General features: G+C 40.7%; 1 protein-coding gene across 1 annotated transcript; it reads right to left on the bottom strand.

Moving 5' to 3' along the window:
* Positions 1–8,637: 8,637 nt before the first annotated feature.
* On the bottom strand, positions 8,638–59,250 carry LOC117431378 (prefoldin subunit 1-like). The gene is made up of 4 exons (XM_058996030.1): positions 59,129–59,250; positions 57,216–57,382; positions 38,719–38,803; positions 8,638–8,880 (listed from the first exon to the last, which is right to left on the bottom strand). Exons 1-4 carry the CDS (start codon positions 59,180–59,182, stop codon positions 8,797–8,799), a joined length of 390 nt encoding a protein of 129 aa, XP_058852013.1. The 5' UTR covers positions 59,183–59,250; the 3' UTR covers positions 8,638–8,796.
* Between the last annotated feature and the right edge of the window lie 4,124 nt (positions 59,251–63,374).

The following is a 63,374-nucleotide window of genomic DNA, read 5'->3' on the forward strand; positions in this document are numbered from 1 at the left end:
TTCTACAGACTACATGTCAAAACACTTTTACTGTCTTCATCAGCATTTTTACTAAAGAGTATTGTTAGCCTTCTTAAAGTAGTACTGTAGTTTGTAATAGAAGTCCCTAATTCTCTTCATTCCACCACTGACTGAAATCAGACAGTTGTGTGAGAGATGTGTGTGACTCTTGACTCTGCAAGCATTTAAAATACGCGTTGGTTACACCGTGTAACAATTTTTTATTTTTTTTGGTTCCTGGGTAGTAAGTGTTAGTTCCTAATTGCTTATGCCTCAAAAGTATAGAAAATGGCTATTATTCCCCACAAACTTTGCTTTTGTGACCAGGACAGTGATATTTTGAAATTTACCTATTTTCCAGAACATTCCAGATAGATTCAGTGCTGAGTAAACTTGGAGTAACTTCTAGAACTTTCCAGTAATATAAATAGTAGTATAAATAAAGGGGCCTTAAGCCCACCAGTTCAGTTTAGTTCCAGCTGCCTAAGTGGATACATATCTGCATTTTTCTGAGATGGCATCAAGAGGCTGCAAGCATCCGGCAGACGCATTTTGAGACTTCAAAATGGTGGCATTCCTGATGGGTCTCCAAGGTGGTTTTACCAAGTTTCCCTGCTATCTTTGCCTTTGGGACAGCAGGGACACCAAGGCGCACTACCACAGGCGGGACTGGCCACAGCAGACCGAGTTCTCTGTGGGGAGGAACAACGTCAAGTGGGAGCCACTGGTGGACCCCCGGAAGGTGCTGATGCCACCACTGCACATCAAATTGGGCCTTATGAAACAATTTGTGAGAGCTCTAGATAAGGAGTCGGCAGTCTTCAAGTACCTTCAAGACTTCTTCCCTAAGCTGTCTGAGGCAAAGGTCAAAGCCGGTGTCTTCGTCGGACCACAGATAAAGAAGATCCTGGAGTGCAATGAATTCCCCAAGAAGCTCACTAGTAAGGAGAAAGCGGCTTGGAACAGCTTTGTCGCAGTGGTTCGGGTCTTCCTGGGCAATCACAAGGCCGAAAACTATGTGGAGCTGGTTGAGACTCTGGTGAAGAACTACGGCACAATGGGCTGTAGGATGCCCCTCAAAGTCCATATCCTTGATGCTCATCTTGATAAATTCAAGGGGAACATGGGAGCGTACTCGGAGGAGCAAGGCGAGCGCTTCCACCAGGATTTACTGGACTTTGAACGCCGCTACCAAGGACAGTATAACGAGAACATGATGGGAGACTACATTTGGGGGCTGATTCGTGAAAGTGATTTACAGTATAATCGTAAATCTCGAAAAACTACTCACTTCTAAATCTTTTGTAGTCATTTTTGTATTACTTTAGTATAAATACATGTTAATTTGGATTCATATGTTGTTTTTTTCTGACTTTATGTGAACGAAAAGACACAAATTCGCCCGTTTTCTCATTGGAAATAGGTCACTTTCAAAATATCACTGTCCTGGTCACAAAAGCAAAGTTTGTGGGGAATAATAGCCATTTTCTATACTTTTGAGGCATAAGCAATTAGGAAATAACACTTACTACCCAGGAACAAAAATTGTGTTACATAGTGTTATCAGAGACTCTGATGGGGTGTACCATCAAAACTGGTATGTAGGGAATCGGACACTGATATTTTTGTTCCCAGTGCCTGTTCAATGGAAAGACTAATTTGATTTCCCCACAGAAAATAGATCACTTCATGGATGTCCAGGCACCGAAATTAGACCGGTCGGGCGCGAAAGCATTTTTATAATCTATTTTATAAAGATTTTTAAGTCAAGGTTCTGTCTATAAAAAAAAAAAGTACCAGAACAATGTTCCGGCTTGTTCCGGCTCGATTACACCACTGCTCCCAGGGTACACTGGGAGGCCCCATATAGTCGTACATATTTTCAACACCCAGGACATACAAAATGACGTCCCCATCACCAACATTTTAGCCTTGGTTGCTCCCAGTGGCGTTGGCTGAATTCCAGGTTCTATGAAGGTACAGTATATCCTATGATTTATAAAGGGGTCTGCTCTGCCACCCTAGAAGAAACACATGGAGCAGCAGTGCCCACAAGTGGCGAGAAACTGTATGTGCTTCTCTTGCTTGGATTCAAATCAGAATAAATAGCAGGTAGTGAGTTAGTCTTTTTCTCACCTGGCAAAACCCTTTGATGTGGGAGACATGAGAAGCTCGTGCATGTGAAAAGCAGTCATCAGCTGCTGGTATCACCTCTCTCTCTCCTAGGATCATCTCGTTGGTATGTTCCAGTCTGCATATAGTCAACCAGGGCAAGCTCCTGATAATATCACTTTGGTATCTATCATTCATACACAATCTATCTATCATTCATACACCATCTATCTATCATTCATACATATCTATTATTCATACACCATCTATTTCTGTTGGGCCTGTTTGTCAAAAATAAAATCACCAGCACAATATACAGCTCTGGAAAAAATTAAGAGACCACTGCAAAATTATCAGTTTCTCTGGTTTTACTATTTATAGGTATGTGTTTGGGTAAAATGAACATTTTTGTTTTATTCTATAAACTACTGACAACATTTCTCCCAAATTCCAAATAAAAACATTGTCATTAGAGCATTTATTTGCCGAAAATGACAACTGGTCAAAATAACAAAAAAGATGCAGTGTTGTCAGACCTCGAATAATGCAAATAAAATAAGTTCATATTCATTTTTAAACAACACAATACTAATGTTTTAACTTAGGAAGAGTTCAGAAATCAATATTTGGTGGAATAACCCTGATTTTCAAGCACAGCTTTCATGCGTCTTGGCATGCTCTCCACCAGTCTTTCACATTGATGTTGGGTGACTTTATGCCACTCCTGGCGCAAAAATTCAAGCAGCTCGGCTTTGTTTGATGGCTTGTGACCATCCATCTTCCTCTTGATCACATTCCAGAGGTTTTCAATGGGGTTCTGGTCTGGAGATTGGGCTGGCCATGACAGGGTCTTGATCTGGTGGTCCTCCATCCACACCTTGATTGACCTGGCTGTGTGGCATGGAGCATTGTCCTGCTGGAAAAACCAATCCTCAGAGTTGGGGAACATTGTCAGAGCAGAAGGAAGCAAGTTTTCTTCCAGGACAACCTTGTACTTGGCTTGATTCATGCGTCCTTCACAAAGACAAATCTGCCCGATTCCAGCCTTGCTGAAGCACCCCCAGATGAGTCCAATTTTCAGCTTTGCCCAACACCTGGTCGTCTAATGGTTAGACGGAGACCTGGAGAGGCCTACAAGCCACAGTGTCTCGCACCCACTGTGAAATGTGGTGGAGGATCGGTGATGATCTGGGGGTGCTTCAGCAAGGCTGGAATCGGGCAGCTTTGGCATGAATCAAGCCAAGTCACCCAATATCAATGTGAAAGACTGGTGGAGAGCATGCCAAGACGCATGAAAGCTGTGCTTGAAAATCAGGGTTATTCCACCAAATATTGATTTCTGAACTCTTCCTAAGTTAAAACATTAGTATTGTGTTATAGTAATTTTGCAGTGGTCTCTTAATTTTTTCCAGAGCTCACTCGCTTGCTCGCTCTCTCTCTCTCTCTCTCTCTCTCTCTCTCTCTCTCTCTCTCTCTCTCTCTCTCTCTCTCTCTCTCTCTCTCTCTCTCTCTCTCTCTCTCTCTCTCTCTCTCTCTCTATATATATATATATATATATATATATATATTTTTTTTTTTTTCTGGAAGGACACATTTCCAGTTTTAAAACAAATTTCTTTCCACCTTTGTGCCATTCCAATTCCTGTCATTTCTCTTTTTCATCACATCTTTGAGGCTTGTATTTTTATTTTTATCTTAGCCACAAGCCTCTCTGCCTTGCTCACCTTAGTTCAGTGGCTTTTCTGCAGGGAAGCTTTCACAGGTGTAGAAGATGAGACTAATAATCACATTAAACTCACTCTCTTAACTTTTAGTCTCACTTGACGCAACATACCCTTGTGTGATACTGACTCAAGGCTATTTGAAATGGTATTTACTAGCAAGGCTGGAGACTTTGCTGAGCTTGCACAGTGTGTTCTGTTGAATGCATGAAACATAGCAACACTGGGACTGTTTCACTGGTGCCCATAAATGTTTATTGTGCAAATCTATTGTTAAACTCCTGATAAGATCCATTCGTTTTGCTCAGTCCGTGCACTGTGGCTGACTGTGCTGCATTCCAGGGATAGGTGTAGAGTATATCAAAGTTTCCTTTTCTGGGTGTGAGTTTCTATTACTGTCATATCAAATAAATCCATTAGGAAGGGCTGTGCATATTTAAACAATATTTTGCAATAAGCTTGGATTGGACAAAAACTGCAAACACCTGTGATACATAGCAAATAGAGAGCTTTACCCTCATAGGCATGAAGCCAAGATAACTGATGAAACACTCAGTAGGGCTCCAATATAGAGACACTAAAAGAAATGGAATCTCTTCAATGAAACATGTTTCGACAAGAAGCTTTCATTGCTGAAACCAACTACAGCGTCAAATAGTTGCATGAATGTCAAGCTTAATCAATGGAGACTCTAGAGTTAAAGCTTAGCCAATAGAGCCTAAACATCTGTAATGTATAAAAGTTGCATGTCTGTTGAATTCAGATTCACGGGAGATGTTGAAATAGAAGCGACAGGACATGCAGGGGGTAGGCAAGGTGAGCAGTGATCGCTCTCAGTGCTAAACAGTGCCAGTTGAGACAATCTATTGCAGTAGACTGAAGGAGTGGTCCTGGGATACTTGCAAACCCCCCTCCCACAGTCCTGGGCAGCTGCTGGGAGGAATCCAGGGAGGCGAAGCGTCCCTCAGACACTGTGGCGTCTCTTCCAGGGTCTGTCTTTCTGTGCGCTCCACTTTATCAGAGACAACGCTCCCTTTTCCTTTCTGAAGTAGTTTAGAAAGTTCATGAGGAGGGAAAACCCCCATCAGACTTACCCGGTTGTTCTGCTGAGTATAAAAAGCAGCCTCCTTTTTAATTTTTTTTTTTACTGTTTCTAAATGTATCGCTATTGAGTGTTTAATAGTTAGGGTGATCTTTTTTGCATGGAACATTGACCTTCTCATGATCTCTGCACCTGCACTAGTTCATGGAACATTAACTTCCTCATGATCTCTGCACCTGGACTCTGGACTAGTTCATGGAACATTAACCTTCTCATGATCTCTGCACCTGGACTCTGGACTAGTTCAAGGCAAAACAAGTTTGGAAAATAACACACAAAATCTTTTGAATAAAAACCCATTCATTCACTTAAAGTTGTGGGCTGTTTTTCAGCTCTCCATAGAAGTATACAGTAGGATTTTCAGCACTAACAGTATTCAGGGGGTTCCTAATAAAGTGTGCACATCCTGTATTTTGTATTGTGATTAACTTTTAGGTCTTGGTTTTGTCTTCCAATTCTCCTCTAAGGCAATGCACTGCTTTGGGTTTGAGAACAGGACCTTGGTGGATTCTCCAGTGACTCAGAGGGAACCCAATCTGTCTTGAAGAGCAGCTCAGACCTGCTGCAGCCCCCAATGGAAAGACAATCACTGCAATGTTATTATGATAACCCTGCCAGGAGGAAGGACCAGACAGACTCGTAGGCAGCCCGAGCACGCATGGACAGTCTGTGAGGCTGTCACTGGCCCATGTCAGGTCTGGGTTTGTTTCAGTGTGGGAAAGGCTCTAATAGGGATTTATGAGCTGACAAGCACCACTGTCTGGTTTTCTGTCAAATATCAATTCATAATTAAAGCTTTTGTTCAACTTCCCGACACTGAGTTTTACAGCAGGTTGTAAGGATTAACAAATAGTCAAGTTACAGGCCTCTGCGGATTTCCAGACAATAAGGGTCTGGGAAATTCCATTCACTAGATCAGGATTTAATCAAAACATGAATGGCTTAACACTGATCCAGATTAGATCTGTAGATTTAGGAGTACTCTCTGGGGGAGGTATGTGCCTGTCTTGTCCTCTCTCAGAGACAGACTTCCATCTGCAGTAAAGGTTCTGGACTGATAACTATTATGTGTATGTATTCCATTCTGATCACATACGGCTATTTTATTAGGTATTCCTTCCATCCAAAATATCGGAGTTGGCCAGAATTTACTATTTTGCAGGCCTCACCGTCATTTCCATCATCAGTGGGAAATCCCCAAAGAAATGAAGTTGGTTCTATTGAAGGGCCAAATACCTCTGCAGCATAAGCCTTCCATTCGGAAGGTGCGAGCACCTTGCACAAAGAAGTTTTTCTTGGGTCACTTGTGACACACTTATTAGTTCTAATCTTGGGCTGCCTGATGCTCTAGGTGAGGCGGTCCACGATTAGTGCTGATCAGGGCTGTGAAACCAGCTGTTCCCAAGATGCAGATTTCATGAGCTCACCATTCCCAAGCCAGACACGATGAACTAGTCTGATCCTTTCAGGAATGTGTGCTTCAGAATGTCTGAATGAGAGGTTCTCTACAATATACCCTCAACCTACAATGCACTTAACAAAGGAATTACATTTACAAAGGGGTGTGGTGGCCCCAGGGGAGCTGTTTTAAATGTGTTATTTCTAGAAATCTTTATTTACTTTATTAACATAATCATCCCCCCCCCCCCCCCTTAGAGACAGCCCAGTAGAAACATGAATTATTATATTGTCACCATTATTATAATTTATTTAATTATTTTTTTTGGAACATGGGAACCAGACATACCAAATGTATAGCAGTATCAGACAACACCTCCTTAGTCCACTCCCTTGGGTACTAGCATCTAAACCTTGAGAAGACAGAATGCAATGTAAGACAGTGCAAGTATAATGAGGCTGTGTGCTTTCTTAGGTGTTCTAGGTCATATTATAATTCTCAAGATAGTTTTACAATGTTTCTTAGTGTTTTCATATTTGTTTACTGGTAAGAGCAATGAGTTGCATCAGTGACTTCATATGTACAAGCTGATTAATAACAATCAGTTACATAAAGTGGCTTCGAAGTCAGTACAAAAATAAGCAGCGCTGGTCTCCAGACTTCTGTCTTACTCAATGTGACTTTTACACAGATGATGAAAGTGCATGGAATTCAGCCACTTAACCCTCTGCTCCTGACTCTCTCGCTGCACAAATCCGTGGGTCTGAAGATCCTGTAATCCAATCTCAATGCTCTGGTGACTAACTTAGCTCTTGTGGTTTATCGTGTCACCACAGCACCTCGTGGAATTACACCCTCATTATGTAGCTGGATGGACATTATTATTTTTATTTATTTTAGAAAGTGAACCGGGTTCTGCTCAGTTTCTGGGAGGTCTCACATATTGAGACACGCATCACATATCCTGCTGAAAGGGCTGACAGGTCCAGGATTCCAGAGCACAAGTAAAAGCACAGCCACGGAGCTGCCATTTCACATGTGGATGTGATTGGTCTGAAAGGAAGTCTGCTGAAGACCAGACATGCTGTAGGAGTGCTCAGGAACCCTGAAGCCACTGTGCCAGCTGCCACCCTATGAAATGGGTTAATGTTTCCTGGCAGACGCTGAAGCTTCTAAAACACTTCAATTTACTATCTTGGGGAAAACAGTCTTTTGAAATAGAAGCTTTATGTATTGTAATGAAACACTACCTGTATTATCTGTGCTAATGAGGATGATTTTGTTAGCTACAGTCACTTAAGAGATTTCAGTAATTTGACATGATGTGTTGCTGCACTGATGGCTCCAACTGTTGAACTCAGTTCTCTCAAATAATTACCTGAAAGTAATAATCTGGATAATATTTACAACACCGCATCAAAGTTATTCAGATCTGCAGTTGTTTTAACTGTTAATCCAAGTTTGAATTATATTGAGCAAGTTCACGTTTTTACATCTAAATCACCACAACATTTTGGGACCAAATGACTGACTTTCTTGTGTGTCTGTGTGTGCGTTCGTGTGTCTGTGTGTGCGTGCATGTATGTGTTAACCAGGACCCTTTCATCCACAACTTCAACTGCTCAATCAGAAGAAACGCGTCGGAACTAGCAGAAGCATGTAAACGATACTTTAGGGATAATTGCATTTCTGTGGCACGTTCCTTGGTCAGTACATTTATTATACTACAACTTTGTAAATGTATTTCTTTATCTCCCTCTGTCTGAAATATTCCCTGTGAAAGAGCTATTTAAGAGCAGGGCTGGCAACAGTTCTCACCTGTATCATTGCAGCCGTGCTTTATTTGCGGTTTTGTTATTGAGTAATAACAGAACAGATGTACTCAGTGGGGTGCTACAGGGCTCTGTCCTTGGACCAGTGTTGTTATTTTATTTACATCAGTGAATTAGATCAGGTGATAATTAGCAAACTTGGCAAATTTGCAGACAAAAACAAAGCTTGGGGGAGTGGCAGACACACTTACAGCCACACAGGAAATCCAAAAAGATTCAGACCACAAACAGAACTGGGCAGAAACATGGCAAATGAAATTCAGTGTCAACAAATGTAAAGTGTTACACGCCGGACACAGAAATGTCAGATCCAACTGGTATACAATAGGAGTCTTATTTCCATTCCTGTAGACATCTCATCACATGTTTTTCCAATGTGATAGCCAAGTCCTTTAACTCTTCAACACTCCAAGCATGAGCCCATTGATCAGCACATGATAACCTGATCATCAATACAGGAGAAGAAAAGAATTGTGTAACTGAACACTTTTTTATTAAGCTGTCTGGTTTATGCAAGACATTGCAGTGTTGTGTGCAAAATAATTAATAGCCATTAATAACAAATAAAAAAAAACACAACAAAAAAAACAGAACAAAGTGGTGGACTGTTCCTGTGCTGCTCTTCCCGCGTCACTGAGACCTCCTCGCCATCAGCATCTCCCGGATGTTGTCCTCGGCATCCTTCACACTGCGCTCCAGGTAGGTCTTGCGTTGCTGGAAAACACAGAGAATATGGGCTCAGTGTGAAGGCTACAGTATGCGCTTTGTTCTGACGAGAATTCCTGGGTGGATGTTTACTGCTGTACATTCTAGGGATTCTGTTTAATTCTCTATGTGTAAAAACTTTAGGATTAAACATTTAAACTAGCATGTTGGGTTTATTGTTATAACCAATTAAAAAAGCCATCCTGAGAAGCTGTCCATTAGTTTTTATGACACTAGAACAATGTGGATGAGAATACATGTGTACAACAGTTACATGTGCATGGAAAAGAGAATAATTGTTGAATAACTACACTGCACACATGCTACTGTATAATACAACAGCTGACCTTTAGATTTGACATGCATATCTTTGCCAACAGAATAAAGTTTAGAAGCACTTAGAAAACATTTAAACTCTGAGCTATAACATAGTATATTTTTCAACCCAAAGCTCTGTTGGCTATCCAGTTGGTTTACAATATCTAAAGGAGTTTCAGCTGCAGGCACACAAGCCTGTTCCCTCTTTGAAGCAGTCTTTTTTCACACTGTCACTCAACCACACAGCTAACCCATATCATCTAAACTCTCACTCCTAAATGTTTAACAGAAACTATAAGAAAGCAAAGTTTGGGGTAAATGCCTTTGTCAGTGTTAGGTTGCACTGTATTAGAAATTAGCAGAAACAGTGGTCTCTCAATGACCTATATTCACAGTACGTTGAATAACTTCTAATAGATGTCCAAATATGTATTCTACAAAATGTTCACGCATTTGTAAGTGTTGACTATTGAAATTCTTTGTTTGCTGGTCTCCCAGGTGGCTCATTGACTAGGATGCAGTCAATACAAAAGCAAGAACACTTACACACCAAGTGTATTTGCCATATTTCCCAAGTTTTAAGGCACTATGTTGACTTCCCGTGAATAAAACCTGGAACAGTCAGTCAGAATTTTAAAACATGGTTTTGAGCTCTTGGCTTGCTGTTTATTTTTGTACAGCACCCTGGGATAGCATGGTAAAATCTGGTAAGTGGTTCCTAAGTCACAGCATTAAATAGCTCACGCTCTTCAGCTCTCTTTAGAAAGTCCTACACATTTTCTAACAATGATGTACAGTATGTGTGTATCTATGCACTATTTCCCCTTTATGGGGGATATACAGCACGATAAAGTCAATTGGTTTCTCTGCAATGCTGCTATGGATAAACCCATACTAACATGTTCTTTTTCAAGAGGTGGTGTCTCATGTCCTTGTGAAAATGCTGCACTCTGTTGTTTTAAATGACATCTCTATGATGGAGCCCTTGAAAAACGGTGCCCCTATTGGCAGGTAACAGAGCACACAGTCCTCTATGACCCTGGTGAGCCGAGTCTTGTCAATCATTTGGTGCCTCTAACTGACAAGTTCCATGATATCTGCAGTGAATGTGGCAGCAAAACCTGGCTTTAAAATAACTCTTCAAGGAGAATAACTTCCACGACTAGCCTACGACCCACAGGTCAAATATTAAACACCAGGAAACCTTAGAAGCCTACATTATAAAAGGGTATGAGGTATTGGTGAGGTCATGAACTTTGTAACTCCTGATGGCATTACAATCTGACAGTGTTACCCTTAGGGTCAACTCAGTAAAGGAAAATGACTGCCCACTAAAAAGACACTAATCCTGGTCTGAGTAAAAGTAATAAAAAACATCAAAAACAAGGTGGTAAAACTATGTCAACCGTGGTAACCTCGGTCGATGCAATCCAGGTGGATTCCCTGGCACTGTACAACGCTGTAATAAAACCCACCTCTGCCTTACCCTTGATCTACTCAAACCTTCAGTTTCTTATCACCTGAAGACAGCGAGTTAAACAATGGGGAGGAGAACCCTTCTGACTGGGATTGTCCGTGCTTTCAGAAATGCAAAGCCTGCGAGTGACTCAAGTCTAAGCTGTAATACGAGCAGCCCTCTGACACACCACAGAGGTATTTGGGATTGCCTGCAAGTGTTGCAGTGACCTGCCGTCCTGCTGTAAAACCCAAACCACACAGTGACGACTGCTGTGTTCTCATCAAGAGCTAAAGGTGAGTTTACTGCTGGATACATGCCGCTGGAGGACACACAGTATTTATCGGATATGAGTAAGAGCACGTTTCTTGTGTTTGAGCAGGTGCTGCTGTGTGCATTAATTTTTATTGCAGAGTGCGTGTGAGACATGTGGAGGATTGGACACACAAGCACACCTTAAAACACTAAGGATGTATTACGTTTAATATAAATTAGATAAACAGTAGGTTTAGGTCAAATTCAATCTTAAAGATTATAAAAGTCGTTGTTTGGGTGCTGGGACCCAGAATGTGTGATGGGTCCCTATCAGATCCCATTATAATCCAGGATAGATCAATCCTATCAGATAGCATTATAATCCAGGACAGAGCAATCCTACCAGATCCCATTATAATCCATCTGCTATACCTAGCAGACCACAGCATTACAAGCAATGGCAACACAATGGGATATATGATGCCAAAAACATCACAAGCATGCAGACTCCATGAGCATGACAAGTTACAATATTAAACACCAAAGCAAGTTGCCTTAATCAGGATATAGCTGTATAAAATCTGGAATTACATTCAAATGAAAGCTTTTCAAGTTTCACATACAGCAGCAGGACTTATACAATCTACTATGATTTTGTCTTTTATATACTCTAAGAACCTCTCACTTTTTAGATAATTGCACAACTAAAAAACAAAACAATCTTAAAATCAATAGATACAAAATAAGCTTTAATTAAATCAATTACCATTATAGTTTATACCACACACCACTCACAGTAACATATTGGTTCTAAATCATTAAATATTACTTTAAACATTAAATACAGTAAATTATATCATTGCCCATTATTGTAGAGTATAATTCTGCCACATGCATTTCCTAATTATTTTGCATCACAATTATTTAGGAAAGGAAAAAGAGATTGTTGGAAGTGTAATAGATCACCATCTGATGTACTCGTTCCTACTTCCAATTGGCATGTCAATACAAGTGCTACCAATGCATCTGCCATTGTGCGATTAACGCCCTTAATGCAAGGCCATTGTATTGCCATTGAACATCATTTGGTAAGGGGCCATTTAAATGCATTCTCTAGCCCCAGAAAACCTAGAGTGTATGATTTAGAATACACAAATCCAACCAGAATTTAAAAGAAGGAGAGCAAGGCAGAGAAGTAAATCATTCGTAGCGTTTTACGCTCTCTGGTTAGGTGAGCTGGTATTAAGTATTGTAAATCTCTCAACTAGGTAATGCTCTAGTGGTATTTTCTTTGTTACTCCTTCATTGATTTATAAGCAGTAAACTATGCATTTTATCTCATGAAAATAAAATCAGGAATGAACATGTTTATTATTGTTCTCCATGTGTTTCCATACACCCATTCCTGTTTATCCAGGGCTGCTATCAGGGATCCTCATGGAAAAACAGCCTGGACTCCAGTTCTGTTTCCTGCACACTCGTAGAGGCCAGTGCTGATTTCACTCGATAAGGTGTCTGCTAGCAGACATTTATCAAAGAGAGGTATTCTGAAATGATATGCCCCAGGCTAGTATAACGCCAATTGCATTCACTACCCACCCAGTTCAGCAGTGTCTCCAAGCCTTGGGAGACTTCCTTGTTTTTGGTTGTATTCTGTTTCATTTGCCATGTGTAGCTAAGTGTAATTTTTATTTTAATTATAACCCTATGGTTTTGATCATCTCACCCATTCAGGTTCCCAGTACAGCGGTAATATTCTGCAGACACCCTCTAAAAGCTACAGAACTTCAGAATATTGAAGCTCTCGTTAAACACATGAACTTCAAGTATGTAGCCTAGAACAAAGAAGAATTTGGGGCTGAGGGGCAAGATTTAAAATCTTTAAAAATCTTTAAAATCTTAAAAGGAATTGACACAGTTAACCCTAACCAATACTTTAAACACAGTACAGAAACCAGGACCACAGGACGCAGCTGGAAATTAAGTGGAGACAGACTTAGGACAGAGGGAAGGAGACACTTCTTCACACAGAGTGGTGAAAGTATGGAGTGGTCTACCTATTCATGTTGCTGATGTACAGGAAGTTAAAGAAAGCCATTATAGCAAGTATGTCACTAACATTCATCTTCCATAACTATTAAACACTCAACTGTACAGAGTACTGTAAATTCAACGACAAAGACTCAGTGCCTGAGCTCTCGATCACCTCTTTTGTAGTAGAAGTGAACCGTTCGGTTATTATCATAACCCTAGTTCCCTGAAATAGAAATGTAACCATTAGCGTATGGGTATTTACCTCCTAGAGACCTGAAACCTGAATAAGATATACCAAAGCTGCTCTCTGAGCCAGTGATGCAGTCATGCCCCGCTGCCCCAAGGGCACAAACAGACTGCACGCACAGATCTCAGCGTCATTTTTCCTTCAAGCCTGCTGCAATCATGGACGCAGCGACCTTGAAGGTTAATGGTTACATTTCTATTTTAGGGAACCAGGGTTATGATAATAACCTAACGTTCCCTTTCAAGTACGAAATGTAACCATAACCATATCGGTGAGTGTACCAAGGCCGTCGCAAGGGCAACATTGCAGAACGACTGGTATGGTACAAGGCTAAGCCGAGAGTCTAGGGTGAAAAAACTCAGACTGCCTCCAACTTTAAATCCTGTCAATGTAGTACGCCAGGGCCCGCTCTGGACAGAGTGTATGGAGCTGTCGCGCTCTGTCAGACTGGAAAGGAGGTGGATCTAAAGCCTCCAATTCCACAGACTGGTTGACATGGAATGCAGAGATTGGTAACCTTTGTCATGGCCTCTGTAAATATTAAGCAGGCTTTCGCTATGGAGAATGCCTGCATCTCACTCACCCGCTTTGCGGAGGTGGTAGCAAGTAAAAAAGCGGCTTTGAGCAATAAAAATTGAATGTATGGGCTCAAATGGAGGCTTCATGAGTGCATTAAAGTGTTTTGGCTAGCAAAATGCTACCAAATATGTTAGCTTCGAGCCTTGTAAAAAGGAAATCCTCCTTGACTATTAAATAATAAATCATACAGAATTTAGAAATACTAAAACTCAAATTCATTGCAGTACAGTAGAGAATAAGAATGTGGTCAAGTCCTCAGGAATGCTTTAAAAGGTGGCTCCACACAGCTCTCCAGTGCCATGCTCATAAAAGGTTAAATGATCCACAAGGGCTCAGGAAACGTGAGGTAGTGGCTGTTGGAAGTCTATCAGGCAGACGTGTTTCGCTGCATGCTAAATAGCATGCTTGTTCTGATTTATGAGTTCTGGACCAAGTACTGATGCAAGCTATTTCTAGTCAGCCCGGCTGCAATTTTCACTAATCCTGTTGTATAAAAAGAGCAGCTAAACTGGCGAGGATGTAATCCCAGCAGTGCATTGATGGAATAGCCTGGCTGCAGAGTGCCTGGGGAGCAGTCAGTCTGAGTTTAAATGTGAATACATGTCACATCGCTGTGTGTCACCCTGCAGTGCAAGATCAGGACAGAGCTGTGCTCTCCTGCAGTCATTTTACAGACTCCTCTGTGCTGGGGATTTAAAACGCAACACACTAATGTACATAATATAGCTTAAGGGTACACGTGTTGTATTCTAATTATTAAGAAGGTTAATAGCTTAAACATTTAAATGTAACATTTTAAACATTTGTCAAAAACATGCATGTTATGCAGTGGGATGTGTACAGTGCAAGATCATTTAAGACTACAGGTGCACAACAATCACGTTGAGATGCCTACATCTGTAATGGCACCTAATGGAGAGTTTTTCTGATTGGTTACAAACTTCGAATAGGAAATTAAACAGAAAACATCATCCCTAGTAATTGCATGGGGAGCTTCTTTCCTATATGCACATCACTCTATTGCAGGGCTTCTTATTGGTTAGAAACATTCCTGGTGGTATTCAATCTTATACTGATTTAAGCTAACATTCTACTCCGTTAAGGGCCCAGGTATCCACAGGCAGCGATTCACCCTGTACCCTAGGAGACTGGAATTCCATCAGCATACAGGTGAGTGGCTCAATCCTTAATTCAGCTCCTGTATCAGTCGCAGCCTGCCATGGGCATCGGGACAGATGGGGGCTACAATCTCTGGAAACAATGGTAACTCCGGCTAAGTTTGCACCTGTTTCAGTTCTGTGTTTGCAGAAGAAGGGTAGGGCAAAATGCTCAGATTGGCTACTCTCCCCGAAAGTGCAGTTCATTGCTTTTGAACAGTCACAGTCTAGGAATCTTGCTACATGTTTTGTTTCTCAGTAATGAAACTACATCATTACGGTAGTTCTCAAGGTTATGTTTTTTGAAGTTACTTAGTGTTTACAGAATTACTTACAATCTCTCAATAGATTATAGCAACAAACCAGATATAACGTGACTACCCCACGTGACTGGAAACGGGCAGTACTAATGTATTGTACCTCAGACCTTCCACCTTGTTCATGGCTTGCTGTTAGTGTATGATCTTTATTAAATGGGGGGTATAGTGGAGCTGTCTACATGTATGTCACACTCCTGCATAAACCTACAGAACCTGCTGTGGGGGCTACTGAAAAACACACACCTCTATTTTTCTATACGGTGGATTAAGGTCATGCTGATTTTTTCTCTTCCTTCTGATACTGCTAGTACTAATTGGCAGGGGATGTGTGTTGTATCAGCCCTGATAGGTTACAAACCATCTACAGACAAGTTGTGACAGAGCTCAGGCAATGCAACAAGGTCCTGAGGAATCCAGGAGAAGGGAAGCCCTCTCATTAGCGCTGCTGACATGCTACAGCTGAATGCAGCACTTAACTGTTAAACCACAGCTTCCAGTGCGATTGTAATGGCACCTTCCAGGGATTGCTAACTGTTTACTAGTTTCAAATGTGTTCACCCTGAGAAAACAAACTATACCAAGGAAGGCCGTCCAGTATATTGCTCAGTCTCTGTACATGTGAACTTTTTAAAAGATAAAGCAGGAAATAATAACTTTGCAACAATTAAGCATCAGCCGTAGAATGCTTGTTATGTGACTGTATTGTGTGCACAATGCTTATAGCACCACAATGTTCTGGAATTGTGTATCAGAATGGGACCTGTTTATTTATAATGTCCTAAGACTGCACACAGCCTTGTGAAAAACAGTGTTATCCAATCAGACCCCAGCTTCATACCCAGTGGAATTTCCTTCGGAAAAAATGTCACATCATCGATACAGTAAGGAAACAACAACTTTATTTTTCTATTGATGATAAATAGTTCAAATAGGTGTGGCAACAAAAAGAGAAACCTTTATTCTAAGTAAATACTTTTACTGCAAAAAAATAGAGAGAAAGAGAAAGAGAGAGAGACAGACAGAAAGAGAGAGACCTTGAAGTTATGTTGGCAGCCTTCAACATTGTCAGAGGTCTTTGTTGGCGTTTTAATTGCCGCTGCTGGACTGGCAATGTTACAGGTGGCAAAGTCTAAAGCCTAATTCTCTACAGTAGCCCCTGCTTTTCCAGGAGCTGTCCCGGCACTTTGCACTGGGATGTGAGGAGAGCTCTGGAGGAATACCAGCATGCTTGTGCAGAGACTGACACATTGCCTGATTGGAGAATACAGTTCAGACACTTGGGTGACGTGAAAAAAACAAGCATGCAAGTAAAATACAGCCCACTGCAACTTTCTTCACACAAGACAGAGAGTATAAGCATACCGATTATGAAAACAGGACAGTACTAGGTTTCATCACAACTGGACAGGCAACCACCACACAGTCACTTTCATCCAATGGAAACAGAAACAAAAGACTCCTCCATCAAATTACTTTAACAAGTAAAGCAAATCTGGTTTAAAGAAGAAATACATTTATTTAAATCAAACTCATCTCTTGTTTTCCCCTGGGATGCACCACGAGTGGTAATTGTACAGTATATGTGAAGCCGGGTGCAGCTGTGGCAGGGGAATGTAATCCGGAAGAGCTCCATTTGTGACCAGTATAGAACACCATTGCCAATAGGTGACAGCTACACTGGCTGCTTCTCTCTCAAGCAGGGACTGGAAATTGTGCTGAACAGTGTTTTTCAATGTGAACCAATGCTGACACAGCCTTGCTTCACCATTTACTCCCTGACTTAAAACTAAAATATGTTACACAACTGTAAACGGAATGTATGATATGCAAAATACTACACAGTACATGTCTCTTAAGGCCCGTGTAAAACGTAAAGAATCTACGCAAGAAACATAAACAAACAAACAAACAAATTCTCAAGAATGCTCAAGAGCTCCTGTTGAATTCTGAAGACCAGATACACTGACACCGATATTATTCTGGAAAAATGCCTTGAACTGTATAGGAATTCTGAAAAACTGAAAGAAACTTCCATTCAATGACAAACACTGACACAAAATCTTTTGCAATGTTTTCAAGTAAATCATTAAAAGACATTGAAATGATGAGTCTGAACGTTTATCATTGAATTTAGGTATATTTCATTATTTCTAAAAATTCAGTATTACTGCATTTTTAATAGATTTGGATGACACAGAAATTCTGAAAAACACTGCTGCCCATCTGATGGGCATGGTCAGAAACAGTGTTGCCTTGCTACAGAGTGCTCAGTTAGACAGTGTCTCCGGGGAGCATGGGGAGTGAAGCAGAAACAGTGCTCCAGACAGAACAGGCTGGGACTGCCCTGCTACAGAGTGCTCAGTGAGACAGTGTCTCCGAGGTCAGTCTGCTCCTCTTCCCAACCGGTTCCTTTCCGGATCTGGCAGAGCCTTCTTCCCACTGGAATCTCCAGACGAGTTCACCAACCACAGCCTTCCTTCCCCCTCTCCTACTACCCACCAACCTCACACCCCTGCAATGACACAGACCCTGCGACAGCGCATTAATCACTGTGAAATTTACAGTACCAGCTTTTCAAGACATCGAGGCTACACAATATTTATAATTAGGCTTTTACAAATCGGTTCAGATGAAATCCCCCAGGGTGATGGGAAATTCTACCCAGAGCGACAGCCTCTCTCGCTCTCGCTCTCTCCTGACTGGCAGCAGATGCTTGACATATTTCAATCCGGCACAGACCATAACCTCTGGCCTCAGGCAGAGCGCAAAACAAGCAAGGCTTTCTGTGGACAGACTGCTTGATCATTAAAACCTCTTACCAGCCTTTGTAGACAACAAACTGTAACAGATAATGAGGTCTTCTGACAAGCCATAAAGAAAGCCTCAATTACAACCACCGACATCTTGACAGTGCATCCTGCAAATGCCTTCTCACCACTCTCTTCTTTTTAACAACTGCTGACAACTCTCATTTAATAGGAAGAAAGGACGGAGCACAAAGAGGTTAAGTGACTTGCTCAGGGTCACACACAGTAAATCAGTGGCTGAGCTGGGATTGAAGCTGGAACCTCCTGGTAGCAAGCCCCTTTCTTAACCACTGACCACCAAGCCTTCTTTAGGGCAGTAGTAGCAATGTATAGAAAAGTTATTGTTCTGAATTCCAATACCCTCGACATGAAATGATGATTTGCTGCGAGCGTTTTGAACCATTACGCCTCACATTTTGAAAGCCAGATCACAACAGCATCCAAAACCGCAGCTTTTTAGAGAATAACTCCCTCTGCAAAAACACAAATAACCGCAAACAAATGGTGGAGTCAACATTGCTACAAATCCACAAGGTAAAATACAAATGGTTGTTTTCCCATGTCATTTATTTGAGAGCACATGAAACCTAGCCCGGTGACGGAAATGTATATCAGTAATGGCTGCATAATCTCACTGTATAATGCAAAATACTGTAAGAAATGCGGAATACAGTATCAACGAGAGCATCACATTTGTGATTCACAAAATTCAGTAGCTGTATTATACTGTGTAACAAACTAAATCAGTGATCCTCAGTTTCGGGCTATGGGTATGATCATTCTTTTTTTAAATGCAGTAATCCTAGTAGTAAAATAAAATGACATTAAAAAGCAGATTTATCAAACAGCACAAAAGTCGAAATAATGAGCACAGGGGCAGATGAATGCAATGATTTGAGTTCCTCTAACACACCAGTATAGCAGCGTTACAGATTGTGTTATCTGACTTCACGGGCACAACTTTGCCAAAAGGACCAGCTTTAAAGGACCACTGATCTAAACAGAGGGAGGCTTTTCTTTTTACTGGACTGTGATCCTGCAGTGTTGAATAGATGGATTGCTGGCTCTTAGGAGTGTTTAATTAAAAAACAAACAATGACATTCCTCCTTTATTATTATTATTATTTATTTCTTAGCAGATGCCCTTATCCAGGGCGACTTACAATCGTAAGCAAATACATTAAGTGTTACAATACAAGTAATACAAAGTGGGCAGGATGGAATGGGGTAAATAAGCTCACCTCAAAGCCCTGCTTTCATCTCAGCGGACTGGTTGCCTTGTCATTTTGCACTGTGTCAGTATTGACCTGGTCAGCTGGTCAGATGGGCTCCACTGTTCTGGAATGTGGTTTGGTTACATGAGTCAGGGTTTTACTCGTCTGTTGTTTTACTAACCCCCATTCCACCTTTACTTTGAAGTGAAACGGTCCTTTTAGGATTGTCCGTGCCGGGGACTCCCGAGTGGCGCATCTGGTAAAGGCACTCCGCATGGAGTACAGGATGCGCCTTATAGCCTGGACGTCGCCAGTTCGAGTCCATAATTAATTTCAGAGTATATAATTAATTTCAGAGACTTCACATCCCTAGCTCAGTGCTGTCTGTCAATTCCAACAAACTATGTGGATGCAGAGAGAGCTGTGTCTAAATACGGACAGGTATTTACACCGCAGAGACAGGGAATGAAGAAAAACAGCATTTCAGAATAGTTTTGGAGTTAATATTGCATACAAAGACATTTAAAACCAGAAGTTTTTTTTAAATCACTAACAGAAACACAACAATCACAGAGCGATCCTCTGGATTTCAGATTAATTTCTACATTGTTGGTCACATGATTTAAATGTTTATATTTTGCCATTTTTAACCACATGTTCATACTTTGTTACACCACTGTGAAATTTAAGATTTAAATAGTTGAAACCGTGAAAATTTAAGATATTTAAAATGTTATGACCGTGAAATTTACGAAAATGTACCGTGAATTTGGTAGGGCCCTATTTATTATACTTAGCACTCTTGCTAAACTTCAGTCATGCTCCCCTTTAAACGCTACAGTCAGGCGGCGCCTGGGAGCCAATACCAATACACAGTGCAAACAGACATCTTATAATGGGGATTATAAACTCATGTTGCCACGTTGCTATATTGCTGTGTAAAAAATAAAGCACTGAAGATTCCAGAGCGTCCACCACAGATCTCAAAGGGCCTGGTACTGTTTGAACAGAGGGGTTTCAACAGCGCCCCCCTTACCAAGTAGTTTTTTATACTGTACTGCAATGTGTGTGAATATACTGTATCCCAAGCTAGCACTGTATAGACTATAGGCACAAACCCTGATTTTTACATATCTCTGTATTTTAATGATTTGTACAATCTAATATTTGTCAATTCCAGGATATCTCTGGACATTTGTTTGTGATTAGATTAAATGAGATGCCTAACAAGAGGCTGCAAATTAATATAATTGCTTCACCCCAACTGAAACTGCAGAAACATTTAATACTTTGCTCTCAATTACCACAGTGCAAGCGTGGCAGCACAGTGAAATATTCAGGCTTTATTATACTTAGCCCTCTTACTCAGCTTCAATCATGTTAATCATGCAAACAAGGCAGAACACACTTATTTATAGTGATTACAACATCCATCAACTGCACAGAAGTAGACGTTTAAATGTGAAGCTTGATATGCCAGTGACAAAATAAAACAGCAAACTGCTGTCATCAGCTGAAATCAATTTGGCTACATATGTGTACAATGTGTTTACTGGGGAAAAGGGTTATCTGCTAGCTTTCAGTCCTGTCCCAATGAGTTCCTGCAGAGACAGACAACAAAGCTGACATCATCATTGGCCAGGCTGATGAAGAGTGCAGTACCTTCTAAGGATCCGAAACTCAATATCAGTACTCCGACATGCGCTATAGAGGACTGGGTAGAATAAAATGCTATTAAAAGACAGCAAAGCTAAGGTATCAAATGACAGAGTTAAGAATTCTTTAGCACCATAACTCACTGTGTCAGGGATCCCAGCATTGCTGTCCTGCACTAGGTTAAAGAAAGTTCTCAGTTTGCATGTCTTACTTTCAGGAAGTCTTTTACTGTTTCACTTCCTTGTTCACCTCAGTAGTTGTCTTTGTGGTCTACTCAATTACTGAATGTAAAACATGTCAGTTAACAGGGGAAGCAGCTGGCTGGTTAACATGAGAAAAAGAAAAGTAGCTCCCTCCATCCCAGGGCAGGCTTGATGTAGAGAAGGTAACAGTGTCTCTTCTTGGGCTAACCCTACTCATTGAACAATTGGCATGACTCTAGTCTGCTCCAGTGCTGCCAACTCAAAGAACAAAGTGTTGCAACGTTAGGTGAAGTGTTTCAAAACCTTTTGAATCATCTGCATCCGGCTCTACCAGCAGCACTGACGGGAAACCACCTCTCTTGAAAGCAGACATGAGGAAGTCTTACTATTTTCCATTAACATATAATTAAAAAACCTATGCAAGAGATCCAGCCAAGTAAGTCAATGACATTCACCCCTGCCAAAACCAAGAAGATGATTAAGAAAATCAGAACTATCAGTAACATAGAAAAGTAGATCTTCATGACCTACGTCCACCGCATGAACACATACAAATACAGGTTTGGTGTACATAAAGATTCCTTTGTATACCCCAGATACTGATGCTTTCAATAACCTGTGCTTAGTAAGTTTCATCCCAGCTGGATAACTGGCTCTCAAGATGCCAAAAATGCAAGTGTAACAGCCAGCCAGCCTCCATATAGCCCTATAATCTGATATATTCAATAGTCGTGCCAAATTTCATCACAACAGGACAAGGTAGATTCATGTAAAAACATAAGTGTGAAAATACTGATTGACAGACACACTTCAAAACCCCAAGTTTCATCCACAAGTGGAAAAGCCATTCAGTTAGTTTTTGTGAAACTCTAACATGCAAATACGCACATTTCTGCAATATCTACCAGTAACACTGAGCAAGGCATGTCGCTGGCGCATTAGCTGCAAATGCCTTCTTCTGCATCAAACACTTTTCAGAGGGCTCTGAAGTGACTGAATTATCAAACACTTTTCAGAGGGCTCTGAAGTTACTGAATTTGTATTTTTATTTGTGGCAGTATTTGGAATACCAGACAGGATCCAAACAAGCTGAATCAGTGTCTCTAAAAAGAAATGAGCAGGGTCCCAGATAAACTCAGAGTCCTGTCTGTCACAGCATGGCAAAGGTCATTTCAACCAGGAAATAATACTCCTGTTTCACAGCAGTCTGAGCCGTTCCACTCAACTTTTACAATGAGCCAGAAAGCGGTAAGCCAAGGCTTTACATTTTCTTACCTCTTCTACCCCCTTTTGAGAATATCAGGCCTAATGAAAGAGCTGTGCAGATACTTGGATTGGAGGGGATTATAATTAGGTGTGAGAGAAAAAAAAAAACACAGCACAAAAACTTTCAGGCAAGATGTTTTGAGGTCAAATTGTTCCTAACAAAGAAAAACATATCTGTACAACACTATGAAGGTTAAATGAGGATGCCAACTCTTTAAATGGGTGTTTTTCTTCCTGTCGGTCACTCATCTTGACTGACAGCAGAGTAACTGGCTGGTTAAACAGCTGATATGTGCCAGGATTTAACAGAGGAGCGGCTTCGACTCGGTCCATGTAAGGAATTCGATTCAATCGCTGGCCGACCGGGACACAGCAGCAGGTCTGCATACAGGGGGTATAAAAAAGTGAGGTGTTTGTAAACAATAACCGCCTCAGTCACCAAAGAAAGGGGAGAAAGATGATTTATTGATAACATAAGCAGCTATATCTGAAAGCGAACTGTCTCTAAATATTTACGGCTAAGACTCAAGAGCAGCAGCTAAAAGCAGTCTGGTATCTGCTGCTTAGGAATCGGTTACACTACAAACTCATACATTTAAACTTATGACTTCTATTTATTTATTTTATTTTTATATAAGTCTGACCCTGAATATTTGTGCCAGTGCCAACCACCAGCCCGCCATTAGAATAGCAGTAACCGCCAGCATGAAGTCATCCTTTCTTTCAGCATGAGCTTGAAACACAGTTATAAATACAGCCAACAGGAATGCCTGCTATGAGGTGCTGTAGTGGCTATGGCAGCCGGCTTTTTTTCTTCATGTAAATTTCGTGAAAATGTACCCCCGTAAAATGTGAAGCACTCCCAACCAATGTATTAGCTGCAGCGTGGGGGCTTAAATTAGATGACCAGAGATTCTCATTACTATGACGAAACAGCACGGGAATGCAACACCATAATGTTCTTGCCAGGATCTCACACGTGGCCTGTCAATGCCCCTGTTAGAGGCTGAGAACAGGGATGGGCAATATAGAGTAGTGGCAAGAGGTAGTCATGGCAACCACTGCATGTTTACTAGGCCCACTGAAAAGACTGAGGTCAACCCATACTCAGGTAAACAAAATAAATAAATAGGTTTATCCACTGTAGATAAACACACCTTATTCTCAGAAAAAGAGAATTCCACTGCAGTGATGCTCCGGCTTATCATTATATTAATCACACCCGGTATATGCCTGCTCTGAGTATAATATACAATTTAAAGGATACAATTTGCAAGCTGTGACAGGCTGAGACACTGTGAACCACCTCATACTGCAAGGAACAGCTTATAGATGTAGCAATGCTAATGTTCCACTACGACAGGATGCAAGCTGAATACGTTTCCCAAACAAAAAGTGATTAACCCCCTGTGAAAGACAAAGTGGACGTGACTGACAGGCAGGTTCTGAGGATCCTAGCTTTCACAAACCAAACAAATGGTTGTTCAGTACAACGTGTTTTTATGTCTGGACTCCTAAAGCTGTCTGAAATGTATGTCTCCATTTAATGCGAGTTTCACGATTCTGAAAATCCTGTTAGCTTATACAGGCCGTCTACTATAGGACAACAGACTCTACGCATACCCTGGTTGAGATGTTCCGTAAGGTTTCTAATGAGGCATGTAAACCTGTACATGTTATAACTGCTGCAGTTAAACTAGGATGGTACACCCTTGCCAATCTGATCAATATCCCTAAACAGGTCATTAAAAACACCATTATATTTTCACAAGCATGTTGTCATATATTTAATAGTTATATTAGTTTGTGAACTACAGAGCAGGTTGTTTTACCACTTGTGCATTTATTTTCTACCTCCATTGTACCCTCCAGGAAAAGGCATTCGGTATTGTGATCGCTTTACTTGCCTAGAGAACTGAATGTCAACGGGCATCCTCTGCCTCTGTGGTCCAGCCAATCACGTCCCGAACTGTGGAGGTCTCTGCCTGGCCTCGTTGGACACCAGTAGGGGTCTCTGAGGCAAACCAACCTCATCCAATTTTTCCTTCCTAGTCTGTGTGAGCACAATAACCAAAGCATCACTCCCTGTGGGACCCTGCTAGAATAGATGATCGCTTAGGGCTAGAAACGTTTAGTTTTCACTAAACTGTATGCGTGCAGTGCAGTGAAACTTTTCAAATCTCTCCTTTATTCTTTTCTCTTTTCCTGCTTGTGTCCAGTTTAGCGAGGGACTACTGATTAAATAAAAAATATGAAAACCTTTTTGATAGACATTTTTTATTTTTATTAGGGGGTGAAGGTGGGGGGGGCATTGGCCCTGATCATGATTAACCCCTGTATTCCAAATCGCAGTGACAGAACTACAGGACAGTGTGCGTGACACCTGCCTGTCACTCTGATGGGGTCACTGATTACAGCGAGACATTTCAGAGACAGGCAGACCCCAGGGACCGGGAGGAAGAGAGGCAAGAGGCGCAGGTTGTCAGCACACCTCTCAAGTGTCCCAAACTTCAACTTTGGATTTTCAAAGCGATCTGCCATGCTTCTCGGAAACTGGCCGCTCAACAGTTTTTTGTAGCTCTACTGAATTCTGCATCAGCGGCTTCTGAGTTCAGTGTAGAAAGTTTAAATATGAAGACACCAGGTCAAGATGTGTACACAAATCCTGAAACAGTGAAAGTTGTATTAAACACCACCGGTAATGGAACTTCATTGAGAGAATCATATAATAGACAAGGGTACCAAATGTCAAGACCCCAATATACCAACCATACAATAGGAGAGACATCAATTTCATAGTCAGCAGCACACGTGCAGATTATTATTTACCACTGTAAACTATTCTTGTACCATACCCATAATGGAACGTGACCTAGAGAATCATAGAACACAGTTATTTGCCAAGTACAGTCGACGCCGCCTAATCAGGATACTGATAATTGGGATTGCTGCTTAAATGGGATACAACTCTAGGAGATGGCTCTTCCCAATGCTATTTAATGTTGTTTAATTGGGATGTCACTTTGTTTAATTGGGATCCAGTATTTTCAAATGATGAACGGTGATCACTTTTCATAGCAAGACAGGTTTGCGTAGCACAAAGCAGTGATTACACTGACTTGTGTAAATTGCGTAAACCACGTTGAATGAAATCACTTCTTCTCACAAGACGAGGTACCTGTGATGTTGACACGCCAACTTTCTTTTCTTTGCAACAGCAGCCTGAGAAACCACAGGAGACTTCATTCTTTTTCATTTAATGTAGAAATAAAAAACAGCGATTAATTTTGTTTAGGAATATAAAAAAAACAACTGACTCATTTTAAATGATGTATTTAACATTTCAGCATAATGTATTATTCTCTCATTTGAATTTGCTCTTATTTACCACTGACTATTGTATTTCACAACTGCTCTTATCTGTAATGTGATATTTTGTAACAACTGTAAGTCGCCCTGGATAAGGACATCTGCTAAGAAAGAAATAAATAAATAATAATGATTTCATTCTTTTTCTTTTCATTTAGGAACAAAAAAGTATGACTAAAGGTCATCTCAAATGCCTCCCATTTAACTGGGACAGCTGCTTATTCTGGATATTTTTCTCTTTCTCCCGAGACGTCCCGATAAAGCGGCATCGACAGTATGCAGCTAATATCTCAAAGGGTTGTCCTAGCGTCAATCTTTGATATAATGGATTTGGGTGCAGGTATTTTAGCGCTAAATGGAATGCTATAAAAGTACTTTTTTTTTTACCCGTGAATAGAGACGCGCTGGTGTGGCACCGTCTACCGCACGTCAAAAAAAAAAAAAACAACGCAACACGCTGGTGTGTCCAGGCCTTTAAGGGTTCACACCCCTCATGGGTAAACACTGGAATTCTGGTTCCACTCAAGTGGGGTTCTATAAATTCAAGTAATTCTGGATCTACCTTCGCTATTGTGATGTATATATTCCAAGTCATCAGTATGACACCAACAGCAAGCCCAGAGTCACTGTGTTGGTGGGTCTATCCTGATACACGTGAGAAGGCGATTTATCCACCTTTTAAAGTCGTACAGTGTTTTAGACACACACTTTTTATAGCATGTGGAATGTCACATAAATCATGACAGCGGACTGACTTGAAACAAACCACCTACAAATTGAACTGAATGTAAATTCAATGTAAAACAGGCCATATGATGCGATTCAAATATTTTAAGTCCCGTAAAAACTGAGCAAACCAGAAGCAGAAAACGTGCAAGATTTATTGCACGTTGCAAAAATGGGAAGAACAAAGCAAACATCCCGAGCCCTGCTTTCAACATCAGAAGAAAGGAGCGTCCAGAGGCTATGAAAGTTCAGTCTGGCATTCTGCAAATCACGCCAGTGTAATCTGGAGCAATGAATCAGAATGGAGGGTTCACCTGGCTGTGTCACCCGATACCTTCCGGTGACAGGAGGAGTATTCACAGGAAGCACTGAAACAATATTTACTCAACTTACTACTACACTTACCTGGGGAATTTTCAAATAACTATGTAACTTGGACTGATAAAAAGTTGATATAAAATCATTGCTGTGATGTGTTTTTTAAAACCTATACTCAATCAGCAATCTTTGAAGTTTTGTTTCCTACTATTGGCAGAGTTAATATTTTTCATTTTTTTGTATTTTTTTCTTAATTTTCTGTCATGAACCCCTCAAAATCTCATAACCGACACCCAATAGAAAACTTGTTAAAACTGAACACTGTTGTTAGATAGATTTCTAAAAGTGGTATTTCTAGAATTGTAATTTTTTTGTTATGTACAGTACTGTGCAAAAGTTTTAGGCAGGTGTGAAAAAATGCTGTAAAGTAAGAATGCTTTCAAAAATAGACATGTTAATAGTTTATATATCAATTAACAAAATGCAAAGTGAGTGAACAGAAGAAAAATCTATATCAAATCAATATTTGGTGTGACCACCCTTTGCCTTCAAAACAGCATCAATTCTTCTAGGTACACTTGCACACAGTTTTTGAAGGAACTCGGCAGGTAGGTTGGCCCAAACATCTTGGAGAACTAACCACAGTTCTGTGGATTTAGGCAGCCTCAGTTGCTTCTCTCTCTTCATGTAATCCCAGACAGACTCGATGATGTTGAGATCAGGGCTCTGTGGGGGCCATACCATCATTTCCAGGACTCCTTGTTCTTCTTTACGCTGAAGATAGTTCTTAATGACTTTCGCTGTATGTTTGGAGTCGTTGTCAAGCTGCAGAATAAATTTGGGGCCAATCAGATGCCTCCCTGATGGTATTGCATGATGGATAAGTATCTGCCTGTACTTCTCAGCATTGAGGAGACCATTAATTCTGACCAAATCCCCAACACCATTTGCAGAAATGCAGCCCCAAACTTGCAAGGAACCTCCACCATGCTTCACTGTTGCCTGCAGACACTCATTCGTGTACCGCTCTCCAGCCCTTCGGCGAACAAACTGCCTTCTGCTACAGCCAAATATTTCACATTTTCACTCATCAGTCCAGAGCACCTGCTGCCATTTTTCTGCACCCCAGTTCCTGTGTTTTCGTGCATAGTTGAGTCGCTTGGCCTTGTTTCCACGTCGGAGGTATGGCTTTTTGGCCACAAGTCTTCCATGAAGGCCACTTCTGACCAGACTTCTCCAGACAGTAGATGGGTGTACCAGGGTCCCACTGTTTTCTGCCAATTCTGAGCTGATGGCACTGCTGGACATATTCCGATTGCGAAGGGAAGTAAGCATGATGTGTCTTTCATCTGCTGCAGTAAGTTTCCTTGGCTGACCACTGCGTCTACGGTCCTCAACGTTGCCCGTTTCTTTGTGCTTCTTCAAAAGAGCTTGGACAGCACATCTGGAAACCCCTGTCTGCCTTGAAATTTCTGCCTGGGAGAGACCTTGCTGATGCAGTATAACTACCTTGTGTCTTGTTGCTGTGCTCAGTCTTGCCATGGTGTATGACTTTTGACAGTAAACTGTCTTCAGCAACCTCACCTTGTTAGCTGAGTTTGGCTGTTCCTCACCCAGTTTTACACAGCTGTTTCTGTTTCAGTTAATGATTGTGTTTCAACCTACATATTGAATTGATGATCATTAGCACCTGTTTGGTATAATTGTTTAATCATACACCTGACTATATGCCTACAAAATCCCTGACTTTGTGCAAGTGTACCTAGAAGAATTGATGCTGTTTTGAAGGCAAAGGGTGGTCACACCAAATATGGATTTGATTTAGATTTTTCTTCTGTTCACTCACTTTGCATTTAGTTAATTGATAAATATAATCTATTAACATGTCTAGTTTTGAAAGCATTCTTACTTTACAGCATTTTTTCACACCTGCCTAAAACTTTTGCACAGTACTGTATATTTCACCCAATAATTAAAAACGTATTGTTTTTAATTTAAATTATTTAAATTTCTACCTCATAACCGACACTCTATTAAATAACATTTTCATAAAAGTTTTTTTCCTGAAGAAAAAATAAATCCTAAGCAAACAGTACTTAGACAGATGTGGAGTGTTTTGCAAATAGAAAACAAGGATAGCATTTGTTTTTTAAACTTTTATTTCATATTTGCCCACACCCCAGAGGCTACTATATTCCTGATGCCACACAATCAAGTGGAACAAGACAACGCATGTGTGGGAATTACTTAATAGCAGCTATATTCAGCATACCATAAAACATTTACTTTAGAGCATGCATTTCCTATATGCATATGTTTAGTTAAAGGCTACCTAAAATGTTACCCAGTAAACTATTTCAGAGTTGTTTGTTTGTTTTCTAATTTCAATGGCTGTTAAACTGTGCTCATGACACTCTGGAGAAGAAAGTCTGTAAATAGCCCTTCTGTTTTTACAGACAGCTGTACTGATTGTCAGGACATGCAATACCCTCATGAACACGCTGATGTCTTGTTGGAGGCGTAGTTCCAGGGAAAAGGTTGTTTCAGACACACCCAACCCATACATTCACGTCACTGCCCCTATCAGGAAGCCGAGACAGCAGGCCTGCTTTGTGGCAGTCATATACTTAAGCAATTCCTTCTTATCAGCTGTACAGAGGAAGCAACGCATGCTGTAGCACTGCAGCAAGCACCCCACTGTCTCCCAGCCTGCACGGACAGAGAGCGTGCTCTACAACAGACTCTACTGGGATATCAGCAGTTAAACAGCACACAGGAAGCTCTCCTCTGTCTCTCGCCTCCATTCCTTAAGAAGTGGAGTTTTCCTGCCTTTCAGGAGCATGTTCTCAACACCACAGATATTTCCATGTGTTTCTGGAATGACGTAACAATGAAATGCTTCTGAAATTTATATATATATATATATATATATATATATATATATATATATATATATAAATAATTTTCAGAACCACCAAATGCCATTTGTGGACATGCCCAGAAAACATATGTCCTATTTTCATTATCAATCCAGCTATATATAAGCATTGTTGAATATTTGTGACCCCATGCCCCACTGGTTTATCTTTGGTCTGTTTGACCAGCAGGGGAAAAAATAATAGAAAAAATGAACAGAAAACAGGAAGTTCAGTCAACAGAAGGAGCAGCCATAATAACAAGTGAATTCTAATTCGGTCTGGTATTAGCAAGTTTAACACGCCTCACATTTTCCACCTAACAGTTTACAACAACAAGTTCCGAGGTCATCAAATATTACACAGCCATGACCAAATACCAAAACCAGCAAGAACAGACAGACAGACAGAAGCAGCGCAGGTGTCCTTCAGTGCTGCAGCTGTCAAGCGCTAATGGAAAGGCAAGCTCTAAGACCTTCCGATTAGCTTTGCAGTCTGATGGGCAGCACTGCCACGCTCCCCTCCCACGGAAGACAGAGTAGATTGCTTCTGTCCCCTTCCCTTACATCCCCATCCCCATCCCCATCCCCAGCCCTTTCTAAGAGGCTCCTTATTGAGGGCTGTTGCCATGCAAACAAACAAAGCCTTCTGTATCAGTTACTTGACAGTGACGTCAAGATTATACGATTGTTAGCAAATATGTCCAGACAAGCATTTATATCACACAGACACACGCACAGTCAAACCAACTGTGCTTCACTGCCCTGCTGCTACCCTGATAAGATTAATCACCATAGCAATTCAATAGTAATAAAATCCCTTTGATAGTGTAGTGTGTCATTAATTATCACCCTTCCCAATGCCACACTAACAACATAAGCGCACAATACTATGGTAGTGGTAGGATACTGTTGCTAGGGAGACCAGGATTCGAGTGTTGATATCATCTCATTCACAGTTTATCCTTGATAAAAGGAGATAAGATTTCCTACACAGAACAGAGGATATGATAACAGCGATGAAAAAGAACAGCTTGTCTCTAAATGTAATGTTGCAATCTTTATAAACTGTTTTGTATTCCCACTGATCATTATTTGTAAGAAACGGTATATTAAATGGTTCCTAATAATTGGGATTTATAGTGAGAGTGTACTGTATTTCATCGGATTACATTGTTGCAATGTGCTTTCTAAACCACAGCGGCAAAGTTGACATCAAAGGCCTTGGCTCGCGGCCAAGGGGCAAATTGCAGTTTTCTGAACTTGGGGCGATTCCGTTTCTCAGCTAAAAAACAGGTTGAAGGTAGTGTAATTAATTAATTAAATAAATTATATATATATATATATATATATATATATATATATATATATATATATATATATATATACACACACACACACATATACATATATACACACACTTTTTTTTTTTTTTAAAGAAAGGAAACCATATCCGCAAATATCATTATGTAAAGTAACAACTTTGAACGGTGAAAATGCCTATCACCTTTAAAGCTTCTTATACTTTATCGTAAAGGAGGGCACTGTACTCCACTATCTGGGCTGTGGACATTAAACACTCCTTGTGTACCTTCTCTCCACTAAAAGATGCAGGACTGCAAGTACCAGAATGCATTGCAGCGAGTTGGGAAAAAAAAAACTGAACCTGGAGTCACATGGTCATGCCAGGGTTCATCGTCAGTGGGACTGGGAGCAACACAGGGACACTGCATGACAATTGTCAGGGTTATAAAAACATGTTTGCAATAATGACCTTCATTTAAGGCTGTATATTTTACAGTAGTTCAGTGGATTTCCAATAAAAAAGATTCTTGCAAAAAGCAGGGCTCATGAAAGGAAGCAGTCAGAGGAGTAAGAATGTAAACCGCCCAGCCCAGGAGTGAAATGGGCTGAATGGAATCTGCATGGCAGGCAGCATTGAGAGGTGGATTAAGAGAGGAGCCGATGGGCCGGACTGGGAGGGTTTGTGTGGCTTGTCTGCGGACGGATCTGATAACCACTGCTTTACTTGCTCACTTCTTACTCTTGAGTTTGTTTTTGTTTTCTATATATATAAACCCCCAGCTACCTTATCAAAAGGAAATAAACTTGATGAGAACTGCCAAGCACCAACACTAAAAATAACAAGGATTGTAACTAATTCACATTCCATGAGAACAATGTAATCAATGGAACATTTTTTGCTGGCATTTTTGCCATCCAGTGCTGTAAGTGTGGATGGTTTAAGAAACCCCCTGGTGATGCACACAGCCTTTGAGAAAAGATCCTTACAGTTCAATACAGTGGAGAGGGTTAGACAGTGTGTCACGAACACACTGCGCATTTAAGACTCAACTTAAAGGCACAAGAAACTAGAGAGTTTAATAACAATATTCCCAAATTTTTTTTTTTTTAGGGCGATTAATAAAAGGGACTCTGATGCGTTGATCCTATCTGTCCATCTCACTCAGACGCAAGTGCCTTGATTCTGCACCAGTCTTCACCAAGCTGCCATCGTACACTCCGAGCCTCCATATACGTTTCACACTGCATTTGGCTAGGACATGATAAACTCAAATGTTCTGAGCCTGCGATTATTACATGATTAAGAGAATCCTCTGTATATGCGGGTACTGGTTTTGCCTTCTGAAAAAAAATGTCACAATTACAGTTTGGAGTCAACAGTTTTGAAATTCAGTACTTTCAAAAAAGACACAGTTAAGTTTGCCGCATTATACGTGAAACATGGCAAAGTGTACTGAACGGGGAGTCATATGGTTTATACATTCAGAGAATCTCTGCATGTTGACTAAATACAATACAAAACAGGAAGCTAGTATTTCATAATGCATGGCAGCAATAAACTGCTTGAAAAATGATGTATGAGGAAGACAAAGCTGTGTAGGGTTGAATGAACAAGCATGCCTTAAATATGTGGGTAACGCCGCAGCGCCCCTCTCAGGGGTAACGCCGCAGGAGCACTCTCAGGGGTAACGCCGCAGGAGCACTCTCAGGGGTAACGCCGCAGCGCCCCTCTCAGCGGTAACGCCGCAGGAGCACTCTCAGGGGTAACGCCGCAGCGCCCCTCTCAGCGGTAACGCCGCAGGAGCACTCTCAGGGGTAACGCCGCAGCGCCCCACTCAGGGGCCCATGCATTTGTACTTTGTGCTTGTACAGGTTTTCCTGTAATGGGGCCAGTTTAGGTTTAACCTGGTCATCCTGACACCACAAAAACACACCTAACAAGTCTCCTGGTAATACTTTACAGGTGCTGTGATTCTAATAGGATTAGATACAAGTAGGAAAGCTAAAAATGTATTTTATATTGAACACCAAATGAAGTCATTCGAAATGAAAGCAGTTACTGATAACACAGCAATTCCATCAATCTTTCCTGTGACGCACTTCCATAGAGAATGGAAGTACACATCAGGTACTATTTATAGAATTATTTTATTAGCTACTTTAACCATTTTAAAGATATATTCAAGCTAACATGTAAAAACATAACACACACTATTTCACACAGAAGCCCTTTGTGTAAACTACAGTGTTTATTCCAAATGCCTTGATGTATTTATAGTGCTTCACAACTGAGTTTCAACAGACTGTTTCTATTTTTGAGTCCACAGTAAATATATTAGATGGCCATTGTGCCCACAGTGGATTTTTTTTTTTTTTTTTAAACTCGTCTTGCAAGCGTGTTCTGATTATTCAGAATATTCAAACCCAGCTCCCCTTGGTGAAATGCATGACATGCCAGTAAACCGGTTGCATCACCTTGGCCTCTTACTGTGTGCATCAACATGCGTGAAAAGACGTAACGTTGGATAACTGTTTCATGTTCAACTATAGAGTTGACTTGCACTGTTCCAAATTACTGTACACTGCAGTGCTAACCAAATTAATTCCTAGAATCCAGATAATGCATTTAGGGTTCAACATATGGTCATGTGCATGGTCGACTGGCCATGTTTCAGAACTTTTCATTTGGATGAATCATTATCTAATGTTCTGAGTAGCTTCCCTGGTGCAACCTGTGATTATATCATTTTAAAAGATTGATGAGTGAGGCTTGCTAAGTGGCACTGGCCTTACTATACTATCTACACTACAGTCACAACTGGCCTCTCCATCCCTACACTACAGTCCAGGGATGCGCATTCATGCACACACACACACACACAAAGAGAATATAACGTTTATGATTTTGCTTTTATTAAACAATGAACACCAATTAGTGAATAATAATATTTTCATGAAATCAAATAAAGAAAATGTAATTCAGTCCAAACATACTTGCCAGAATTGAGCCCATCTGATGTTTGTGCATGACACATGGCAAAACAAAAATAATAATTAAAAAGATTCAAACTACGTCAGACTTCACACACCAAGGCCAACAGAGATACATTTTATTCTGAGGTGCAGCATTTCAGTATCTTTGGTTTCGGGTTCAGTTACAGTAAATACCATGATTTTAAAGCGCATCATTACTGAAGACAAAGGCAATGTAATAGTATTGTTGCATTAAATAAATACGTTTGTTACTGTGTGTGACTGACGGTTTGTGAATTAAAAGGATATGTGTACTCTGTATATATTTTTATTTAATGTTTAGAGTTGAGCATTTTTTTATTTATTTTTTTATATGCGAGAGTTTAGTTTTCAGGACCTTGCGTGACTCCCTAGAAATCTAAGGGAGTTTTTCTAGCAAAAGAACGTTGCGACAAAAGAAGAAAAAAAGTACTTGTCCGACATGCAGAGTATAACAGTAAAATCTGTTGTCCCTCACACAAATCTTGTTGTCCCGGGCGTCGGGTGATATGAATTGCACACCCCTGCAGTCACTCAAAACGTCTACTCTCTCAGCCAGCAGTAACTTTGGAGAGGACCAATAAAATCAGCACAGCATGGCTTGTAACTGGTGGTGTGTGTGATATGTATGAAGAGACGCAGTGTGATGTTTGTATTTGTTATTATCACTTTGTCTAAATGTCTGAAACTAGTCAATATGCAGCAGCTATCTGCCCAGGATAACATGGTCCACAAGACATAATAAACACACTTGAATCTCTTGTACAAGAGCCACGCGGAGCTCTCGTCTCTGGATGCCTTTGAAATGAATCTACACTGAACCCCCAGAGTATATCCTCCACACCACTAAACCACTGCAGTGAGGTCTGTGCTCGAGAGGCCCAGGAGTGACTGCAGGCAGGGGCTTTTCAGTTCAGGACTGAGGTGCAGAGCTGTGAGGGGAGGCTCTCACGGTACCGAACTGTATACAGTGCCTTTGTCTCTCCTAAATTCGAAATATAAAATAAACAAAAAGGTCTTTAACTTTTATTCAGATTCACTGACATAACGCAGAGGACTGGTCTAGCGCAGACCAGGCTGTGACTCGTGCCCTGTTGTATCATGGAACGAGTGTGTGTGTGAAAGCACTTGCTCTCTTTATTTCCTAAATCCCTTCTGAATGGTGCCAGGGTACCAGTGAGTGGGCAGCATGCATCACTGCAGCAGAGTGGACAAAGCACTGTGTCAGCACTTTCAAAAGAACTCTTTACATAAAAGGTCACCTCATCTTCAGCCTTTCAGCACCACCAAGAGCTGGAGAAAGTCCCCAATAGTCCTGCCACGTGTTATTTTCAGTATTGCCCTGCCAACATCTGTCTACTAAAAGTTCCCAGAATAGCAGTGCTGGGAGAGCGAGCATCATATGTTTTCAATAATCAACAAAGAAAAACTAAGGAAGTCAGATTGCCATACTGTAAAAGTCCATATATAGATTGCAGACACAAAACTCCAGAATAGAAACATTATTTCCTGCTACAGAACACAAGTTCTGTCTCTTTATCTAGCTCTGATAACTCTGCTGGCTCTGACGGCTTCAAACACTGCAGCTTTCAGACAATCTCTCCCAAAACAGACTCCGTCTTCTCATACTTGGACAAAGAGATTGGGGGGGGGGGCAAAAACATTATCTTTAAGGAAAGAGGTCATCAAAAACAAATATTACAGCACACTAAGCAAACAGGGGAACACAGGCTCTGTCATCAAAACAGGAAACACAGGCTCTGTCATCAAACAGGGACAACAGGCTCTGTCATCAAAGCTGCGCTGGATCAATAGCTGTGATCCTCGGGTGTAGCTGCATGGCTGCCCCAGACACCAGTCTGAAAGGGGTAAGGACAGGCAGTTCAGGAGAGTTAAATCCAGTATTAGCAAAGGAAGAAAACACTCTCAATACCAGGATTAGATTCAGCAGACAGACACAAGTAATAGCAACTGCACAGCTGCCAAGCTGAAGTGGAACGAGCAGACACTGCTGGAGGGGCTACAAAAGAGGCCCTCCAGAAATGAATGTGAGAATGTTGGTTGTTAGCTGTGAGAGAGTGCGTGTAGACTAGACTACTGAACTCAAGCTTGATTTCATCTCGAACAGAAAGCCTGTTGTGGCAGTCAACGTTAAATCATGAGCATGATGCACCCAAACCATTGTGGTTCAGAATGACGACACTAACGTCACCGAATTCCCTTTCAGAATATAGCAAGTAGTGTACAAATCCCTCCGCCCTGTAAAATCTAACTTTCCATATGTACATGTAAAAAAGACATCTCTCTATATCTCCAGATTCCAATACTCTCAATAAAATGTAGACACAGGGGCCTATTGGTAAAACAGTGAAATACACACAGACAGATATACTGCACAGACACCTAAAATAAAACCCCCTCAGGAACATGCATCCTCTGAAGGGTACAAGCATGGACAATGTTGATATATGCTAGTATTCAGGGCAATCCTTATTTTTAACCACTGTTATTACAGAAATAGTTTAACATTCTAAGACAGAACTACCAAGCAGACTAAACATTTTGACCAATGACTAACACAACTGCATTCACTGAAACAGTCGTATACTTGACTTTGTTAGTTTTACCTCCATCCTCAAGCATCCAAGGAAGTAATTTAACTCCAACAGAAATAGAAAAAGCTTCTGTTTGAGTGAATGTATCGTGCCATGCGGAAGGAGACAAAACAATGGAGCTTTCTAAGGGAGACAGAAAGGGGCGCCTTGAGCTGGAGAAAATGCAAGAGCTTGGCATGGGAACACTGGGAGAGTTGGAGCTCTGCTACAGAGCAGTCTGTGAGGCACTGGGGCTGGAGAGGCAAGTTCAGACACTGCAGCGTCAGCTCCAGCACAGCACAGCAATCCACCTCCACTCCATCCACTGCCCTGAGACAGCCTCCTGGGGACTTCCTCTGAGGCAGCAATCCACCTCCACTCCATCCACTGCCCTGAGACAGCCTCCAGGGGACCTCCTCTGAGGCAGCAATCCATCTCCACACTGCATCCACTGCCCTGAGACAGCCTCCAGGAGAACTTCTGAGGCAGCAATCCATCTCCACACTGCATCCACTGCCCTGAGACAGCCTCCAGGAGAACTTCTGAGGCAGCAATCCATCTCCACGCTGCATCCACTGCCCTGAGACAGCCTCCAGGAGAACTTCTGAGGCAGCAATCCATCTCCACGCTGCATCCACTGCCCTGAGACAGCCTCCAGGAGAACTTCTGAGGCAGCAATCCATCTCCACACTGCATCCACTGCCCTGAGACAGCCTCCAGGAGAACTTCTGAGGCAGCAATCCATCTCCACGCTGCATCCACTGCCCTGAGACAGCCTCCAGGAGAACTTCTGAGGCAGCAATCCATCTCCACGCTGCATCCACTGCCCTGAGACAGCCTCCAGGAGAACTTCTGAGGCAGCAATCCATCTCTACGCTGCATCCACTGCCCTGAGACAGCCTCCTGGGGAATTCTTCTGAGGCAAGCAGGGCAGCAATCCGTCTCCACACTCCATTCACTGCCCTGAGCCAAGGGAAAGCGGGTCGTGGACTCTCCAGGGAGAGCAGCAGCTCTTTCCATCAGTAACACCTATTGTGGGTCGTGGGCGTACAGGTTTCCTTGTATTTTTACATCAACTATCGAATGTAAAAAAAAATACTGTATATACAGCACGAGTCAAATCCCTATTAGAACGTTGCACTAGTACCCAGAGTGTAGATCTCACTCTCAGAATGTAACTGACAAAACATTGTAAAAGTTTAAACCACAACATCTTCTACATAAACAGATCAAATACATTATCAGCCTTACACCCGTTTTATTTTATTTAGATGCAATGACATCTAATACGTTCATAAGTGTTTTGTGGCTACCTCTAAACATGTTCAGTGGATTCTATTCATTTGCACTCTTTGACAGAGCCCCTGACACCCCGGAGCGATATGAAATATACTCACAACATGATCACATTTATCCACAGAACACAGAGACATATATAAAAGGCCAGACTCTCTTTTCTGCATCATTGCTTGTTTAGTCTATCTTAGGCAAGGAAACAAAAGAGGGAGCACCAATGCCTGAACCACAAACACTCCTTTTTCATAGCACTGAGGAGTTCACATACTCCAGTTTCTCTGAGAGAGTTGAGAAATGTTTACCAAAGCATATGCAGGATGTTCAGATCAAATATATATATATATATATTCTTTGAATAACAAAACTGATTTTAGTTCCAGTTACAGCACACATGTACATACACTAAGATCCAAGAAATGTAAAAAATGCAGTTTTGAGAATCTCTTGGCATGGTGTCAAAGAGGAACATCAATAAAATGAATTCTTACAGCATTTTCCAAGGACACTATAGAGCTAGACATGGGCATGCTGCTGTTGCTTCTCACAAAGTGGGGATTTTTGGCTTGTGAAAGCCCAGCGCCTTTTCCCGGATGTACACCAGCTCAGCAAGTAACCAGCGAGGGCTCAATGACAGTCTCATACAGATGGACTCACAGGCCCCAGTTGGCACTGATCTTCACTCATGTCATTTCCGATCTGTAGTGAATCTAAAACACCTCGGTATAATGATTTTGACTGAAACAGGTGCCTGCCTTTCTCCTTCTCCACAGTGAAACACTACAGCCCTGGTTCAGGACTCACCTCATGTTCCTTTATCTTCTCATCTGCTCCCTTCTGCTTTTCCAGGAGTTGATTATGAATCACTTCTTTAGACTGCAGGATAAACCTAAAACAACAACATAACACAATATTAGAATCTGAGACAAGCTGAAATACACAACTGACAAAACCTTCCAACAACAAGCTTACTCTAGGTCCCAAACACAGGGCAAAAAATAAAAAATAAAACAACGCTATGGCTGGCCAATTATTTTATCACTAACTAATTGCTGCTAAAAAAACAAAAGTACATTTAAAAATTGATGATGCGTGCGGCTTTCATTCAAGTCTTAAGAAAAATGTTGCATTTGTTGTGGTTTATGTTACTGGTAAATTTCACATGAAACATATATTTCCTTCTCCAAAACCAAATAGGGGTAGGAGCGCATGCCTCTCATTCAGGGACAGGGATAAACTAAACCAAAACTTTGAAGCACCTGGACACGCCTCCTCAAACTGTCATCCTTGACATGTCCCAGTGCTGCGATGTTACTAAGCACTCGTACATTTAACAGTGAAGACCAGGAACAGCACATCTATTATAAGTCTGTGTTTTGATCCCCTGTGTATGTGCACTAGAACAATGTTCCAATTGGTGGTCACCCCATTCTGATTCCACAGATACAGGTTCATGTCATCGCACCACACTGCTATGACTGAAATGAAACCACCTCTCCATGGGGCATTGACATCATTGCTTGGTAGCTGGGGAATCTCTTCTTTTATTACATACACCAGGCTAGACCATGTACTACCAACGTGACAGACTAGGTGGGATACTTATTTTTCATTTGTTTTTCTGCAATGAGGACTGTCACAACTTGTATACTGGGGTACCAATACAATTGTGTGTGTGTGGGGGGGGGGGGTCTTGTTGTCATGAAGCAATTCTAGATTCAGGGGTGTGCAATTTCTGAAAAAAACTTCTTGTCCATGGGACAAAATGCTAGAATAATCTACTTATCCTTAAAATTCTAAATTTCCCTGCACTACTCTCACTGAAAAATAAATACATACATTAATCAATACATAAACACATTATCATGAGATTTACAGGCTGTTTTATTTTTAAATAATAGAATATTGTACAGATAATCGCATATATAAGCATTTCATTTCTATCACTATAAACATATTGGTCAATCTCCAAGTTTTAATAGTTTCACAAAACGATGGATTGTGCATGTGCAATGCCACCAGACCTACAGTGCTGGAGGACAACACAAATCTGGCGGCTCCACTGCAGAACCACAGGCGCCCTATCGGCCACAGGAGTCGCTGATGCGCAGTGAGCCGTGGATTCCCCTGCCGACCTAAGCCCTCCCTACCCGGGCAGCGCTCAGCCAATTGTGTGCCGCCCCCTAGGAACTCTCAGTCACGGTCGGCTGTGACATAGCCTGGATTCGAACCTGCGATCTCCAGGCTATAGGGCACATCCTGCACTCCGCGCGGAGCGCCTTTACTGGATACGCCACTCGGGAGCCCGGAATGTTTATGTTCAATAAATAACTAATATCGTTTCTGTTAAAATCTAGTTAAAAAAAAAAAAAAATAGGAACACTAAAATCGAATTAAAAAAATTAATCATTACATTTTTTACCAGAGAAAGTTTGTCTTGAAATGCTTCTGAACAGTAAACTTCCCGTTTTTTTTTTTGTTTTTGTTTTAAACATCCCAACAAGTACACACTTGACCACAAAGTAGACTCGGAAATAATTTTATAAATTACAAAACACGATTTTTTCTAATCCGCCAATACCTTTGCGACTATGGTATTTTTTAACTCTACTAGATTGCTGCATTTAAATGTCAGGTTCATGTATTAAGAAAGCAGCATCACTTATTTGCCAATTTACAAAAAATGTAAATAACTTGTTAAAAGATTAGTCTGAGCCTTGCCAGAGGCTCTCTTGGAAGCCATCTTGCAAAACTTGTTGTCCCTCACACAAATGTTGTTGTCCCGAGCGTCGGGCAATATGAATTGCACGTCCCTGTGGATTGAACGTTTACTTGTCAGAGGTTGTTATTTTCTTGGTATGCAAGGGTTTCTGCAGTGGTCTGATGGTATCACTCATGAAGTGACACCTGTAACGGGTTATTAATAGTATTTGTGGGGGTATTACTAGAGTCACTGAAGTTTCTTTAACTAGCTCATTAACGATGCATTGGTTGACAGTGAGTCATTCCAACCCGGGAGATGGGAAATTCCCCAGCACACACTGAGACAGTCATTCAAGCAGCAAAGCTACTGAAACACTGCCAAAACAAACCTCAGAACCTTTGCCTTCCGCAGAGGTTTCAACTGAGCAGGGCACGACTGGAAGAGATGATGCGAGAACTGATCATCCTCCTGGATTGTGAGTCACAAGCCCGAACAGAAGGATTGTTCCTGGGATAAGCTAAAAGACAAAACTCTAGCAAACTGTGTAAATCTTTTTTGTCTTAATTTCTTGATGGGAAACGTGAATTTGAAAGCAATTTTTTTTTCAAGGGAACACCAGGCTTATTCAACTTTGCGCACACATGCAAAACTCTGATTGGCCTGGGAAAACTTTTAACCCCTCATTAACAAGAAAAAGCACAAAGTATATTTTACATTTTTTAATTTTATAGAGTAAATGAAATGTGGAACATATGAGAGCATACAACCACGAATGCTGAAATTCTGTCAAAGTCAGTATCTGACCTGCAATCGCTGGTAGTATCAACAAAGAGCAACGCATTTCTGGAGAGTCTGACAACGGCACAGGAAATGTTCGGAGGCCCTCCGATATCTGCTTTTGCTACCTTTTACCTGATGCTCATGAATTTAGTTCCCATGAATGGTGCTGAACAATGGCTTTGGTCACACACAGTCACTGACTGTTTAAAATAAATCGGTGCCAGAACGCAAGTTGCATTTGTGATAAAGAACAACTTCTAATAAAATTAGCTTGCTGGTGCACCCAGCCCCAACTCGCATGAAATCCAAATGTGCAGCCATTATTGTAATGGAATTCAGACTTACTAAACTTTCTGAAATTCCAAAACCAATAAAACACCTTGCTGCTAAAAATAGACTTCAAATAGACGCAGATTTAAATATACAAATTCTTATCTGTTCAGTGAATAGGATCTATTGTGTCTTTGTGGGATGCCCATCAATAAAAAGAGTTTCATTGAGAGTGAAATGTGTATGCAACCCTCCAGAAACTGTCATAAAGATGAAGGTGCAGTGGTAGAGACGCACATTGCTCCCAGTCCCACCCAGTCATAACTCCAGGGAAGCCTACAACAAACAAGGCTATCCTGGGTTAATCATTTCTAGGGCTGCAACGAAGGGTACATTTCGACCTTCAAAGGTTCGGAACACATTATCGAAGGAAGGTTCGAACCTTTGATAGTACTCATTTGCATAATTTACTGGTGACGTCACCATAGCTACTTGTTTATATAGGATTAAAAATCCTATTATTTTACCATTATCCATATAAATAGAATAAAACATTCACATGTAGTTTAAAAATACATTATATAGAACAGTCATAAATTATAAATTAAATAAAAATACATGTTGTTTATTTACATGTAATTGATGCTGTTTGTGATATATACAGCAAGCTTGCATTGCAGCAGCACCAACTGCAGCAGATTGAGGCAAAACAAAGCTTTATTTAACAGTCAACCTTCCAAGCAGGTTATCAATCACATTTCACTACTACTAAAATATTAATACTACTACTACTAATAATAATAATAATAATATGAACTTACGCTTGTCTAGTAACCCCAGAGATTGGTTATGCCTCCATGATACAAGTCGCTTGCACAGTTTGCATTCAAGTTGAATTTTTGGGTCGTCTAGGCATTTAACAAAAAAATCCCAAAACCGCAGGGGGGTTTCAAGACGTTTCTTTTAACACAGCTTACGCTATAAAACACTTTGCTGTCATGATGGCGAATTAATAAATTGAAGGTTTGCCTCTGGATAACACGAACTGGAGGGGGGGAGGGGCGGCCGGTGCTACACAAGGTAATCAGTACATATTTTACTGAGATCTACCCCCCCCCCCCAGTGCTTTGGATACTATACCCTGCTCCAGTACACAGCAGTGGTGCCATATAGAGTTGCTACATATAAGAATTTGGTAGTGGATTTTATACAAATAATATAACAACTTTTGTTTACGTAATGTGCATTATACTAAATCAAGAGACTGAATTGTGCATGTGAGTGACATTTAACGTGTGATTTATAACATTCACACATTGTCAAACAGTTTCTGTTGACAGGAAACAACGTTCACTTTTGCGTGAATGGCGTCTGACGAACCTTCGAAGGTTTAAAGCAATCTTCGAATCCCTGGCAAGAGAACGAACCTTCAAACACAGCCCTAATCATTTCTAAAAATGTAATTAACTTAATGCAGTAAGGGGGAACCAAATGGACTAGCACTACCACAACTGGCCATAGAAGGAGTTGTAGCTTTACAATGGCTAAACGAGACTCGAGACAATCTTTGCTGTCATTTTTTAAGCAAGTTCCACCGCAGGCAATGTTCAAGAAACAAAATCTTCACATTTATTTTGGAGTTGCCTGGAAGCTGCCTTCTGTTCTGTTTTTCTCATGAATAAAAAGAATATGAACACATTTAAACCTAAATTAGTCTCAACTTTTATATTTCTGGTTTTGGCTTGGTATCATGAACTGGATAGAGAATAAGCAAGTTCAGAGCTTTAATTAAATTAAAATGTTTAAAAAGACACACCAATATCATATCTAATATTTCAACATGCCTTCTGAGCTAACAATATTAAAAGAATGGCTATTTCATAAACATTGCCAGACCTCATCATTACGCTACATGGCATTGCTGCAGATCACTTCCCCAGACTTCATTCTAAGCTCATCCTGCCACCACACTACTGATTCACTTCCTGTGCAACAGGCACTAGTTTTACATTCACGTTGCTACACATAGGACTTCAGCTAGGGTCCAATTCATTGCGGAAAAGTAAAGTCAGTTTTGAATACAAGACAAAACAATTCCTCGGGGGTGAATAACTGCTATTGTAGACTGGAGGAACAGAGACAGTGCTGGCAATGGAAAGGGTTTTTAGATCAGTCCACAAAACCACGACAAACACAGAGATCTTTAGATAAGGAGTAACAGGACAACTGTTAGGACTCCTACATTAGCAGCAGATGAATAACCCATTATTCTCATCTCAAGTTTCCTCGGCACAGTCTGCCATTCAGTTAGGCTTTATATGCGCTCTTCCTTTTCTACTTGAGTTATTTTCGGATTGCAGACGCACAGAATGTTGACAGGTCTTCAGCATTTGAATCCTCCTATTTCATCTTAAAGCAGTATGAAATTTTAGGTAGTACAACGCATTCATGTTCAAAGCTTACCTTTCTTTGCACTCAGTAACCAGAACTTGCTAGCTTTCTGGTTTGTTTGCATTACTCCCCCTTGAATTAAAGAGAGAAAGCTCCTGTGACTACCTGCAGCAGCCGGAGGTTATGCATTTCATATGTAGGCTCTGCTGTAGCTCAGGGAAGCATGAACTAAACAAATGAAAAATGATGATCTCTCTTTTCTAAAATCGTGTTTTGGTGCCGTATTGGCCACAACACCAATAAGGTAGACAGAAATGTTTTGAACTCCTAAATGATCAGCCTTTCTTGGTCTGAATTCACAGAGACCCACACTAAATATGATTCATGGTTTTCCATTCATAATAAATTATTTTTTCTATCTGTGAATTTTGTCATTGCTGGATTCATTTTTTGTTTAAAATAGTTCTAACGCAGTTGTCAAAAACCAAACACGGATAAAAGCTAACAAGCCCTGTACAGCTGCTATGTTAACAAGCAAAATGTCGCTCTGCAGTTTATCCAGTAACCACATTAAAGTAACCATAAAAGATCAGGGAGGAAATAATTCAAAAAATGACTTTGCAAGTATCACAGCCTACCTTCTATGGTTGGAGGTATTGCCACTACTTTGAGATTACTGAGGACGACGACAACAATATCAATGTCAAATGTTGTTTGTTTGACACATTTAATAAACTAATTACCAGTATAGTAAAAACGTAAAACTGTTTCGCAGGACAAGACAAGAGAAAGAAATGTAACAAGTAACATGTAACGAGTAATACAATGCGCTATTTTTTTTATTAAGTAATAAGGAAGAAACAAGTAATAGTTACTTTTTTCAGTAAAGTGTCCAACACTGCCTATGCATTACAACATTGATGCCTTTTAGTGATGCAATAAAGCCCAGCAGCTACCCCTTCTATATTCTACACTGAGCATCACTCACGTGAAACACTAAGCCTTTCTCCGGTGCTGAAAGTCAGGATATGCAAATCATATAACTTTGGAAGCACAGCGCTTGCACTTGCACAGCTATTCCAAACAAAACAGTGTGAGCCGTCAGCAGTCTTTGTGACACTTGCTTAATGTCATGGTCCCTGGCATCCACTTCTCTAACATTCCTCAGAAACATTTTTCTATTCAACACCTCTCATACAATCTGTTCCAACACAGAGGAAGAAAACGCAGAATGAATGGAGGCGGGCCGCTTTGTATCCCTTTTACCCCACTCAAAGAGCATGCTCATTAAATATCTTGGCGCAATACTAAAATAAATTACTGAAATTCTACTGACCAACTACTGACCAACACTTCAACTAAAGGTCTTTCTCAATTTCTTAAACTTTTGTCAAATAATTGTAATAGTTTCTGTTAGTATTACATATACCCTAAATGTATTGGTATCCCCGAATGCACAATCTTCAAATGCATGCAAAACATTTTAATAAGAAAGATGTCCCTCAGGGGCATTTGTACCATTTATCGGATGTGCCATTTATATTATTAGACCAAAAAAATGTAGTTGTGCCATACCAACTGCCAAGACTGGTACCCAGTGCCACCCTCAGACATTTTCAGGCCCTGGACAAGTTGCTATATGATTTGATCCAGGTCATTTCACTTGCAGTCAGGGCCCCTCTCTGAATGTTACATGATTTGATCCAGGTCATTTCACTTGCAGTCAGGGCCCCTCTCTGAATGTTATATGATTTGATCCAGGTCATTTCACTTGCAGTCAGGGCCCCTCTCTGAATGTTATATGATTTGATCCAGGTCATTTCACTTGCAGTCAGGGCCCCTCTCTGAATGTTATATGATTTGATCCAGGTCATTTCACTTGCAGTCAGGGCCCCTCTCCTTCCTCAGCCTTCCTTGCAGGTTTCCTGCTCTTAGATGTCATCCTGTCAGGTTGACTCAATGTTCTCGCCAACATCTGCTGCCTTGTGTGGGATATGCAGCTTGTACACCGAGACAATGTGTGCTTTCTGATATTAGTGTACAAAAGACTAGGTCACGGAAGAATGTCAAAAACAGACTGCAAGGCCTGTAGAACTGAGCGTGGGATACTGTAGCTCAGAAGCAGCTAGCACAGCCATCAAACACTTCACTGGAATTAGAGATGCAACAATTACATTTATATGCCTTATTTAAACACCCACTAATCAATAGCCCTATTTGGAGGCTGCTATAGCTACTGTAGATACCCAGAAACACATGCTTTCCTTGCACATCGGTGGACTAGAAGCTCTTCCGTTTCTATTTGTTTTGGGAAGAGAAATCCAGAATCTAATGAAAAAATTGATGTCTTCTTGCATTTTAGTAAGTGTTCTCAATGCATTTGTTATAATCACTAAGTGTAATAAAACAAACTTATTGAATACTAAAGTGCTCTCAATGCATTGATTGTTAACGGTCTAAAATTCAATCAAGAAATCAGTTTCTGATTGCACCTCTAGTACTTATAAAGCGCCTTTCATAACACTTTCCAAAGCTCTTAACACCAAAGTTTTTTTTTATTATTATTTTATTATTATTTTATAGAAATGTTACACTGCAGCTGAAACTTAGTTCATCTCTCCTGATGTATACCAGATTAATACATTCATACTCCACCCCCCCCCCCCCCCCGATCCCGATCCCGATCCCGATCCCGATCCCGATCCCGAGTTCACCTTTAATGATTATTAATATAGTTCCTTGCAGTTACACAGCCTGAAAGCAGTTCTGTTTACAGTGTACAGCAGTCCCAGCCTCCATAAAGGTAGCACACTGGTAACAGGAGCTGCACAGTGCAGGAGGGTGAGGGCTCACAGATTTATAGCCCAGCAATATCTCACACATATATTTCAATGGCTGCTGATTTTGGTTTGGGTTCTGACAAACAAGAGTGATGTCTCTTTAATTTAACACTGATTTACATAAAGGGCATGAATAGTGGCTGGCATTAAAAAAAACAGAAAAAATGAACTAAAATGTCTAGCCAACAAAAAAATATTCTAGGTATGCCAGCGACGTTGGCCCTGGTTCCATTTTTTCTGCACTGCCAAAGTCATAGATCTTGATGAACGCAAATCTTGGTCTACCTAATGCCACCAAGGCAGTGCTATTAGTGCCTGGGTATGTGGAACTAGCCAAGAATGGTAACTGAAATGCTTTCTTTTGCATTTAAATGAAGCTTCAATAAAATAGATTTGTGTAGTGTTCACAACACTCTTTGTTGACAACCCAGTTTGTTCACATTCCCAGAAGGTAATTTTAGATGTAAGGTAAAAAAATTTCCTCTCAATCTTCAGAGGCAACACACTCCCAGCCTGAATCGACGCTCTTCAATATCAAGGGCTGTTTGTGCCAGAAGCTGGTTTAGCAGTTTAAATGCCTGGGTCTGACATGGGAAGGTTGCAGAGTCAGACTCAAATGCCTTTTTGTCCTGTGTGGGCAGGGGTAACAAAAGCTGGAAAGATCAGGCTGCTGTGCACTTTCTCCTCAGACTGCTCTTTGTAACACGATGATGTCAGGCAGAAGGGGGTTGAAATAGCCATGCAGAAATGAATAGCGCTGTCAGGATACATAGCAAGGCCTTCATTGGGACATGAAGTAACAGATTTACAATTCACTGGCAAACCTCCACAACAGTAGTAGTATATTTGTAAGCCCTGGCTATTTATTTCCATATGACAACACCTTTTAAACATCCACTATAGTTCTTATATGTAACTTCTTCCAGCAGCCATATTCGGATAACGCTATCATTTTCAACGCAAGAGATAAGATAGCAGGGAGTTGGTTGAGAGGACAAGCAGGCATCATGGCTTTCATAACATTCAACATCCATGCTTCAATGATCTGTCATCCCCCAATTACTGTAGTTTTATGTGCAACAAAAACTAATATAGCTGGAAGACGTATGCTAATCTAATATTTTTACAATCTCCTCCCTCTAAACCAATTAATAAGAGAGACCATCAGGACGCATGGGTATATCATTGATAATAAAAATAAGTGCTAGCAAATCTTCCAGAGACTAAAGTTGTTTCCACTGCTCTTAGGTTCCAGTTGTCCAGTGACCTGGTATAGCTTTTCGTTCAGGTCACTTGAAATCAATCACAAGCTGGGCAACTACCGGCACGTGCATCTGAGAGAAGCCCCCAACCTGCACACAGTGTCCTCTCCTGATCCTAACCTGCACACAGTGTCCTCTCCTGATTAACTAGTAAGGCATCAATACCACCCAGATCCCCACTCCTCCTGGGCGCATCATCACAAGCAAGGGGAAAGAACCCTTAGAAGGGTTTACCATGGCAAATCTGCACACTCATTTTAGCTTTTCTATGCTTTCCCTGTGGTTATACTATGCATTTACCATAGTTTACCACACATTGTAATATGCTTTACCATAGAGCTATGTACTTTACAATGCTTGCCTATGCTTTACTACCCTCTTGCTATGGTCTATGGTACACTTTGCTTTTACCGTGGGAACCTTTTATAGGGGAAAGCAGGAATCTGGTTCAGGTACCGGGGGGGAGTGACTAATTGTTGCAGGCAGTTCCTAATTTGGCAAACCCCCTCATGTTCCCTAGTTCACATGTAGAAATTTAGGATGGCATTGATAGAAGGAGACCAGTGGTTTTTAAAGAAAAAGGGGATACACTAGAAGAGTGGAAACAACAAGTCAAGTTTCCCATCCAGAGACAGTCCAAGCGCAGTGTGGGGATTCTAACACATCCACACTGAGAAGGCAGAGCTCATTCCAAACGAGTATTCCAGATATTCAGCTGCAGCGCCTAGACAATGGCACAGGAAGCAGTGCTGTTGTTGTTTTGCCCAGGCAAACAAGATCAAAACAATGGAGTTTCCACAAAAAAAACCTGTAAATACCAGACACAGCTCCTGCACTGCAGTCAAGATTCTAATCAGACCAGATAACCAAATGGGGCTGTCATTTGTAACTTAAAATATTAACCTTTTTTCAGCATTTTTAAGAGTAATTCATAAAGTACTTCCAATTACCTGAAGCATTGGGAAGAGGCTTTTGAACTGCAGAGTTACTGGAGCAACATGCCACTTTCAGCCGCAGACAAAAGTATTGGCCCCCTACGCTTATTATAACATAATTCAAGGTAATAGATTAAGGACAAGCATTTAGTAAACCACTTTATAATAAAACAAAAAGAAAAATACACAATTTCTAGTAATTTAACTAATCTTTATAAAAACAATAAACTTATTTCATTGAAAGTATTCGTTCGTGGCAAAAGTACTGGCACCCCTGCTTTAGTATTTATAATAGGGGCACAAGACAAACACAACAAGGTAATAGTCTGAGGAAAACCTGGGAGCATTCTGATAAACAGGTTAGGATTTCTGTTGAAATGCATGACTTACTGTTTTTCATTTGTGAAATGAAAGGTTTCTATTTGGCTGTATTTTTTATTAATTGTTCTAATCTTGATTAGGATATATTGAACATCATTGTGTCAAACATCCCAACTGTGGGTACTTTTATTACACAGCTATGTCTGGGACTTTTCTAAGAAGTTATATTAAAATAAATATCACAAGAAAATTAAACCAGTAAATCTTACCTACCATAAAAACCGCTGTATAAGTTGATTTTCTAGGCATTTTCGTGGGATCCTTAAAAGGGGGGAGCGACTAATACACCGGTGAGACATATGCGCCGGTGTGTTTAATATTAAACTACTGTACCAGTGCCACAATGGGATTATTACAGCCACAGTTATGGCTCATACAAACTTAACTGTCAACAACCAAATTATTTGTTTCAGGATCTACGGCACTCAGGTCACGTTGCTAGGTAGAAACACAAAACCACTGTTCTAATTAAAAGTTCTCTCAATACCCTTAGTCATTTTGAATGTTAAAACGCAAGCTTTCAGACTCTTGGCTGACCTCCTCTTTACCCAGACGCATGTACGTAGAGAAATCCGAGTGCGCATCCGGAAAAGGCACTCCACCTGGAGTGTAGGATGCACCCTATAGCCTGGATGTCGCCAGTCCAAGCCATTCCACTGCCGGTCGTGGACGGGAGTTCCCAGGGGGCGGTGCACAATTGTCCGAGCGCCGCCCGGCTGAGTTCGGCCAGGGTGTCCTCAGCTCACCGCGCACCAGCAACCCCTGTAGACTGGCTGGGCGCCTGCAGACCTGCCTACAAGCAGCCCAGAGCTCCATGGTCCTCCGACGCTGTAGCTCTGAGGTAGCTGCATGGCGGGGCTCCAGAGTGAAAAGAATTGGACACCTGACGGCACACGTTTCAGAGGACACGTGTGTTCGTCTTCGTCTCTACCGCGGGGATTGCAGTGGTGAGCCAGGCTTGCGAATTGGGCATTTCAAATTGGGGAGAAAATGGGGTAAAATACAACTGGCGATTCCAAATTTTACAACAGTAAATAAGTAAAAAAGCTTCGGAATATGAAAACAGCTTCACTGTTAACACAATAGCTGTCCACCTCTATGAATCAGAGCCATTGATTTGTCAACATTCAGACTGAACCCGCCCCTGGAATCCCTAGCAAACAGCTATTGGTTAGAAAGCTGAGTAAACGTATCAGTCTTCCGTTCGTTGTAACTGCAATGCTATAATAATGCAGGTGTCTTTGAGACTGGATAAAGTAGGACAGTCAGACAAAAAACAAAAATGCTACTCAACAGGTTTGAAATTGCGCGTTGTTGAATTTGCCAAAATGCATGGCAATCACAATGCTGAAAAAACAGTATGTGACTGGAGATGAAATCAAGACAAACTTAAATATGGTGAAAGAAAAACGAGCTGATAGGAGAAATGATTTAGTTTGTGGCCCGATGTAGAAAACATTTTGTTTGAACAGAGGGTAGTTCCACGACAAATGAGGTTAAAATTCATTTGAATCAGTTACTAATTAATTTTGCAGATGATGTTAGAGGAATATTTACAGTGTCAGAAATCAAATGATATTTGCTGCTAATGCAAATCATGTGACAAGCAGCCATCTTGTTTTTCATGTCATGTGGTCCAGGCCTGCAGTGATTTTTCACTTGCTGTGATTTTTTTCAACTCTGCCCTATATTTTACCACATTATTATTATTATTATTATTATTATTATTATTATTATTTATTTCTTAGCAGATATCACATTATTTTTACATACAATTACCCATTTATACAGTTGGGTTTATACTGGAGCGATCTAGGTAAAGTACCTTGCTCAAGGGTACAGCAGCAGTGTCCCCCATAATTACCTGCCCTCTGATGCAGGTAATTATTCCTTTTCACTTAGAATACTTAAAAGATTATTGAATAAATAGCAAATTACCAACAAACAACAACATTGTGTGATAATCACTGAGACATCCCCCCCTGCTGAAGTGCCATGTCAGTTACGTTTGTGATGTCAGTTTTACTTTCTATAGATTGGTTGTTTCACAAATAATGAAACTTTGAATAATCTTAGCTTTTCTCATGACTAATGTCATGGAAAATTATTAACAGAATAATTTTATTCATACTTTATAAAATTATGTAACTGACGTGGCACCTCTTTGTAACTGATGTGGCACCTCTTTGTAACTGACGTGGCATCTGCAGTTAATTGCAAATGCAGTTATTTTAATCTGTAATATATTGTTGCATGAAGCAGTGGCCACGGAGCTGGGGGAGGCCACCCGGGCCATGGCCCGACCACTTTAAAGCAGGTAAATGAAATGAAAAAAAAAACCTTCTAAAAAAAATATACGGTCCCTGGCAGTGACGTCTCCGTTCAGCTCCCTTCAGAAACCCCCTCCCCCACAACACCACGGAAGATACAAATCTCACACTGGGAAACTGAATTAATTGAGAAACCATAACATTTTCAACAATAACTTTGGAAACCTATTCTAATGACTTTGATTTTGACCGCTTGCACACACAGCTGCTTACAATGCCTGACATTTTAAAAGAAGCAAGGGGAAAATGAAATGAAAAAGGTGACAAGCATCCGACCCATCTCTAATGCAATGACTGTAGTGCCAGTGGCTAAAAGATTACTTCCAGAAGTTCACAAACTGCTCCTCCTGAATTGCACAATACCACTGACCACAGAACAGCAGAAAGGTGCTTTTCATCTCTTCGTCACATAAAAAAATATTTACGATCAAAAATGACACAGCACAGATTTAATGACTTGATGTGTGGGTATAGCCATAAGGAACCCCTCGCCTGACAGATAACCTCAATTGCATCGGAATTTGCACAGAGAAATACAAACAAACAGGATTTCTTTGGAAAGTGTTTTTGCTTTCATTCTACTGTGTTCCAAATAACTATTTTAAGTATTTTAGTGAGTAACCTCTCTACTATAGGATTTAAATTTCCAATTTAAAATACCTGTCGTTATATTATATTAACTTTTCACTAGGTAAGTTATTTAAAATTTAATTTACCATATTTTTGGTTAAATACAAATGTAATAGTCAACATAAAGCAACAAAACATACTATTTCAAAGCAGGAATTGTTGAAATAAACTTAAACCAGAATTTACCACCTAATAATGTACAGTGCCTTGCGAAAGTATTCGGCCCCCTTGAACTTTGCGACCTTTTGCCACATTTCAGGCTTCAAACATAAAGATATGAAACTGTAATTTTTTGTGAAGAATCAACAACAAGTGGGACACAATCATGAAGTGGAACGAAATTTATTGGATATTTCAAACTTTTTTAACAAATAAAAAACTGAAAAATTGGGCGTGCAAAATTATTCAGCCCCTTTACTTTCAGTGCAGCAAACTCTCTCCAGAAGTTCAGTGAGGATCTCTGAATGATCCAATGTTGACCTAAATGACTAATGATGATAAATAGAATCCACCTGTGTGTAATCAAGTCTCCATATAAATGCACCTGCACTGTGATAGTCTCAGAGGTCCGTTTAAAGCGCAGAGAGCATCATGAAGAACAAGGAACACACCAGGTAGGTCCGAGATACTGTTGTGGAGAAGTTTAAAGCCGGATTTGGATACAAAAAGATTTCCCAAGCTTTAAACATCCCAAGGAGCACTGTGCAAGCGATAATATTGAAATGGAAGGAGTATCAGACCACTGCAAATCTACCAAGACCTGGCCGTCCCTCTAAACTTTCAGCTCATACAAGGAGAAGACTGATCAGAGATGCAGCCAAGAGGCCCATGATCACTCTGGATGAACTACAGAGATCTACAGCTGAGGTGGGAGACTCTGTCCATAGGACAACAATCAGTCGTATACTGCACAAATCTGGCCTTTATGGAAGAGTGGCAAGAAGAAAGCCATTTCTTAAAGATATCCATAAAAAGTGTTGTTTACAGTTTGCCACAAGCCACCTGGGAGACACACCAAACATGTGGAAGAAGGTGCTCTGGTCAGATGAAACCAAAATCAAACTTTTTGGCAACAACGCAAAACGTTATGTTTGGCGTAAAAGCAACACAGCTCATCACCCTGAACACACCATCCCCACTGTCAAACATGGTGGTGGCAGCATCATGGTTTGGGCCTGCTTTTCTTCAGCAGGGACAGGGAAGATGGTTAAAATTGATGGGAAGATGGATGGAGCCAAATACAGGACCATTCTGGAAGAAAACCTGATGGAGTCTGCAAAAGACCTGAGACTGGGACGGAGATTTGTCTTCCAACAAGACAATGATCCAAAACATAAAGCAAAATCTACAATGGAATGGTTCACAAATAAACATATCCAGGTGTTAGAATGGCCAAGTCAAAGTCCAGACCTGAATCCAATCGAGAATCTGTGGAAAGAACTGAAAACTGCTGCTCACAAATGCTCTCCATCCAACCTCACTGAGCTCGAGCTGTTTTGCAAGGAGGAATGGGCAAAAATTTCAGTCTCTCGATGTGCAAAACTGATAGAGACATACCCCAAGCGACTTACAGCTGTAATCGCAGCAAAAGGTGGCGCTACAAAGTATTAACTTAAGGGGGCTGAATAATTTTGCACGCCCAATTTTTCAGTTTTTTATTTGTTAAAAAAGTTTGAAATATCCAATAAATTTCGTTCCACTTCATGATTGTGTCCCACTTGTTGTTGATTCTTCACAAAAAATTACAGTTTCATATCTTTATGTTTGAAGCCTGAAATGTGGCAAAAGGTCGCAAAGTTCAAGGGGGCCGAATATTTTCGCAAGGCACTGTAATCCAGTCGTACCACCTTAAATATGGTGATAGTAGGCTACTATATGGAGAAAATCTATGCCCCCCCCCCCACTTCAAGTGCCTCTCCACAGCCTTTAGCATGAAGCACTGAATTTAATTTATTTAGCATATTTCAATTCAATACAAGCCACAAAATCCATTGTAGCTGGATCAAAAGCACTGAAATGCACTGTCTGGCGGCGGATTCTGCAGGGAAAGGCGTTGGTGAATTCTCCAGAGGACTTTGCCTTTGTTGCAATATCTGTTTGCCCAAATATCAACAGTCTGTATGCTGATGCAAAGGAAGTTCAGGAAGTCAGAAAAGAGCTTTCCACCCTTTGGTCTGATCACACACCTAAAACGATTCCTGACACACGCAGCTTTCACTACTTCAGTCATGTCTCAAACTCAACAACAGATCTTCAAGTCGCAGCAATAAGCCCATTCATTCCTGAACACACTGTAGAGTCCAAGACAGTTTCTATGTTCAAGCCAAACCCCAGTACCACCAATAGGGGAAGCCACCAGGGTGAACCTCAGGATTTCGAATACTAAGATGCAGATGAAGAAGAAAAAGAACCTCAGGACTACAAGTGAAGAGCCTCCGCTGAAGATCAGCAACAAAGTGATGTTGCTCCACAGCCTCAAAATGTGTATCAGCCAATAGAAGTGCTGTAAGGGGTCACAGGGAGGAGGCTGCTGAAAACATGAGTCGTTACACATAATTTCTTTCCTCAAAAAATTACAAACTCTATGGAATCACACTCGGCAATGGAAACTGTTTCTTTTGGGCTATAAGCAGCCAGCTTGAGAGAACTGGACAGTTTTCTCTGAAGCCGAGTGGACTTCGCAATATGGTTTTCAATTACCTGTCAGATCTGTCCAAAGGAGAAAAAGATGCCCTTCATTACATGACCGATAAACCCTTTCATGTCTATCTTGCTGATCTACGCAAAGATAGTACATATGCAGACCACATTCGTGTGGAATATACCAGTAGAATGCTCAAGATGCCAATTACTGTTGTGAGGGATCCTGTTGACAACATTATTGGAGACCATGAATCCAACACATCAATGCTGTACTTTGGATACATTCCAAGCATCAGTCACTATGTGTCCATTGAGCCAGTGCAAGATTCAAATTCCTTGTTATGAGAAATACAGCCTGAACTCTACTATGCAGTGGACTACACCAATCGCTTTTACAATGGAAGAGTGCTCGAGCAAGAAAAGAAACCAGATTTCTTTTCAATGAAGTTTCTACTCAAACTTCCCAAGGTGGACAACTTCGCTTCTCCTGGCCTAAAACTGATGACATTGATGAAGTATATCAAAGAAACATTTTCTAATGGCTAGTCACACTGGAAGGGTGTGAGGATTTCAAAGTTCCAGAACTCAAGGCGATACAGCAGCAGTTTGAATCACTATAAGATATCAGCACGTATTATGACTGATGTGCCACGTCAGTTATGTTCAAGTGCTTCGTCAGTTTCGTGATCTTTCAATGCCTACCTTGGAAAGAAGTTGAAAACAATTATTTTTACTTCTACTACCTTACTACTAGTGTTCTTACGCTTATGGAAAAAACTTTGTTGGAAAAAAAAAATGGTAACATTTCACAGGAATCACCAATTCATTTTCGTTACTGAAACAACAATGATGTTATGTGCCACGTCAGTTAAATTTTTTGGGGGGTCAAGATACAAGACTTAATCTTTTTCTAATGTAAACTGGTAAAATGTGTCATTTTGCAAAAGTTCTTAGCAGTTTGCATTAATAAAAACTGTTAAAAGGATCATTGTGTCCTCATTTGTTTGTAAATTTTTCTCTAAATGCCACGTCAGTTACGCTGGAATTGCCCTGGAGTTCTTTGAATGACTAATATGTACTGTAACTTGTTCCAGAGTCCTGCGCAGGTCCGACTGTTACGATCCGCTACTACAGGACCCGACCCGAACCCGCAACCCGTTGCAGCACCATCATCTTACCCACGACCCGACTGGCTTTAATAAGACCTGCAACCCGACCCGAACCCACAAGTGCTTGTTCTTTACCTACTGTCTGTGTTGACTGACTCACGCTCTTGCATTAACACAAAGATATCTCTACCATTCTCCACAGAGTTATATTTATTAACTCTCTCTACTTACTTTACTATAAAATACCTTTCTATTCCTTTCATGCCACCGGTTGAAAGGGAGCTACACCTGTGCTTTCGCAGAGATGATGTATCAGTTTTGTGGCTGCCGTACACAAAAACACAATTACAGGTTTTACAAGCAACGAATCCAGTCACATGTTCATTATTTTCACTCACTATGATTCCAAAAGAATTCCACACTTCGCACTATTATCCACTACATGATATAAACCCTGCGCTATCTTTTGTTTCACCTCATCCACAGACACTTTTACTATCATGAAGCAGACCTGATAAAAGAATCTTGCAATGTATCAAACAAGCGGCAAAACAAACCGATAACTTTGCTTAATCAGCTGACTCCTCCCTAATCTCCTCCTAATCTCCAAGAAATACATTGAGCCAAAAGGAGCAAGGAGCAATGAGTACATTTAAAAAAATAAATAAACGCTACCATAATGTGTGTGTTTCAGATTTACAGAATGATGGCAATATTTATTAGGTAAGATTTACTGGAATAATGTGTTTGCTCTATGTACTTTAAAACACATTCCATATGTCATTAGGTAAGCAAATGATGTGTTTGCTTCATGGAAAATAAAAATGTCTGACTCACAGTATGTGGAATAAGTTCTCCAGATACATGTAAAAGTGTGACACAGACAGGTGTACAGACAGAAAGACACCTGTACATATCCCCAAAAAGCGCGGGACGTGATATAATGATGCAACTGTGACTCACACCTAAAACGAGCGTTACTGTGGGACACTACAGTATTCGTTAAGAGTTGTTGAGGTGACTTACATTCTTCCCACCCCCTCGTACATGCGGGTCTTGTCTGGCAGAGTGGTGACCTCGCTGTCGGTCAGGTGTGCGTGCTTCTTCATGCGGTTCAGCTGTTCAATCTGCAGGTCTGCCAGCTTCGCTTTCTGCTGTGTGTCCATCACCTTCGCCTGCAGCTCAGCAAAGGCCTGGGAAACACAGCCAGGAATGAGACGTCAAAGGCTTTGTTTGATCAGATGCGACTTTGACACCAACTGGAAAAAATAACTGCCCTTAAATGAATGTCACAATCCATTTTCTGATTTATATATAGCGTAAGTATTGGGGCAGATAAATAAATACAGAATCACTGGGGTGGAGCATTTCTTGCCCATTAACCCCCTAGCTTTGTGTGGGTCATGGCAGGTGTGCAAGTTCTACATCATATTCCTTAAACCACAAACAGTAATCTCAAAACACAGGAGTACTAAACACATCTTGTCCATGGTAAATATTAAGCATTGTGGATCAGCTATGATGCTCAGTAACAAATTACATTCTCTTTAGTGGCAACCCTCTCTAAAGGAATTGCAGATCAACAAAAGCAAGGCCAAATCATGTCAGCACAATACAATCACAAGGCACATACAAGTTTGCCTCCATTTATTTGACAAGGAGAGGAAAAATGTAAATGATTTTAAAAAAAAATGGCAAGACTCAAACTTTTATTTTAACTGATTTCTACCGAAACGCAAGCTGCTTCTTGTTATTTTTATAACATTAAGATTAAGAGTTGATTCTTTGGAGGCCCTAGTTATGAGGCAGTGAAATACAAACCCTTTCTTTACTATCCACCGGGACTACGTACAGTACCTGATCACCTTGATGAAGCCAGTATCTACTTTGTCTTTGTATTAAATACCTGGGTGGGGGTGGGGTGGGTATTCGTAATAAAGTGTCTGGACACTGTACATCTGTTACAGTAAGTAGAAGAAAATGAGACTGGCTGTTATTCCTTATCAAGCACCAGAACACATGAAGTCCACTATTCTTCGAGATCTATTGTCGATCATACAGGGTGGCTGGACTGCCGAGCAAGGCTTGTGGACACAGAGCTCCTAAAACAATGTGATACCCCGAATGAAGCCGGTCTGCTTTTACAAAGAGCTTTCTAGAACCGCGTTGCCTGGATGCAATTGTTTTGTTTAAATGGTATGCACTGATTTTACTATGTGTGTAACAGGATGAAATGGACATAGGGTGAACGGTGTTTGTTGTGGTGGTGTAACCCAGTGAACTGCTGTCCTCAAGTGCACAGAAAATTCGATTCACTTTTCAATGGGTGAAATTTTCTTAAATAACTCAATAAAACGTAATTTCATTTAAATGATGGTTTTGAATGACATAAGCTATAGCTAAGGCAATTAGCGCAGTGCTTAGTTCTATTCTGTGCCATGCTTCGCCTGGTGCACGCCCGAATGTATTTGCTGGAGAAGAGGGCTGAAGGCACATACAACATTAAATTGTGTTTAATAACAAAACAAAGTCAGTTAGTAGTAGAGAAAACAATACATACTGATTTTATAGTCTGTGAATCGTAGAGTCTGTATCGATAAACTAGTATTTCCATATGACAGCGTACATTTTCCAGGGCAGAATATTAGTAAGAATTGCGTATGCTATAGTAAAAACTAATAAAACATATTTTATAAAATATTTTAAACCTCGATGCAGTTAAAGAAACACAGGCCTCTTTGCCTAGCGGTTTAATTCATACAGTCAGACTCAGACAGCATGCTTCCAGCCCCGAAACAAGTCGCTACTTTCAGTATTCATCTTTCATCATTGTAGCTAATATTTAAAAAGACAACTACAACAGCTTTCCACCTGGGTTTGAAATATTATATATATATATACAATTCACAGCGTTTAAGAAGAAAATAGAATATGTTTACCTTTTTCAATTCTAAATCTACAGGAGCTGCCATCTTTGAACGGACCGTGCACATGCGCAATCTGCTCCTGGCTAAACTGAATTTACTGCGCGAGGCATGTCACACTTCCCTCTCGGTTGGGTTCATCCGCTTTGTTTGTAGGGAATTATACACACTGCAGTGCACAATGTCTACTTTTTTATGATTACAGTTACACAAATAAATGATTTAAGATTTCTTTCAATTTTCCTAGTTTCAGTAGCTTTACATTATTTACACATTATTTTACAGTCTTGTTGGATGTAACACATTATATTGCTAGAATTGTGAAGTGTGAAATCCAGATATATAACAGCAGGGACATGTCGCAGGGCAATGCCCATTGCCGTTCTTTTCATTGAGAAAGGCAAAACTTTTCCTTTCAGTTAAAATTACTGTCAGGGCATGTAAACAAACTGTACTGTCAACAAATTATGTCATTTACCTTAAAAGCTCTAGTGAGCTGTTGTTGTGTGAATGTAGTGCTTGTGAAAGTGGCGAAACTGGCAAGGGCACCATGAAAGCTTCCCTGATAGTGCTGCAAGTGAGAGAGAGAGAGAGAGAGAGAGAGAGAGAGAGAGAGAGAGAGAGAAAGAAAGAAAGAAAGAAAGAAAAAAAGAAAACATATTACAGGTACAGCGAAAAACACCAAACCATGCATGCAGGGCTGAATTAGGCTGCTACCCACTGCTCACCAACATACAAAAAAAGACCACTAAAATTCTGGATGCACCTAAACAGAAGTGAGCCAGACTCTTTCCAGTACGAGGCCCTGCAAACCCAAGAGCTCATCCCAGAACAGTCCCCTTAGCCAGCTGCTCCTGAAGCTCACTATACTAACCCACACAATACTAACCAGCTTCAGGACAGCACTGCTAAAGCATTGGGACAAAGAAACAAAAACCTAATATAAACTTGTTTGCTTTTGGGCCTTAAAAAGAAACTTTACCCTCGCAGAGTATCTCTTCACTTTCAAAGATACAAAGCAGAAGCAGATCCTGACCAAGTACAGGCTCAGTGACCACAGTCTGGCCATGGAAAAAGGCCAACACAGGCAGACCTGGCTACCCAGAGAGAACAGGCTCTGTGGTCACTGTGAGACAGGAGAGGTCGAGACAGAGATGCACTTTCTCCTACACTGCGATAAATACGCCAAAACAAGGAAGATATTCTTTAAAAAGACAACTACTCCTCTCCCACATTTCCAACATGACGGACCCAGAAAAACTGACAGTCGTACTGGGAGAGGGACACACAGCCCCACTGGCTGCCCAGTATGTAGCTGCCTGTATTTAGTGTTTCAATGTTTAATTCAGTGTATTTGTCTTGTTCGCTTTAATATTTGTATTTAAATATGTTCAGAATGTTTATAAATGCTGTATTTGAATTGTTATTATTATAATTGTTATTGTTACAGTTATTATTATTGTTAACTGTTATTGTACTATTGTATTGCCGATGTTAGTCATGCCAATAATGCACCTTTGAATTGAATTGAATTGAGTGACACACAGGGAGAGAGAGAGAGAGAGAGAGAGAGAGAGAGAGAGAGAGCACCTCAATCCTATGTAAAATGTAATATTTTTATGTCTGTCGAGTTGTTTGCTCTTATTGTGTTGTAACTACAGCTTTACCATAAAAGCTCTGTGTAATGTTGTTATTCACTGAATTGTGTGGTAACAGCTTTTTATAAGAAAAAGTATGATACAATCTACTAACATTTCTAGTAAGATGCGTCTCGTAGACGGAAATAAGCAGGAAATAGAAGAATATCTGTACTGAATTAGGAGGAACTGTGACATACACACACACACACGTCCTGACATGCTCTAGAACTTGTGCTAAAGAATGTTTCATCACCCAGTTTCATCACAACTGGGTGAGCAATTCTTCATATACACCGGCGCCCAAAATGATTCAACCACCCCTTTTCTGTGCTACTGCTGTAATTTGCGTTGATATTATTGCCATTAAGGAAATGTGAATATGTGTGTGATGTATACATGTAGTGTTGAATTACTCATACAACTACTGTCTGAAACATCTGAATCCAAAATGTTCAAGCTGAATGTACAGAAGTGAATTATTATTAATGATTTCCTGATTGATTTTATTGTTTGGAACCATAAAACCTTCATTTAAAAATGTAGGAAAAGGCTTTGCTTTCTCACACTCAGGTTCATGTAATGCTTTCAGATCCAGATGTTTTGCACAATAGTTTTTAACTGCGAGTGTTGAGAAGCATGTTCATGAGATGTGCACATTTGGGAGTGATCTCATTTGACATTGATAGGAGGGTACCACTCTAGGTACATTTCTACACAGGGTTTGTGCTGTTCTTGTTAGTACAGGATGTCATGTTGGAGCCCCAGACTGCACACGAGACAGCGGCTCAGTGCTGTGTATTTCAGGCCCTGGGTTATTTTAATCTCAGCTCTCTGGGGGTCCCCAGGGAGCTGAGATTAGATTGTTTACTGTCAGATGTGTTTTAAGTGCAGTGTAAGTACTGCTGTTGATTCCTGTTCCCCACTTTCTCCTGTGCGTTCCAGCTTCCTGAAGGTAGTTCCGCTGGCACACAGCAACCTTCCTAACAGGCACGTTCCTGCTTCAACCTGCAGCAGCAGGAGGTTAGGAATGACTTCTGTAAGCTCCATTGTAGCTCAGGAAAGCAAAAGATATATATATTTTTTCAATGTAGTTTTATTATACTAGAAACGTTTTACCGGGTCGCTATTTTCAACATAGGTTACAACATTGTTTAACATGCTAACCACTTTACAGCACGAAGAATTTCAGCATTAACAGCTGACATATCTGGCATAACCCGGCAGATAATTATTATAAACACTTTTTTGCACTTTTCCCCTGGTTTAGCATTTTTTTTAATATGCTTTACCTTACCTCTTTGTGCTTTACAATGTTTGCCTATGCTTTACCATACCTCTCTGTGCTTTACAATATTTGCCTAAGCTTTACCATACCTCTCTGTGCTTTACAGTACTTGCCTATATTTTACCATACCTCTCTGTGCTTTACAATGAAGAGGGTTTCTCTGTGATGTGTCGCGGAATACAGAAGACTTTTGGCTGAAAGATCCTGAGAAGCCTATAATATCTATCTATTACAGTTTTGAAATACCAGTGTTGGGAAAACCTTTAGCATACCAGTTTATCACCTTGAGGAAACCCTAGCCCAGCAGAACCATTAACAGACCACAGCTTTACCAGCAATGCAACACAATGGGTTTGAAGCAAATGTGCACATTGCTGATGTAGTAGCATGCTATTGCACTGAAGACATTTCCACAATACCTGTTAAATAAATCAGGTAATTAACAGTGGAACTTCTCCAAGCTACCTTACATCTCTGTAGAGGCATGTAACTCTGCCTATGCACATAGATCAAATGATGTGCCTACTTTTACAATCAAGACCTAATATGGGCCAGCGTCCCATCGTATCTCAGGCCTCACATCTCTGGAATTCACAATTCTTTTTTAAATCCCTCAGAAATATTTCTTTTTTATCTGACCAGGGATGTAAATCCTGCAAATACTAACTGTTGATTATGAGCAGGACCATGTCAATTGAAATTGTCGGCTTTACCATGTTTTTATTTTGTATTTCTGTTTTGTAATGATTGTTTTTTTGTTTTTGTTAATTGTTTGCCCCATTTGAATGATTGGTTTATTTTTTTGCTATTGATTTTCTAATATGACATTTCTTACCAGGAGCGCCTCTATCCTGGTTAAATAAATACATTTGAATTGATAAAGTCATGGATATTTTTTTTAATCTGCCATGCCGAGAGGACTAGCATTTTCTCAGAATCTTGACATAAGAAAGTCTTTGTTATTTATTTCACCCTGCTGCAGTATACTGGTCATTAGTCACTAGTTTAATTAGTGAAATGTGCACAGCTGTTTTGGTACTGTCATCTACACTGTTGGAGGAATGCCCCTGCCCACCTAGCCAAGGTTATCCTAGGATTACCCCTGTGAATAGGTGGCTGATGCAATCCAGGGGTATTCCAGGGGTCAAATGCTCTAAAATCCAGCTTTCTATTGGTTGAGCAAATCAACCCCATAGCTACAGTGCTACAATATATTTGTAATTATGGATATTGAAACTCAGTGTCTTCATTTCTGGTGCCACTGTATCCAGCAGTTCAGACAGATTATCTTGTCATGTCCAACAACAGTAATAAAAACAAGACATGTAAATGTTTT

This window comes from Acipenser ruthenus, chromosome 22, assembly GCF_902713425.1.
Source record: "Acipenser ruthenus chromosome 22, fAciRut3.2 maternal haplotype, whole genome shotgun sequence".
NCBI lineage: Eukaryota > Metazoa > Chordata > Actinopteri > Acipenseriformes > Acipenseridae > Acipenser > Acipenser ruthenus.

Bases quoted from the DNA above. Each gene is read 5' to 3' on its own strand.
- LOC117431378 (XM_058996030.1), bottom strand. From the start codon at position 59,182: ATGTGCACGGTCCGTTCAAAGATGGCAGCTCCTGTAGATTTAGAATTG. The intron at 57,383-59,128 runs GTAAACATATTC...TGTGTTTCCCAG, and splicing joins TAGATTTAGAATTGAAAAAG to GCCTTTGCTGAGCTGCAGGC. The intron at 8,881-38,718 runs GTGAGTCCTGAA...TGTGTTTTCCAG, and splicing joins AGAAGATAAAGGAACATGAG to CAACGCAAGACCTACCTGGA.